This window comes from Capricornis sumatraensis, chromosome 5, assembly GCF_032405125.1.
Source record: "Capricornis sumatraensis isolate serow.1 chromosome 5, serow.2, whole genome shotgun sequence".
NCBI classification, from domain to species: Eukaryota; Metazoa; Chordata; class Mammalia; order Artiodactyla; family Bovidae; genus Capricornis; species Capricornis sumatraensis.
Window position 1 is genome coordinate 60,494,833 of NC_091073.1, and position 58,320 is coordinate 60,553,152.

The 58,320-nt window shown below is 37.9% G+C and overlaps 1 protein-coding gene across 1 annotated transcript; it reads left to right on the plus strand.

Moving 5' to 3' along the window:
- Nucleotides 1–234: 234 nt before the first annotated feature.
- TMEM168 (transmembrane protein 168) lies at nt 235–46,406 on the plus strand. Its single transcript, XM_068972981.1, has 4 exons — nt 235–1,362; nt 34,825–34,967; nt 36,996–37,270; nt 43,506–46,406. Exons 1-4 carry the CDS (start codon nt 235–237, stop codon nt 44,051–44,053), a joined length of 2,094 nt encoding a protein of 697 aa, XP_068829082.1. The 3' UTR covers nt 44,054–46,406.
- Nucleotides 46,407–58,320: the final 11,914 nt, after the last annotated feature.

The following is a 58,320-nucleotide window of genomic DNA, read 5'->3' on the forward strand; positions in this document are numbered from 1 at the left end:
CTAAACAAACTTTATCTCTCACTTGGTTATTATTTTTTAATAAGAAAGATATATGTGAAAGGTAAATTACATAAAATTAACAGTGAAATATTTTTTCTTCTTTTTTAGATCACTGTAAACAAATTCCACCAGAGAAAGTACTGAAATAGGAGTTACAGATACATTGGATTTGCTGGATGAAATACAAGCAGTTAATTTTCATAACGTGGGGAGAAAGCCCAGATTGACAGATTAATGTGTAAATCACTGCGTTACTGCTTTAGTCATTGTCTCTATTTAGCAATGACAAGACTGGAAGAAGTGAACAGAGAAGTGAACATGCATTCTTCAGTGCGTTACCTTGGCTATTTAGCCAGAATCAATTTACTGGTTGCTCTATGCTTAGGTCTCTATGTAAGATGGGAAAAAACAGCAAATTCCTTAATTTTGGTCATTTTTATTCTTGGTCTTTTTGTTCTCGGAATTGCCAGCATACTCTATTATTATTTTTCAATGGAAGCAGCAAGTTTAAGTCTCTCCAATCTTTGGTTTGGATTCTTGCTTGGCCTCCTGTGTTTTCTTGATAATTCATCCTTTAAAAATGATGTCAAAGAAGAATCAACCAAATATTTGCTTCTAACTTCCATAGTATTAAGGATATTATGCTCTTTGGTGGAGAGAATTTCTGGTTATGTCCGCCATCGGCCCACCTTACTAACCACAGTTGAATTTCTGGAACTTGTTGGATTTGCCATCGCCAGCACAACTATGTTGGTGGAAAAGTCTCTGAGTGTCATTTTACTTGTTGTAGCTTTGGCCATGCTGATTATCGACCTGAGAATGAAGTCTTTTCTAGCTATTCCAAACTTAGTTATTTTTGCAGTCTTGCTGTTTTTCTCCTCATTGGAAACTCCCCAAAATCCAGTTGCCTTTGCATGTTTTTTTATTTGCCTGATAACTGATCCTTTCCTTGACATTTATTTTAGTGGGCTTTCAGTGACTGAAAGGTGGAAACCCTTTTTGTACCGTGGAAGAATTTGCAGAAGACTTTCAGTTGTTTTCACTGGGATGATTGAGCTTACATTTTTCATTCTTTCAGCATTTAAACTTAGAGACACTCATCTCTGGTATTTTGTAATACCAGGCTTTTCCATTTTTGGAATTTTCTGGATGATTTGCCATATTATTTTTCTTTTAACTCTTTGGGGATTCCATACCAAATTAAATGACTGCCATAAGGTATGTTTTACCCACAGAGTAGATAACAATAGCCTTGACAGAATCATGGCATCCAAAGGGATGCGTCATTTTTGCTTAATTTCAGAGCAGTTAGTTTTTTTCAGTCTTCTTGCAACAGCAATTTTGGGAGCAGTTTCCTGGCAGGTAAGCTTACAGTTTGTTTATTATGTCAATGCCTATGATATGTGATTAAATGTTTGCTTCAAGAGTTGAATTATTAGAACTGAAAGGTCAAGCTCATAATTTCAGAAGTAGATGTCGAGGGCAGGGCACTTATTTAGTTTTGTTTCTGGATTTGAGTACTGAATGAATATTGACAGGATAATTTCATTTGCTTTCTAGCAAGAGGTATGAAAATATTAGGAATACTCAGCATGTGACATGCCTCCTATCTTCTGACTGTTGATTAATGAAACACTTCATGGGTTAAAAATTCTTAGAATATTAACATTTGAAGGGTGTTTAGAGATTGTTCTTTAATTTTTTCACTTTACACATGAGGAAACCAAAAGTCAGAAAACATATCCAGAGTCACTGGTACTAGCTAGAACGAGGTTGCCTAACTTCTGTCTAGTCCATCGGTCTCATTTCCCTAAGAGTTTTATATAGAAGTTGATTAGATATGTAATAACATATCAGATTCTTATTTTAAAAGGATTTATTTCTTTATCTGGCTGCAGCAGGTGTTAGTTGTGGCATGTTGGAACTTCAGTCTTCGTTGAGACATGCAGAATCTTTAGTTGTGGCATTTGAACTCTTAGTTGCGGCATGTGGGATCTAGTTTTCTGACCAGGGATCGAACCCAGGCTGCCTGCATAGGGAGGGAGCACAGAGCCTTAGCCCCTGGACCACCAGGGAAGTCCCCATATCAAATTCTTAATTTCAGATTAGAGCCTCTCCTAAGAAAGGAAAAATTAGTTTTACAATACATTTGCCTACAATATGTTTTAAAAATATATTTTGTAGACAAAGGCATTCAAACTAAATGGTTGGAGTTTATATCTGTAGTTTATATCAGCCTTCCGTTCTCAGAACATTTATTGACGGTATGGGTCACTGGAGAAGGAAATGGCAACCCACTCCAGTATTCTTGCCTGGAAAATCCCATAGCATACTGAGGCTGAAGATCTCAAGATGAATGAAAAATTCCTCTGTCATTAAAGAAGGCACAGTCTCTAATGGGAGGCAGAAGAGGCAGGCATGTAAACCGGTAATTATTATTACACTTTGAAAAATACTATAATTTGAGTATATCAGGTTGGGATGTAGGGCAAAAATGAAGGTGCATTTTGCTTGCAGTTCTCTGCTTTGCACTAGTTAGTTGCAACGGAGTGATTTCTAGATATGAGTGTTTGAAGAGAAGGTGTGGAGACTTGTCTGGGCATGGTGCATTTTAGTCATTGCTGGCTAGGGCACAGAACCTGTGTGGGAGTCAATCAGATGATTTAAAAAACAAACCAAAAAAACTATTTGCCAGTGCTCAGGACTATCAGAACGATGCTGATGGGTGAGAACTCTCTGTCCTTCCTGCTTGCTCCTTTCCCACCCCTACTTTTTTTTCATTTCCAAATGAGCCTCATTTGTTTTTTGACACCTTTCCAGATCATCAAATTCTGTTAACCAAATATTTTGTAAGTCACTAAATTCCTCTTTTCTTATACAAATGGTCTTAAGCTTGGTATGTGTACTACCAAGAGGCATATAGAAGCTTTCCATTGAGTATGTCAGCAAAGATAATTTTAAGACAATCAGTTTCCAGATTCTTACCTTCCATTCTCCTTTCTTAAAGTTTATCTACTTGAGAATGCCCCTCAATGTAGATGTGGAGTGGTTACTTATTGTGGTTTTAATTTGCGTTTAATCAAATTTAAATGCATTTAAACCGTCTCTAATGACTGATGTTGAGTATCTTTTAATGTGTGTGCATTCATTTACCTTTGCTGACGTATCTGTTTAAATCTTTTTTTGATCTAAATTGGGTTTTGTGTCTTACAATTGAATTTTAAGGGTTTGTTTTATATTCTTACTAGAAGTCTTTTATCAGGTATATGATTTGGAAATGGGTCGGGAAGATCCCTGGAGAAGGAAATGGCAACCCACTCCAGTACTCCTGCCTGGAAAATCTCATGGATAGAGGAGCCTGGTAGGCTACAGTCCATGGGGTCGCAAAGAGTCAGACACGACTGAGTGACTTCACTTTCAGTTTTCTCCTGCTGTGTGGCTTATCTCCTTTAAAAAAATTTAATTATTTCTTTTCTGTTTGGCTGCAATGGGTCTTTGTTACTTTGCATTTATTGCTTTGCATGGACTTTGGCAGTTGCGGTGAGTGGGGGCCACCCTTCGTTGCGGTGCTTGGGCCTCTCTTGCGGTGGCCTCTCTAATTGCAGAGCGCAGGCGCTAGGCACACAGGCTCAGTAGTCAGGGCGCGTGGGCTCCAGAGCACAGGCTCAGCAACTGTGGTGCTTGGGCTTAGCTGCTCCATGCCATGTGGGATCCTCCTGATCAGGGATTGTCTGTCTCCTCTGCCGTGATTCTCGGATGGATTCTTATCCAGTGTGCCACCACAGAAGTCTTTTTTTCTTTTTTTAAATGATATCTTTTGAAGAGTGCAAACTTTTAACTTTACGAATCCAGTTTGGCAACTTTTTCTTTTATGTACTGCAGTTCTTAGGATCTTATCTAAGGAAATGTTGCTCAGGCCTGGGTCACAAAGATTTTTCTCCTATTGTTTTCTTTAGTTTTATCATTTTAGTTTTTACATTTAGGTTGTGCGATTCATTTTGAGTTAAGTTTTGTTATAGTATGAGGTAAGGAATTTTTTTTTCTTAACATGGCTTTCTAATTGTTCCAGCACCATTTGCTGAAAAGACTATGCTTTCTCTTGTTGAATTGCCTTGGCACCTTTGTCCAAAAACAGTTTCTTAGCTCTCTTTTTTGTTCCATTGTTCTATATATCTTATCCTTAAAATAGTATTATGCTGTCTCACAAGATATTTTCTAATTTTCCTTGAAATTTCTTCTTTGATCTATGTTAAAGTTTGTTGTGTCATACTGTAATCTTTGGGGGATTTCCCACTTTTTTTCTATTCAGTTCAGTTCAGTCACTCAGTCCTGTCCGACTCTTTGTGACCCCATGAACCATAGCACGCCAGGCCTCCCTGTCCATCACCAACTCCTGGAGTCCGCCCAAACCCATATCCATTGAGTCCGTGATGTCATCCAACCATCTCATCCTCTGTTGTCCCCTTCTCCTCCTGCCCTCAATCTTTCCCAGCATCAGGGTCTGTTCAGATGAGGCAGTTCTTCGCATCAGGTGGCCAAAGTATTGGAGTTTCAGCTTCAATATCAGTCCTTCCAATGAACACCCAGGACTGACTTTTTCTATTATTAATTTCTCATATAAGTCCAGGTGACTGGAGAACATAGTTTCTATGATTTTAGTGTTTTGCTAAAACTTGTTTTGTAGTCTGTCATGTGTTATATTCTGGAGAACGTGTGTGTGTGCTTAGTCGCTAAGTTGAGTCTGACTCTTGCAACCCCATGGACTGTAGCCTGCCCTGCTCCCGTGTCCGTGAGAATTTCCCAGGCAAGAATACTTGAGTAGGGTTGCCATTTCCTTCTCCAGGGGATCTTCCTAGCCCAGAGATCAAACCCGCATGTCCTTTGTCTCCTGCATTGCAGGCAGATTCTTTACCCAGTGAGCCATCAGGGAAGCTCCCTTCTGGAGAGTACATCATGTTTAATTAAAAAGAGTAAGTTGCTGCTGTTGTTGATTGAAGCATTCTGTAAATGTCAGCTAGGTTAAGTTTGTTGGTGGTGGTGTTCATGTATTTATGTCTTTGCTGATTTTCTGTTTAATTCTGAGAGAGTGATACTGAAAATCTCTGTTAAATTACTAGATTGTGTATTTCTCAATTTTGTCATTTTCTTGCCTTAAGTATTTCGGGGCTCTGTTTTTTCTAGGTGTATATACATCTTTAATTATACTTTCTTATGTATTGACCTTTTTATCTTCATGGTAAGCAGCATAGTTGAATAGTTAAAAAAGAGACCTAATAGCTTGCAAAATGTAACATTATCTAGCTTTTTAAACAGAATTTGTCAACTCTTGTTTTAGGCCAGTGCTTCTCAAACTTTGATATACATAGGAATCATATGGAGCTCTTGTTAAAGTTCTAAAGACTAGAATTAAGTAATTTGGGAGGAGAGCCTAAAACTCTGCAGACCTTCTAAAAATCTTAAAAATGATGCAGATAAAAGTAAACCCATTGAGTAGCAACGTATTAATTTAGCTATTCAAGACTAATGTGTATCTATCAAAATTGGTATTTATTCCTTTTGGCTGCGCTGGGTCTTACTTGCTATGCATGGCCTTTTTATCATTGCTGCAAGCGGGGGCTGCTCTCTGGTTGCCATGCACTGGCCTCTCATTGTGGTGGCTTCTCTTGTTGCAGAGAATGGGTTCTAGGGCATGTGGGTTTCAGTAGTTATGGTGCGCTGGCTTAGTTGCACTGGCATGTGGAATCCTCCCAGATGAGGGATCGAAGTGTGTCCCCTGCATTGATGGGTGGACTATCCACTGCTGGACCACCAGGGAAGGCCTCCATCAGAGTTTTGTATGCATTAGTTGCTATTTGATAACTTCTGGTTGTGATGCAGGCATTGTGTTTTTGATGCAGTTAACTTTTTAAAAATTGAAGTATAGTTGATTTATAGTGTTGTTAGTTTCAGGTGTACAGCAAAGTTATTCAGTTTATACACATACACACAATCTTTTTCAGATTCTTTTCCCATATAGGTTATTACAAAATGCTGGCTATAGTTCCCTATGCTATATAGTAGGTCCTTGTTGTTTAACTATTTTTTCTATAATGGTTTATGTTTGTTACTCCCAGATTCCGAATTTATCCCTCCCTCCCTACCTTTCCCCTTTGGTAACCATAAGTTTGTTTCCTAGGTCTGTGAGTCTGTTTCTGTATTGTAAATAAGTTCATTCCATAATTTTTTAAGATTCCACATATAAGTGATACCATATTTGTCTTTCTCTGATTTACTTCCCTTAATGTGATAATCTCTGTGTCCATCCATGTTGCTGCAAGCGGCATTATTCAGTTTCTTTTTATGGCTGAGTAGTATTCCATTGTGTATATATGTGCCATATTTTCTTTATCCATTCATCTCTTGATGGACATTTAGGTTGGTTCCATGTCATGGTTAGTGTAAATAGTACTGCGGTAAACATTGGGGTGCATATATCTTATCAAGTTATGATTTTCTCTGGATTTATCTCCAGGAGTGGAGTTTCTGAATCATATGGTAGTTCAGTCTGTCTGCCCTCTGATGCCCTCTCTCAGCGCCTACTGTCTTACTGGGGGTTCTCTTACCTTTGACGTGGGGTATCTCTTCACGGCTGCTCCAGCAAAGGGCAGCCACTGCTCCTTACTTTGGCCGTGGGGTATCTCCTCACAGCTTCCACTCCTGACCTTGGATGTGGGGTATCTCCTGTCAGCTGCTTGCCACTCTTCTTTCAATTAGATTTTTCTCAAACTGCTTTTGCTCAACATTCCTAAATGATACAGATACAAATTAATTTAAAAGTCACTCCATCGTGTCTGACTCTGTGACCCCATGAACTGTAGTATGCCGGGCTCCTATATCCATGGAATTCTCCAAGCTAGAATCCTGGAGTGGGTATGTCTTTCATTCTCCAGGGTATCTTCCCAACCCGGGGATCTAACCCAGGTCTCCCGCATTACAGGCAAATTCTTTACCGTCTGAGCCATCAGGGAAGCTTTTTTAAATAATTTATCTAAACCCATTTTTTTCATATTTCTGTGACAGTAATACTAAAGTGTCAAAGTAATTTTCCCCTCTGTCCCATTGAAATATACTTCAGTGGATGGATTTCCACTGAAAAACAGTTCCACTGATTGAGTCAGGGCAGTCCAGGTAAAAATGAGAAACTAGTCTTTAGATGAGTTAGTCAGCCACAGGTAGGATGAATGAAAGCAGAGATAACACTAAAACCTGGAAGACTAGCTAGGATCAAGAGATAAGGACCTGGACTAAGGTGACAGAGAAGAATTGCTGTGGTAAGGATATGACTGATAGGAGTATCAAGGGAAAAACAGATCTTATTTAAAAGTAAAACTTAAAGAGAATTTGAAATAAGCTGATGAAATGTAGAGATGAGTATTCTGATGGTGGATAGTCAATGTTAAAAAATGTTGACAGAATGAAGGGAGCAGATTGGAATGTAGAGTAATCGATTTTATTGAATTGATGGCCTAGTAGGCATTTGTTATTAACAAAACATTTTAGAGTAGGTTTATTTTTTAAAGTGTATTTTTAGACAGTCAAATCTGTCTCATTTTACTACCAGAATAGTAAAACCAAACAGATGTAAACATGAGACTAATCTCGTGGAGCACAATTGTGACTTAATTCCCCAAATAGACTTAGCCATTTTTTTTTTCATTTTAAGGTTTTTTTCATGTCAGTAGTTTGGGGTTATTTTATTTTTTCGTGTACAATTCTGTGATTTTGACAAGTGCACATAGTTTTATGACCAGTACAATCAAAATATGGAGCAGTTCCATCACCCCAAAATTCCCTCCTGCCCCTCTCTAGTTAGTCCCTCTCCACCCATCAGTACTTGGCAACGGAACTGTTTTGTCTAGAGTGCCATATACACGAAATCATGTAGTGCATATCTGTTTGAGTCTGGCTTCTTTCACTTAGCATAATTCATATGAGATTTAGCTATATTGTTTTATATCAGTTTATCCCTTATTATGGCCGAGCAGTATTCCATTATGTGGAAGTCTCACACTCAATTGAGTGACACTGAAATTAGTTTTTGGTATTTTTAAGTAGAGCTGCTGTAAACGTTCAGACAGGGCTTTGTGTTAACATAGGTTTTTATTTTACCTGTGTGGGTTGTATGATAAACATATGAGTCATGTTTATAAGAAAATGTCGAACTGTTTTCCAAAGTTGCTGTACCATTTTGTGTTCTCACTTGCAGTATATGGGATTTATCCCTTTGTTTTTGTTTTGAACCATTCTGATAGGTATGTAGTGGTAACTCAGTGTGGCTCTCTTTTCTATTTCCCTAGTAGCTAATGATGTTAAGTATCTTTTCATGCTACTGCTTGTCTTGAAAATTTCAGATCTCTTGGCTACTTTTAAAATTGGGTTGTTTGTTTTCTTAATGTGTTGAGATATAAGTCCCTTATTAGATATTTGACTTGCAAATATTTGCTCCTAGTGTTTGACCTTTTTCCTCGTTTTTTGAAGAGCAGAGGTTCTTAATTTTGCTAGTCTTAATTTATCATTTTTTTCTTTTATGGATTATCTTTTGATGTCATATGTGAGGAATCTTTGACCTCATTTGAGTAGAATCTCTGACTGATCCCACGGGGATAGCTTTATTTTTTTGTTAGCTTTACTGAATTTAATGAAACATTTTCAGAGTGAAGACAGTAATATCATTCCAAGTCATTTACATTAAAAAGCTGGAATTTTACCATTAACCTCTGTTGTGTTTTGTTCATAATCTCATTGCAGTTTTAAAATCCAACATTACAGCTGTTGTTTCCTGCAGTTCATCTTATGTTCATTGAATGTGCTATTTGCATTCCACTTTTGTACTTTTTTCCTTAAATAAGTCATTAAGAAGTATTAATACTTAACACAGTACCATAGCCATTTGATGATAGTTTTATTGCTCAGCCATAGGCTTTTCTAAAATCGATACTTGACAATTCACAGAAGGACAAAAAGGGAGGAAAGTGTCCAGATTCCCAAGGAAGCATATTCCCCACGGCCTGTTGTTTTGTTTAGCGATTTTCTCTGAAATCTTTCACATGAGATTTTATATGCCTTTCCTTGCCACCCACTGTCATTTGCAGAGTCCATGGGGTTTTGAGGCAACTTTTTGGAGGAGCCCTTTGACCCAAACCAGAAAAACCATAATCACAGTTAATTTCTCTGCAGGGGAAGCTCTAGCAATCACTGGGTTTGACAGATGTAACAAGATAGTTTCACACCCTAGGAAAGGAGGGGATCCACGGATGCAGCACAGTTTCAATTCTAGCAAGATGGCTAGACAGCCATATCATTTCACTTGGCACCGGGAGCAGAGAGTTTTCAAATTTGTTGCCAAAACTAGAAGTTTACATTTCACAGTTTTTTGTTTTGTCTCATTTCTCTTCCTAAAGTTTTGAGATATTTAGGTCTCAATTAGAGGGTCACTATTTTTTTAGCTTAAACTTATACTCTTAATTTAATGTTTTATCTTTTCTGCAGAACACTATGAAACAGGAATAGATGCTTTTATTTCCTAAAACAATAGCGATAATCTGAGTATAATTTTACTCATGGAATAAGAACATAAATTTGTCCTTTACTGTGATTTTTCCAGCTTTTAAAAATTAATGACTAGAGATATTTTCATTTTAATAATAAGGCTTATTTATTAGCTGTTAGTTTTTTTTTTCATGTGTTATCCCCTGTTCTCTGTACTTTAAGTATATTTAATCCTCATGCTGCTTTAAGATAGTTGTTGTTCAGTTGCTAAGTCGGATGTGACGCTTTGCGACCCCATAAACTGCAGCATGCCAGGCTCCCCTGTCCTGCACTATCTACCAGAGTTTGCTCAAATTCCTGTTCATTGAGTCAGTAATGCTATCTAAATATCTTATCCACTGCTGCCACCTTTTCCTTTGGCCTTCAGCTTTTCCCAGCATCAGTCTTTTCCGATAATTTGAATCTTCACATCAAGTGGCCAAAGTATTGAAGCTTCAGCTTCAGCATCAGTCTTTCCAGTGAATTTTCAGGGTTGGTTTCTTTTAGGATTGACTGGTTTGATATCCTTGGCAGTACAAGGGACTCTCAAGAGTCTTGTGCAGCACCACAAGCATCAATTCTTCAGCACTGAAAAGCATCAATTCTTTAGCACTGAAAAGCATCAGTTCTTCAGCACTCAGCCTTTTTTCATGTATAGATGTGTCCAGCTCTCAATCTGTACATGACTGCTGGAAAAACTATAGCTTTGAATATATGGATTTTGATGGCAGAGTGATGTTTCTGCTTTTTAATATTGCCTATGTTTGTAATAGCATACCTTCCAAAGGGCAAGCGTCAAAAACTTCATGGCTGCAGTCACTATCCACAGTGATTTTCGTGCCCAAGAAAATATAGTCTATTACTGCTTCCACTTTTTCCCTGTCTGTTAATATTTGCCATGCAGTGATGGGATTGGATGCCACAATCTTAGTTTTTTGTATGTTGAGTTTTAAGCCAACTTTTTCACTCTCCTCTTTCAATTTTATCAAGAAGCTCTTTAGTTCCTCTTCACTTTCTGCCATTAAAGTGGTATTATCTACATATGTGAGGTTGTTGATTTTTCTCCCAGCAGTCTTGATTCCCAGAGAAGGCAATGGCAACCCACTCCAGTACTCTTGCCTGGAAAATCCCATGGATGGAGGAGCCTCCGGTCCATGGGGTCATGAAGAGTCGGACACAACTGAGCGACTTCACTTTCACTTTTCACTTTCATGCATTGGAGAAGGAAATGGCAACCCACTCCAGTGTTCTTGCCTGGAGAATCCCAGGGACAGCAGAGCCTGGTGGGCTGTCGTCTATGGGGTCGCACAGAGTTGAACACAACTGAAGCGACTTAGCAGCAGCAGCAGCAGTCTTGATTCCAGCTTGTGATTCACCAGCCCTGCATTTTTGCATGATGTATTCTGCATAGAAGTTAAATAAGCAGGGTGGCAATTCACAGCCTTGTACTCCTTTCCCAATTTTGAACCAGTCTGTTGTTGTATGTCTGGTTCTAACTGTTCCTTCCTGACCTGCATACAGGTTTCTCAAGAGGCAAGTAAGGTGCTCTGGTATTCCCATCTCTTTTAGAATATTCCAGTTTGTTTTGATCCATACAGTCAAAAGCTTTAGTGTAGTCAGTGAAGCAGAAGTAGATGTTTTTCTGAAATTCTCTTGCTTTTTCTATGTTCCAATGGATGTTGGCAATTTGTTCTCTGATTTCTCTGCCTTTACTAAATCCAGCTTGTACATCTGAAAGTTCTTGGTTCATGTCCTGCTAAAGCCTCGCTTATAGAATATTGAGCGTAACCTTACTGGCATGGAGATGAGCACAATTGTGCAATAGTTTGAACATTGATTGGCGTTGTCCTTATTTGGGATTGGAATGAAAACTGACCTTTTCCAGTCCTGTGGCTACTGCTGAGTTTTCCAAATTTGCTGGCATATTGAGTGCAGCACAGGATTTAAAATAGCTCAGCTGCAATTCCATCACCTCCACTAACTTTTTAAAAAATATTTATTTTTAATTGATGATTGTTTTACAATATTGGTTTGATTTCTGTCATACAGCCACATGAGTAAACCATAAGTGTACATATATCCCCTCCCTTTTGAATATCCCTCCCACTTCCCACCCATTCTGACCCATCTAGGTTATTAGAGAGCCGCAGTTTGAGTTCTCTGAGTCATACAGCAAGTTCCCATTAGCTCTGTATTTACATATGTTAGTGTATATGCTTCCATGCTACACTCCATTTATTTCACCCTCCCCCTCTTCTCCCCCACCCTTGTTCATAAGTGTGTTCTCTATGTCTGTGTCTCCATTGTTGCTCTGTAAACATTCATCAGTACCATTCTTCTAGGTTCCATATATATGTGTTAATATATGATATTTTTTTTCTGACTTTACTCTGTATAATAGGCTCTAGGTTAATCCAGTTCATTAAAACTGACTCAAATGTGTTCATTTTTATGGCTGAGTAGTATTCCAGTGTGTGTGTGTGTGTGTGTGTGTGTGTGTGTGTGTGTGTGAGTGTGAGTGTGAGTACACCGTAGCTTCTTTATCCATTCATCTGTTGATGGACATCTAGGTTGCCTCCATGTCATGGCTATTGTGAATAGAGCTACAGTGAACATTGGGGTACCTGTGTCTTTTTCAGTTTTGGTTTCTTCAGGTTATATGCCTAGAAACGGTATTGCTGGGTCATATGGTGATTTTATTCCTAGTTTTTTTCTTTTTTTTTTTTTTTTAAGGAATCTCCATACTGTCTTCCATAGTGGCTGTATCATTTTACATTCCCACCAGCAGTGTAGGAGGATTCCCTTTTCTCCAAACACTCTCCAGACTGTTGTTTGTGGATTTTTTGATTACAGCCATTCTGTCTGGTGTGAGGTGATACCTTGTTGTAGTTTTGATTTGCACTTCTCTAATAAGAAGTGATGTTGAGCATCTCTTCATGTGCTTATTAGCCATCTCTATGTCGTCTTTGGAGAAATGTCTGTCTAGGTCTTTTGCCCACTTTTTGGTTGGGTTTGTTTTTCTAGTATTGAGTTGTATGAACTGCTTGTGTATTTTGGAAATTAATCCTTTGTCAGTTATTTCATTTGCTATTATTTTCTCCCATTCTGAGGGTTGTCTTTTCACCTCGTTTATAGTTTCCTTTCCTGTGCAAAAGCAGTTAAGTTTAATTAGGCCCCCTGTATTTGTTTTAATTTCCATTATTCTAGGAGGTGAGTCTGGAGAAGGAAATGGCAACCCACTCCAGTACTCTTGGCTGGAAAATCCCATGGATGGAGGAGCCTGGTGGGCTACAGTCCACGGGGTCACTAAGAGTCGGACACTGAGTGACTTCACTTTCACTTTTCACTTTCATGCATTGGAGAAGGAAATGGCAACCCACTCCAGCGTTCTTGCCTGGAGAATCCCAGGGACGGGGGAGCCTTGGCAGGCTGCCGTCTATGGGGTCACCCAGAGTCAGACACGACTGAAGGGACTTAGCAGTAGCAGCAGGAGGTGAGTCATAAAGTATCTTGCTATGATTTATGTCATACAGTGCCCTGCCTGTCTTTTCTTCTAAGAGTTTTATAGTTTCTGGTCTTACATTTTAGGTCTTTAGTCTGTTTAGAGTTTATCTTTGTGTATGGTATTAAGCAGTATTCTAATTTCATTCTTTTGCATGTAGTTGTCCAGTTCTTCCAGCACCACTTACTGAAGAGATTTTTTTCCCAGTGTATTTTCTTGCTTCCTTTCTCAAAGATCAGGTGCCCATACATCCGTGGGTTTATCTATGGGCTTCTATCTCATTCCATTGGTCTATACTTCTGTTTTTGTGCCAGTACCATACTGTCTTGATGACTGTAGCTTTGTAGTATAGTTTGAAGTCAGTTGAGTTGATTCCTTCAGCTCTATTCTTTCTCCAGATTGCTTTGGCTCCTTGGGGTCTTTTGCATTTCCATACAAATTGTGAAGTGTCCTATAGTTTTTTGTATATTGTGCTTTTGTCTCCTTAGGTAGGGTTTATGCCTAGGTATTTTATTCTTTTAGTTGCAGTGGTAAATGGGATTGATTTCTTAATTTCTCTTTCTGATTCTTCATTGTTAGTATATAGGAATGCAAGTGATTTCTGTGAATTGATTTTATATCCTGCCACTTTACTAGATTCACAGATTAATTCAAGTAATTTTCTGATAGTGTCTTTAGTGTTTTCTATGTACAGTATTGCACTAGCTTTTGTCAGTAGTAATGCTTCTTAAGGCCCACTTTATACTCCAGGACATCTGTCTCTAGGTGAGTGACCAAACCATGATGGTTATATGGGTCATTAAGACCTTTTTTGTATAGTTCTTTTGTGAAATCGTGCACCTTCTTAATCTCTTCTGCTTCTGTTAGGTCCATACCATTTCTGTCCTTTATTGTGCCAATCTTTGCATGAAATGTTCTCTTGGTATCTCTGATTTTCTTGAAGCAATCTCTAGTCTTTCCCACTCTATTGTTTTCCTTTATTTCTTTGCATTGTTCACTTAAGAAGGCTTTCTTGTCTCTCCTTGCTTTGAAACTGTGTATTTAGTTTGGTATATCTTTTCTTTTCTCCTTTTTCTTTATCTTCTCTTCTTTTGTCAGCTATTTGTAAGGCCTCAGACAACCATTTTACCTTGTTACATTTCTTTTTCTTGGGTGGCTTTGGTCACCACCTCCTGTGCAACTTTACTAACCTCTGTCCATACATAGTTCTTCAGGCACTCTGTCTATCAGATCTAATCCCTTGAATCTGTTTGTTACTTCCACTGTATAATCATAAGGGATTTGATTTAGGTCATACCTGAATGGCCTAGTGGTTTTACCTACTTTCTTCAATTTAAGTCTGAATTTTGGAATAAGCAGCTCATGATCTGAGCCACAGTCAGCTCCAGGTCTTGATTTTGTCAGCTGTATAAAATCTTCAACTGCAAAGAATGTAATCAGTCTGATTCCTGTATTGACCATCTGGTGATGTCCATGTGTAGAGTCGTCTCTTGTGTTGTTGGAAGAGGGTGTTTGCTATGACCAGTGGGTTCTCTTGACAATACTCTTAACCTTTCTCTGCTTCATTTTGTACTCAAACAAACTTTCCTGTTACTCCAGGTTCTCTTGACTTTCCACTTTTGTGTTCCAGTCCCCAGTGATGAAAAGAACATCTTTCTTTGGTGTTAGTTCTAGAAGGTCTTGAAATCTTCATAGAACCATTCAACTTGGGCTTCTTTGGCATTAGTGGTTGGGAATAGATTTGGATTACTGTGATGTTGAATGGTTTGCCTTGAAAACAAACTGAGATTATTCTATCATTTTTGAGCTTGCACCCAAATACAGCATTTTCGACTCTTCTGTTGACTGTGAGGGCAATTCCATTTCTTCTCATCTGAATTAAATTCCCCCATTCCCATGCACTTTAGTTCACTGATTCCTAAGACAGGAATCTGGAATGTTAGGTCCATGAATCAGGGTAAATTGGACATGGTCAAGCAGAAGATGGCAAGAGAGAACATCTGAGATAGATATCATTATTATTCCCATTTTGTAGAGAAGAAACATGCTTAGAAATTAGGAAATCCAGGCAATCTGCCTTCACAGCTTTCACTCTGAACCGCTTTACTTAGTTCCATGTATCTTTAGAATTAAAAATGAGCAAATAATTTAATGTAACTTCCGTTTTACCCATTGGGAGAATTGAGATGCAACACCCTGTCCAACTTTGATTCCCATACCAGTGTTTTGCCTTTCTCAAGATGTGGTCTACAAAAATTTCCATTTTTGACATCTCTTGCGGCTACTCAAAAAAAATTTGTTTTGCTAATGTATCTACTAGGGTCTTAACTCAGTCTGCTAAATAGCAGTAGTCAATTTAGTTGAAAAGGGTATTGTCATTTAAATTTCTGTTTTGCTCATAAAGATCTCATTGCAATTAAAAAATTTTAAATTACAGCTACCATTTTACTATGCTAGACGTATTTCACCTATTTCTGATCTGTGGAATAAGCTCATAAAATATCCCTCTTTTATATATTCAGACTGAAAAGCTTAATTAATTTGTTCATGTACACAGAGATGGTGAGTAAGTTAGGAATGAACCAAAGTCTTAACTCCAACAAACCTTGAGTCCTTCCCACTACACCCCATTGCCTCTACATAAAGAAATCCCTGCTTTAAAACTGTTAAGTAGCTTTCTAATGTTCTTGAAGTTTCTGAACTAAGCAGAGTTTGGAGGTTGCCTGCTGTGCTGCCATGCTCAGTTGCTTCAGCCATGTGACCCCTTTGTGACCCCATGGACTAGCCCTCCAGGCTCCTCTGTCCATGGGATTTTCCTGGCAGGAATACTGAAAGTTGCCTATTGTTTCTTAAATATGGGTATCTTAAACTGAAGAACATTATCTCTGTTTACATATTGTTTTGTAGCATACATTTATATATTTTGTTTCTTAATTAGACTTGTATATATAACATTTCCCAAACCTGGTTTACTTAATGTGACTTATAAACAAATATTTCTCCCAAACAACAGTCATATGTCTTATGTAAATGCCATGTTTTTAAAAATGAAATTCCAACATTAAATAAATAGATTTTGTTCCTATTAGCTGAGAAAATTTTTAGGATATTGAGTCTATTGACCATGACTTGAAAGCCCAGATGAATAGAGAATAATTAGTAACTACTTTTACTGAAAGGATATTAAAGTTGTTTACTGGTTTGCTATTTTTCTCAGCTTATATCTGCTTTGAAATTTGGACCATGTCTTCATGTTTGATAGTGAGCTTAGGGTGGTTTGTAGAAGCAAAGGAAGATGAATATCCATACTTACTAGTTTTGGTCAAGTAATTTGTTACAGGGAGTTGTTTAAAATATAAGGTGTACTCCAAAGTCACAAATGACTCTCAGGTTGAGGCTATAGTATAAAGGGTTGCAAGCCAGTGAAATTGAAACTTTCTGAATGTGGCAAGTGGATAAAACATCCTAAATTTATTTTGGCCCTTCGGACGTATTTGTAGTCTGTTGCTAACTTTTATCTGTAAATGTTATCTTTTTAAAAAATTAATTTAATTTTGTTTAATTGAAGTATAGTTGATTTATAGTGTCATGATTTTTACCAGAGTGACTCAGTTATACATGTACAGACATTCTTTTTAAAATATTCTTTTCCATTATCGTTTATCACAGGATATTGAATACAGTTCCCTGTGCTATACAGTAGGATGTTGTTGTTTGTACTTTTCCTATGTATAAGGGTTTACATCTGCTAATCCCAAACGTCCTGTCCTCCTCTCCTCTCCCACCCACCTCGCCCTTGGCAACTACAGATCTGTTCTGTATGTCTGTGAGTCTGTTTCTGTTTTGTAGATAGGTTCGTTTGTGCCATATTTGGATTCCACATGTAAGTGAGAGCATATGGTATTTGTCTTTCTCTTTCTGACTTATGTCACTCATTGTGCTATCTCTACTTGCACCAGTGTCACTGCAAATGGTATTATTTCATTCTTTTTTATAGCTGAGTAGTACCCCATTGTGTGTATAAGTGTGTACTACATCTTTATCAATTCATCAGTCAGTGACATTTAGATTGTTTCCATGTTTTGCCTGTTATGAATAGTGCTGCTATGTACATAAGGGGTGCATGTGTCTTTTTGAATTATATTTTTGTCTGGGTATATGCCCGGGTGTGAGATGGCTGGATCATATGGTAATACTACTTTTGTGAGGACCCTCTACACTATTTGCCATAGAAGGTGCACTAGTTTACATTCTCACCCACAGAGTAGGAGAGTTCCCTTTTTCCACATCCTCTCACATTTGTTATTGGTAGACTTTCTAATGCTAGTCATCTGACTGGTATGAGGTGGTACCAGGACCTCATTCTAGTTTTAATTTTTTATTTCTCTAATAATTAGTGATGTTGAGCATCTTTTAATGTGTCTGCTGGTCATCTGTATGTCTTCTTTGGAGAAATGTCTGTTGAGTTCTGCCCATTTTTTGATTGGTTTGTGATTTTTATTGTTGAATTGTATATTTTAGAGATTAAGCCCTTGTCTAGCACATCATTTGCAAATATTTTCTCCCGTTCTGTAGGTTATCTTTTCTTTTCTTTTTTTTTTATGGTTTCCTTTGCTGTGCAAAAGCTTGGGGGTTAGGTCCCATTTGTTTATTTTTGTTTTAATTTCTATTGCCTTGGGAGGCTGACCTAAGAAAATATTGGCACGTTTTATGTCAGGGAATGTTTTGCCTATGCTTTTTTTCTGAGGAATTTTATGGTGTCATGTGTTATGTTTAAGTCTTTAAGCCATTTTGAGATTACTTTTGTGCATGGTATGATGATGTGTTTAATTGCATTAATTTACATGCAGCTGTCCAACTTTCCCAGTGCCGCTTGCTGAAGAGACTTTTTCCTATTTTATATTCTTGCATCCTTTGTCAAAGAATAATTGACCATAGGTGTACGAGTTATTTCTAGACTCTCTGATCTGTTCCATTGATCCACATGACTGGTTTTGTACCAATACTACACTGTTTTAATTACTGTGCCTTTGTATCTGAAATCTGAGAGAGTAATACCTCCTGCTTCCCCTCCTCTCCCCTACCAAGGATTGCTCTAGTATTTCTGGGTCTTCCATGTTTCCATGTAAATTTTCAGATTCTTTGTTCTCATTGTATGAAAAAAAATGTCATGGGTAATTTGATGAGGATTGCCTTAAATCTATAGATTGCTTTGGATAGTATTTTCATTTTAACAATATTAATTCTTCCAATCCAAGAGCATGTTTATTTTGGAAATTAATTCCCTGTTGGTCACGTTGTTGTTCAGTCACTAAGTCATGTCTGACTCTTTGCAACCCCATGGACCGCAGCATGCCAGGCTCCCCTGTCCTGCACTGTCTCCAAGAGTTTGCTCAAATTCATGTCCATTGAGTCAGTGATGCTGTCTAACCATCTCATCTTCTATTGCCCCCTTCTTTGTCTGCCCTCAGTCTTTCCCAGCATCAGGGTCTTTCCCAGTGAGTCAGCTTGTCACATCAGGTGACCAAAATATTGGAGCTTCAGCTTCAGCATCAGTCCTTCAGTGACTATTCAGGGTTGATTTCCTTTAGGATTGACTAGTTCGATCTCTTTGTAGTCCAAGGGACTCTCTCGAGTCTTCTCTAGCACCACAATTGAAAGCATCAATTCTTCAGCACTCAGCCTGCTTTATGATCCAACCTTCACATCTGTACATGACTACTAGAAAAACTACGTTGGTAACGTAGTTTGCAAATATTTTCTCCTAGGTTGTCTTTTTGTTTTGTTTATGGTTTCCCTCACTGTGCAAAACTTTTAAGTTTAATTAGGTACCATTTGTTTATCTTTGTTTTTCTTTTCATTACTCTTAAGGAGTGGATCCAAAAAATATTGCTGTGATTTATGTCAAAGAGAGTTCTGCCTACATTTTCCTATAGGAGTTTTATAGCGTCCAGCTGCTGCTGCTAAGTCACTTCAGTCATGTCCGACTCTGTGCGACCCTATAGACAGCAGCCCACCAGGCTCCCCCGTCCCTGGGATTCTCCAGGCAAGAACACTGGAGTGGGTTGCCAGACTAACATTTAAATCTTTAATCCATTTGGGGCACCCTTGTTCCAGATTTTAGCAAGAAGCCTTGATTTTTTTCTATTTAAAAAAATCTTTTACATTATTTCCTTCTTCTTGCTGACTTTAGGTTTTGTTTCTTCTTGTTTTTCTAATTCTTTTTGGTCATAGGTTAGGTTGTTCATTTGAGGTTTTTCTTGTTTTTAGATGAAAGTTTGTATTCCTACAAACCTTCCTTCTAAGAACTGCTCTTGCTGTGTCCCATAGTTTGGTTTTTCTTTTTTAATGGTTGTGTTTTCATTGTCATTTGTCTCAAGGTATTTTTAAATTTCCATTTTGATTTCCTTGTTGACTTGTTTTCTTTTAGTAACTTTTTATTTAGTCTCCATGTAATTGCTTTTTCCTCATTTTTCCCCTATGGTTGATTTCTAGTTTCATACCATTGTGGTCAGAGAAAATGCTTGAAGTAATTTCTGTACTCTTAAATTTATCAAGGTTAGTTTTGTGCCCTAGTATGTGGTCAGTCCTAGAGAAAGTTCCATGTGCAATTAAAAAGAACATATGTTCTGCTACCTTTGGATGAAATGTCAGTCTAACAGTTCTACTTTATCATTTAGGATCTCTTTTGCCTATTAATTCTTCGACTAGAAGATGTGAGTGGGGTGTTAAGTCTTCTGCTATTATTGTGTTCCCCTCAGTTTCTCCCTTTATGTCCAGCATTGTTGTTGTTTAGTCACTAAGCTGTGTCCAGCTTTTCTGAGACCCCTGCCAGCGGGTATCCTGCCAAGCGTCTCTGTCCATGGGATGTCCCAGGCAATAATACCGTAGTGGGTCCCTATTTCCTTCTCCAGGGCATCTTCTCCGCCAAACCTGTGTCTCCTGCTTGGCAGGCGGATTCTTTACCACTGAGCCACCTGGGAAGCCTTAAAAAAAATGCATTTGTTTTATGTCTTTGGGTGCTCCTGTATGAGGTGCATAACAGTTGCTGAGTGTGGTGTCCACTTTTGTATTGATCATTTTGTCATTATATAGTGTCCTTCTTTATCTTCCTTTATCGTCTTTACTTTAAAATCTATTTTGTCTGATATGAGTTTTTCAATTCCCATTTTCTTGTCATTTCTGTTTGCATGAAATATTTTTTCCATCCCCTCACTTTCAATCTATGTGTGTCCTTTATCCTAAAGAGGGTCTCTTGTAGGCAGCGGTATGGTAGGCTCTTGTTTTATTTTTTTTTACCCAGTCTGCCACTTTGTGTCTTTTCATTGCAGCATTCAGTCCATTGACATTTAAGGTAATTATTGATACATATAGACAGGGAGCCCTGGCGTGCTGCCATTCATGGGGTCGCAAAGAGTCGGACACAACTGAGCGACTGAACTGAACTGAACCGAATGCTTCCCCCTGGTGGCTCAGCTGGTAAAGAATCCGCCTGCCTTGCAGGAGACCTGGGTTTGATCCCTGGGTCGGGAAGATCCCCTGGAGAAGGGAACAGCTACCCACTCCATTATTCTGGCCTGCAGAATTCCATGGACTGTATAGTCCATGGAGTCGCAAATAATCGGACGCAACTGAGCGACTTATACTTTGATAGTGACTTTCTTTCATTGACACATATGTATTTATTGCCATCTCCAACCTTGTTTCCCAGATGATTCTTTGTTTTTTCCTTGTTTCTTTTCTTTTTTGTTTTTCTTCTTGTGGTTTGATGATTTCCTTTTATCTTATGCTTGTGTTCCTCTCCTTTTAGGTTTTTGTGAAACTGTTGTTACGTTTTTGATTTGTGGTTGCCCTCATTTTCAAGTATGTTAATGCTTTCCTATATTTTCTTGCTTTATAATGCTAGTGAGTATATAGCATTATGTTGAGGTAAGTCCCTCTATGCCCACTTTCTGGAGAGTTTTTATCATAAATGGGTGTTGAATATTATCAAATGCTTTTTCTGCATCTCTTGTGAAGATCATATGGTTTTTATTTGTCAGTTTGTTGATGTGGTGTATCACACTGATTGATTTCTGCATGTTAAAGAATCCTTGCATTCCTGGGATAAATCCCACTTGATCATGATGTATAGCCCTGTTAATGTACTGTTGCATTTGGTTTGCTAGAATTTGTTGAGTATTTCTGCCTCTATCTTCATCAGTGATGATGACTGTAATTTTCTTTTTTTGTGGTATCTTTGTCTGGTTTTTCTGTCACGGTGATGCTCACCTCGTAGAATGAGCTTGGGAATGTTCCTTCCCCTTCAGTTTTTTGAAAAGTCTTTCAGAAGAATAGGTGTTAACTCTTCTCTAATGGTTTGATAGTATTCATCTGTGAAGCCATCTGGTCCTGTACTTTTGTTAGTTTCAAGTTTTTAAATCATTGTTTCAGTTTCAGTACTAGTGATTTTTCTGTTTTTGTTGTTGTTCAGTCATTTAGTCATGTCTGACTCTTTGCGACCCCATGGACTGCAGCATGCCAGGCTCTCCTGTCCTGCTTTGTCTCCCAGAGTTTGCTCAAATTCATGTACAATGAGTCAATGATGTCATCCAACCATCTAATCCATTGTTGCCCCTTCTCCTCTTGCCCTCAGTCTTTACCAGCTTCAGGGTCTTTTCCAATGAGTTGACTCTTTGCATCAGGTGACCAAAGTATTGGAGGTCCAGCTTTAGTATCAGTCCTTCCAATGAATAGTCAGGGTTGATTTCCTTTAGGATCGACTGGTTCAATGTCCTTGCAATCCAAGGGATTCTCAGGAGTATTCTCCAACACCACAGCTTGAGCATCAATTCTTCAGCGCTCATCCTTCTTTATGGTCCAACTCTTACATCCATACATGACTATTGGAAAAAAAAAGTACCTTTGTACAGACCTTTTGTTGGCAAAGTGACATTTCTGCTTTTTAATGTTGTCTAGTTTTGTCATAGCTTTTCTTCCAAGGAGCAAGCCTCCTTTAATTTCATGGCTGCAGTCACCATCTGCAGTGGTTTTGGGGCCCAAGAAAATAAAGTCTGTCATTGTTTCCATTGTTTCCCTATCTATTTGCCATGAAGTGGCAGGTGCCTTGATCTTCATTGTGTGAATGTTGAGTTTTAAGCCAGCTTTTTTCACTCCCTTCTTTCACCCTCATCAAGAGGCTCTTTAGTTCTTTGCTTTCTGCCATTAGGATGGTGTCATCTGCATATGTGAGGTTATTGATATTTCTCCCACCAATCTTGATTCCAGCTTGTGCTTCATCTAGCCCTGCATTTTGCCTGATATACATATAAGTTAAATAAGCAGGGGGACAGTATACAGCCTTGATGTACTCCTTTCCCAGTTTTGAACCAGTCCATTGTTCCATGTTCATTTCAACTGCTTCTTGACCTGCATACTGGTTTCTCAGGAGGCAGGTAAAATGGTCTGGTATTCCCATCTCTTTAAGAGTTTTCCACAAACAGTCAAAGGCTTTAGCATAGTCAGTGAAGCAGAAGTGGATGTTTTTCTGGAATTCCCTTTCGTTTTCTGTGATCCAGAGGATGTTTGCAATTTGATCTCTGGTTCCTCTGCCTTTTGTAAACCCAGCTTGTACATCTGGAAGCTCTCCGTTCACATACTGGTGAAGCTGAACCTGCAGGATTTTGAGCATTACCTTTCTAGCATGTGAAATGAGTACAGTTGTGCACTAGTTTGAAAATCCTTTGGCACTGCCCTTCTTTGGGATTGGAATGAAAACTGCAGAGTGGTCTTTTCCACTCCTGTGGCCACTGCTGAGTTCTCCAAACTTGCTGGCATATTGAGTGCAGCACTTTTAACAGCATCGTCTTTTAGGATTTGAAATAGCTCAGCTGGAATTCCATCACCTCCACTAGCTTTGTTTGTAGTAATGCTTCCTGAGGCCCACTTGACTTCACACTCCAGGATGTCTGGCTCTAGGTGAGGGATCACACTGTCTTACTTATCTAAATTATTAAGATCTTTTTTGTGTAGTTCTCCTGTGTATTCTTGCCACCTCTTCTTAATCTCTTCTGCTTCCATTAGGTCCTTACTGTTTCTGTCCTTTATTGTGCCCATCTTTGCATGAAATGTTCTCTTGGTATCTCTGATTTTCTTGAAGCGATCTCTAGTCTTTCCATTCTATTGTTTTCCTCTATTTCTTTTACTTAGGAGGGCTTCCTTATCCCTCCTTGGTATTCTTTGGAACTCTGAATTCAGATGGATATGTCTTTGCTTTTCTCCTTTGCCTTTAGCTTCTCTTCTTTTCTCAGCTATTTGTAAGGCCGCCTCAGTTCAGTCGCTCAGTTGTGTCTGACTCTTTGACCCCATGGACTGCAGCACACCAGGCTCCCCTGTCCATCGCCCAACTCCCAGAGCTTGCTCAAACTCATGTTCATCCAGTCGGTGATGCCATCCAACCATCTCATCCTCTGTCATCCCTTTCTCCTCCTGCCTTTAATCTTTCCCAGCATCAGGGTCTTTTCCAATGAGTCAGCTCTTTGCATCAGGTGGCCAAAGTATTGGAGCTTCAGCATCAGTCCTTCCAGTGAATATTCAGGACTAATTTCCTTTAGGACTGACTTGTTTGATCTCCTTGCAGTCTAAGGGACTCTCAAGAGTTTTCTCCAACACCACAGTTCAAAAACGTTAGTTCTTTGGCATTCAGCTTTTGTTATGGCCCAACTCTCACACCCACACATGACTATTGGAAAAACATAGCTTTGGCTAGATGGACCTTTGTTGGCAAATGTCTCTACTTTTTAATATGCTGTCTAGGTTTGTCATAGCTTTTCATCCAAGGAGCAAGCTTCTTTTAATCTCATGGCTGCAGTCACCATCTACAGTGATTTCCTTGTATTTCTTTTTCTTGGGAATGCTTTTGGCCACTGCCTCCTGTACAACAATTCTTCAGGCACTCTATCTTTCAGATCTAATCCCTTGAATCAATTTGCACTTCACTGTATAATCGTAAGGGATTTGATTCAGGTCATACCTGACTAGCCTAGTGGTTTTCCCTATTTTCTTCAATTTTAGTCTGAATTTTGTAGTAAGGATTTCATGAAGTGAGCCGCAGTCAGTTGCTGGTCTTGTTTTTGGTGACTAGAGCTTCTCCATCTTCAGCTGCAAAGAATGTAATCAGTCTGATTTCTGTATTGACCATCTGTTGTCCATGTGTAGAGTCGTCTTTGATTCAGTCCTTGGCAATTGTACCTATGAATTTGTCCACTTCTTCCAGATTGTCCATTTTATTGGCATATAGTTGTTTGTATTGTTTTTTAGTAATCTCTTATCTTTGTATTTCTTAAGTGTCAGTTGTTACTTTCCCATTTCTAATTTTACTGATTTGAGCCTTCTCCCCTTTTTTCGTGATGAGCCTGGCTAAAAGTTTATCATTTTTTTTCTTCTGTTTCAGAGAACCAGGTTTTAGTCATTGTTTCATTTATTTCTGCTCTGATATTTAGGTTTTCTTCAACTAACTTTGGGTTTTGTTTGTTCTTGCTTTAGTTGCCTTAGATGTAAAATTAGCTTGTTTATTTGAGAATTTTCTTGATTGCTGTGGTCAGATTGTATCCCTGTAAACTTCATTCTTAGAATTGCTTTTGCTACATTCCATAGGTTCTGGGTGGTCATGCTTTCATTGTCATTTGTCTCTGGGCATTTTTTTGATATTCTCTTCTTCCTTCAGTGATCCATTTTAGTAGCATACTGTTTAGCCTCCACATATTTGTGTTTTTTACCTCTTCATCTTGTCTAATCTCATAGCATTGTGTTTGGAAAAGATGCTTGGTATGATTTCAGTGTTCTTAAATTTACCTATGCTTGCTTTGTGACAGGCTCAGCATGTGATCAATTCTGGAGAGAATGTTCCATGTGCACTTGAGAAGAATGTGTGTTCTGTTATTTTTGGATGAAATGATCTGTAAATATCAATTAAGTCATTTGGTGTGATGAGTCATTTAAAGCCTGTATTCCCTTTGTGGATGATCTGTCCGCTGATGAAAGTGGGATGTTTAAGTCCTCCACTATTACTGTGTTACTGTCAGTTTCTCTTTTAATGACCGTTAGCATTTGCTTTATATGTTGAGCTGCTCCTTCATTGGGTACACTTATATTTGCAATTGTTGTATCTCCTTGAATTGGTCCTTGGATCATTATGTAATGTCCTTCTTTATCTCTTGTAACAGTCTTTATTTTAAAGTCTGTAACGAGTGTTACCCCTCCAACTCTTGATTTCCGTTTGCGTGGAATACCTTTGTCCATCTCATCAGTTCCAGTCTGTGTGTGTTCCTTGTAGCATGTCTCTTGTATGTAGCATGTCTCTTGTGTTCCATGACTCTTGTAGCATATATTTGGGTCTTGTTCTGTAGCCATTCGTGGGATTGTGTCAAGGGGTGTGTTTAGAGGTGACTGTGAGCTTAGCATAGCTCTAGGCAGCCTGTCTGTTAATGGGTGGGGCTGTGCTACTATCCTGCTGGTTGTTTGGCTTGAGGCATTCCAGCACTGGAGCCTGTAGACTGTTGGGTTCAGATCAGGTTTTGATGCTAAACTGGCAGCCTCTGGGAGAGCCCATGCTGATCAATATTCTCTGGGGCCTCTGCCACCAGTGTTCTTGCCCCCTGACTCTTTGAACCACAGCTGGCCCCCACATCCCTTGTAGATCCTCCAAGACTTGCACGTAGGTCCAGCCCATGCTCCTGTGGAGTTACTGCTTTGTACTCGGTCTCAGTATACATGGATTCTTATTGACCCTTCTAAGAATGGAATCTCTGTTTCCCCACTCCTGTGGAGCTCCTGCACTGAAGCCCCACTGGCCTTCAAGGCCAAATGCTCTGGGTGTTCCTCATCCCAGTGTCAGACCCTCAGACTAAGGAGCCTGACATGGGGCTCAGGATTTTCAGTCTTGTGGGAGAACTTCTGCAATATAATTATTCCAGTTTGTGGATTGTCTACTCACTGGGTATGGGATTTAATTATGTCACAAAGCACCCCTCATATCATCTTATTTGTGGGTTTTTCTTTGACTGTGATTGTTGCTGTTGTTCAGTCGGTTATATCCGACTCTTTGCCACCCCATGGACTACAGCACGCCAGGCTTCCCTGTCCTTCACTGTTTCCCAGAGTTTGCTCAAATTCATGTCTGTTGAGTCAATAATAACCATCCAACCACCTCATCCTCTGTCATTCCCTTCTCCTCCTGCCTTCAGTCTTCCCCAACATCCCCACATCAGGGTGTTTTGCAGTGAGTCAACTCTTTACATCAGGTGGCAAGAGTATTAGAGCTTTAGCATCAGTCCTTCCAGTGAATATTCAGGGTTGATTTCCTTTAGAATTAACTGGTTTGATCTCTGTGCAGTCCATGGAACTCTCAAGAGTCTTCTCCAGCACCACAGTTTAGAAGAATCAGTTCTTTGGTGCTCAGCCTTCTTTATGGTCCAAATCTCACATCTTTACATGACTACTGGAAAAACCATAGCTTTGACTATACAGACCTTTGTCGGCAAAGTGATGTCTCTGCTTTTTAATATGCCGTCTAGGAAAAGGTCGATTTTCATTCCAATCCCAAAGAAAGGCAGTGCCAGAGAATGTTCAGACTACTAAACAGTTGCACTCATTTCACATGCTAGCAAAATAATGCTCAAAATTCTTCAGGCTAGGCTTCAACAGTACTGAAGTATATGTACTGAAAATTGCCACATGTTCAAGCTGGATTTAGAAAAGGCAGATGATCCAGAGATCAAATTGCCGAAGTCCACTGGGTCATAGAAAAAGCAAGAGAATTCCAGAAAAACATCTACTTCTGCTGCATTGACTATGCTAAAGCCTTTGACTGTGTGGATCACAACATGGACTGCAGCATTCCAGGCTTTCCTGTCCTTCACAATCTCTCAGAGTTGTCTCTGCTTTTTAATATGCTGTCTAGGTTTGTCAGAGCTTTTCTTCCAAGGAGCAAAAGTCTGGCTGCAGTCACCATCTGCAGTGGTTTTGGAGACCTAGAAAATAAAGTTTGTCACTGTTTCCCCATCTATTTACCGTGAAGTGATGGGACCAGATGCCATGATCTGAGTTTTTTGAATGTTGAGTTTCCAGCTACCTTTTTTGCTCTCCTCTTTCACCTTCATCAAGAGGCTCTTTAGTTCCTCTTTCCTTTTCTGCCATTAGGATAGTGTCATCTGCATATCTGATATTTTTCCCAGCAGTCTTGATTCCAGCTGTGATTCATCCAGCATGGTATTTTGCATGATGAACTCTACATAGAAGTTAGATAAGCAGGATGACAATATACAGACTTGTACTCCTTTCCCAATTTTGAATCAGTCCATTGTTCCATGTCCAGTTCTGTTGCTTCTTGACCTACATGCAGGTTTCTCAGAAGACAGGTAAGGTGGTCTGGTATTCCCATCTCTTTAAGAATTTCCCCGTTTGTTGTGATCCAAACAAAGGCTTTAGTGTAGTCAATGAAGCAGAAGTAGATATTTTTCTGGAATTCTCTTGCTTTTTCTATGATCCAACAGATGTTGGCCTTTTGACCCTGATTCCTCTGCCTTTTCTAAACCCAGCTTGTACATCTGGACATTTTCTGTTAACGTACTGTTGAAGCCTAGCTTGGAGGATTTTGAACATTACCTTGCTAGCATGTGAAATGAGTATGGTTGTGCAGTACTTTGAACATTCTTTGGCATTTTCCTTTGGGATTGGAATGAAAACCTTTTCTACTCCTGTGGCCACTGCTGAGTTTTCCAAATGTGCTGGCATATTGAGTGCAGCACTTTCACAGTATCATCTTTTAGGATTTGAAATAGCTCAGCTGGAGTTCCATCACCTCCACTAGCTTTGTTCATAGTAATGCTTCCTAAGGCCCACTTGAGTTCACACTCCAGAATGTTTGGCTCTAGATGTGTGATCACACCTTCGTGTTTATCTGAGTCATTAAGATCTTTTTTGTATAGTTGTCCTGTGTATTTTTGCCACTTATTGTGAATATCTTCTGCTTCTGTTAGGTCCTATACTCTTTCTGTCCTTTATTGTGCCCGTCTTTGCATTAAATGTTCTCTTGGTATCTCTAATTTTCTTGAATCGATTTCTAGTCCTTCCCATTCTGTTGTTTTCCTCTGTTTCTTTGCATTTTTCACTTAAGGTTTTCTTAGCTTTCCTTGCTGTTCTTTGTAACTCTACATTCAGATGGGTTTATCTCTCCTTTTCTCCCTTGCCTTCACTTCTTTTCTTTTCTTAGCTATTTGTAAGGCTTTGTCAGACAACAGTTTTGCTTTGTTGCATTTTTTCTTGGGGGTGATTTTGGTCACTGCCTCATTTACGGTGTTGCAGCCTCTGTCCATAGGTCTTCTGGCACTCATGTATCAGATCTAATCCCTTGCATCTATTTGTCACATCCACTATATAATCGTAAGGGATCTGATTTAGCTTATAACTGAATGGCTTAGTGGTTTTCACTACTTTCTTCAGTCTAAGCCTGAATTTTGCAATACGGAGTTCATGATCTGAGCCACAGTAAGCTCCTGATCTTGTTTTTGCTGACTGTATAGAGCTCCTCCACCTAGGCTGCAAAGAATATAATCAGTCTAATTTCAGTATTGACCACCTGGTGATGTCCACGTGTAGAGTCTTCTGTTGTGTTATTGGAAGAGGGTGTTTGCTATGACCCGTGTGTTCTCTTGGCAGAGCTCTGTTAACCTGTGCCCTGCTTCATTTTGTACTCCAAGACCAAACTTGCCTGTTATTCCACATATCCCTTGACTTCCTGCTTTTGCATTCCAGTCTTCTATGATGAAAAGGACACCTTTTTTTTTTTTTTGGTGTTAGTTCTAGCAAGTCTTGTAGGTCATCATAGAACCGTTCAGCTTCTTCAGCATTAGTGATTGGGGCTTTAACTTGGATTACTGTGATATTGATTGGTTTGCCTTGGAAATGAACTGAGATTTTCCTGTCATTTTCGAGAGTGTACCCAGTACTGCACTATGAACTCATTTGTTGACTCTGCAGGCTACTCCATTTCTTCTAATGGACTTTTGCCCACAGTAGTAGATACAATAGTCATCTGAATTAAATTCACCCATTTCCATCCATTTTAGTGCAATGATTGCTAAGTTGTCGATGTTCACTCTTGCCATCTCCTGTTTGACCACTTCCAATTCACCTTGATTCATGGACCTAACATTCCAGGTTCCTATGCAATATTGTTCTTTACTTTCACCACCAGACATATCCACAACTGGGCTTCGTTTCTGGTTTGGCTCAGCCTCTTCATTCCTTCTGGAGCTATTTTTCTACTCTTCTCCAGTAGCATATTGGACACCTACTGACCTGGGGGGTTTATCTTTCAGTGCCATATCCTTTTGCCTTTTCATACTGTTGTTCGGGTTCTCAAGATAAGAATGCTGAAGTGGTTTGCCATTCCCTCTTCCAGTGGACCATGTTTTGTCAGAACTCTCCACCATCAGTCTTGGGTGGTCCTACACTATATAGCTCATAGTTTGATTAAGTTAACAAAGCTGTGATCCATGAGATTATTTTGTTTAGTTTTCTGGGATTTTGGTTTTCATTCTGTCTGCCCTCTGATAGATGTGGGTAAGAGGCCTGTGCAAACTTCCTGCTGAGAGGGACTTACTGTGGAGAAAACTGGGTCTTCCTCTGGTGGGCAAGGCCCTGCTCAGTAAGTCTTTAATCCAGTTTTCTGCTCATGGGTGGGGCTGTTCTCCCTGCCTGTAGTTTGGCCTTAATCTGTGGTAGGGTTAATGGTGGTAATGGCGACCTCCTTTAGATCCTTATGCCACATGGCGCGCCTCCCAGAACTGCTGCTGTCAGTGTCCCTGACCCCGCGGCAGGCCTCAGTCAACCCACGTCTCCACCGGAGGCTCCTGGACTCGCACAGGCAAGTCTGGATCAGTCTCCTGTGGGGATCACTGTTCTTTCCCTGCACCTTGATGTGCACAGGTTTGCTTTGTGCCCTCCAGGCATCTCTGACGGGTGTGAAGTTTGATTTTAAACACAATTGCACCTCTCCTGCTGTCTTGCTGCAGCTTCTCCTTTGCCCTTGGATGTGGAGTATCTTTTTTTGGTGGGTTCCAACATTCTGCTGTCGATGATTGTTCAGCAGCTAGTTGTGATTTTGGTGTTCTTGCAGGAGATGAGTGCATGTCCTTCTACTTCACCATCCTTTTGACTTGATTGTAAAATACGTTTTTTGGTAGGTTCTGGTGTTTTTGTAGATGATTGTTCAGCAGTTGTGATTTTGGTGTTTTCATGAGATGTGAAAGTGTTAGTTGGTCAGTCATGTCTGACCCTTTGCAACCCTGTGGTCTGTTGCCTGCTAGACTTCTCTAGCAGGAGTGGATAACCATTCCCTTCTCCAGGGGATCTTTCCAACCCAGGAATCTGGCCCTGGCCTTGTACACTGCAGGCAGGATCTTTATCATCTGAGACACCAAGGAAGCCCCTTCATGAGAAGAGGTGAGCTCACGTCTTTCTACTCTGCCATCTTTTCCAGAGTCAGGGGGCTGCTTTTAGTTTGGATGCTGTCTGTCTCTTTCCTCACTGTATGCTGGCCGTTATCCCCTTGATACGTGGTGTGCAGGTTCAGAGGTCCTTGTGCACACTTAGGACAGAGGGGGCAGTCTTCGACACCTGCTCTTGGGTCTCCTGGGGGTGGCGGCTGTCTGCACACTCCTGGGACAGCAGGGGCAGGGCTTGGCACTGCTCTTGGGTCTCCTGTGGGCAGATGCTATCCACACTCCCAGGAGAGTGGTGGCAGTGACTGGCACCTGCTGTTAGGTCTTGTAGTGGCAGTTCATAGCCACCTCTGGGGCCTAGGATGGCCGCAACGACGTGCGCCTGCCCCCAGAACTCCTGTGGGCAGTGTCCTGTTGCCGAATGGTCGCAGGGAAAGGAGCTCTTACGGTGCTCTCACCCGTCTTCCCGTGCACCCCCTCAACAATGGCACTTGGTATCTCTCATCAGCCCCAGCTTCTTCGGAGTTCCTGCTCTGTTGCTACCATCCAGCCTCTTCAGGCTGTCTCCATGCAGCCAACCTGTGTCCGCTCCCTGGGTCTGACCTCTGAAGCCTGTACTTTAGTACCTAGCCCCCAACTTCACCAACATATGAGTATCTTAGGCGGGGGAGTGCAGAGTGGCAGTGCCAACCTTCTGTTCACGTTACTCTGTTTTGCCCTCCACAAACGTTGTGCTCTACTCCTAGCCTCTGAAGCTCCCCTCCATCTAGGCTGATCTCCGTGCCAGTGAGGGACTGCCCAGGGTGTGGGAAACTTGCCTCCACAGCTCCTCCCTGGGTGCAGGCTTCGTCTGTTTCTTTTTTCCTTTTGTCCTACCCAGTTACGCGTAGGTTTTCTTGCCCTTTGAGAAGTCTGAGGTCTTCTGCTGGCTTTCAGTAGATGTTCTATGTCGGTCATTCCACTCGTAGATGTGTTTTTAATGTTTTTGTTAGGGAAGGTGAGCTTCCTGTCCTACTCCTCCACCATTTTGACCCCCCCCCCCCAACCAGTAATTATTTAGGTAAATGGCTGACATAATTTGAATGTACAGTGATCCTTAGATATCTACAATGGATTGATTCCAGTGCCTCCTCTGAATACCAAAATTTGCAGTTACTGGAGTCCCTTACATTTATGGTGTAGTACAGTTAGCCATCTGTATCTAAAAGTTCCCCATCTACTTTTATGTGGATAAGGGTTTAATTGGTCAAAGTATTTCCTATTATAATGGAACAATATATGCAATAGAAGGTATAGAAATTGAAAAGAAAATAATGAAATTATCAATATTTGTAGATAGGATGATTACCTATTAAACCTAAGAGTTAAACAAGTAATGTTTAAAAACAGCCATTGAAATTGCTGTAGTAATAGTTGTGAGAATTGTTGCAGCTTTTAAATTGTAAGCTATGTCATAAAAGAGTGATTTTTCTTACTGATATAGTTATTAACCTAAGTATAAAAAGTATGTAAATTCTCTTGGACATAAGTTGTATAAGAAGAAGTTGGTGTTTATAGTAGAAATGTATTTTTTAATAAATACATTACACCCTCTAATGAATTTACATCCTGGTACTGTATCCTGTTAGTGATACAACCTGGATTAAGATATATAAACTGTTAATGCCCACAGCCCCCTAGAAGAAACAGAAATCCTCTTAGAGAAGGTATAATTATCCTAGCTCTGAAATTAGTCATATAATTTTTTTTTGCATAGAGTGTTCAACTCATAAATACAACCAGATTCTCTCTCCGCCCCCCCCCACCCTCACTCACTCACATGGCATCAAGAGCAAGGAGCAACAGAACCAGCAGGCAATAGGCAGACCAAAATGTCTTGGTTTATTGGAATTATCAAACACAGAAAGCCATCATACTTATTTAGCAAGTTGAAAAACAAAAGCAAAGATAGTAAAAACAAAAGCAAAGATAGTAAATAATGGTGGGAAGCTGGAAGCTATTAATGTAAAAAAGCGACAAGGCAGATTTGAAAAATAACTGGACAGGCTTTTTTTTTCGTTTTAGACATGTTTTTGGATCAGAAAATAAAATACCTGAAATTCACTCAGTGTACAAGTTTAACAGATTAGACAAATGAGAAGTGAGCATTAGTGAGCTGGAAAATATAGTTCAGAGAAAGCTATGAAAGTAGAAGCTTGAAGAGGAAAAATAGAGGAAGTACTGTACAGAAGGATAAGACTCATAAAAGATACAGAGAAATCTCATTTGTGTTTTACTGGAGTCCCAGAAAGAAAGGAGGAAATGTGGGCAAAAGAAACTATTTGTAAAAATAGATAGGCCAATGGAACATGAGTTAAAAAAGCAGGTATCAGAATGCCTGATTTATGACAAAAATAGTACAGTAATGGGAAATGGTTTAGATTTTCAGTAATTGGTAAATAATTGAGTGCTCATATGAAGAACTTAATTTGAACTGTTCTTATAAAAATCAACTATATTTTGATTATAGACCTAAAAGCAAAGTGCAAAAAAAACAAAACCTTTAGAGAATAATGTAAAATACCTTCTTGACCTTTAGGTAGACGGAGAAGATTTAGCAAGACACAACATGAGTACATTACACTTATATTGATAGCAAAACAAAACTGTGAATCATTAATAGACAGCCCCATGGCAAAATATATCACCAAAGTTGAACCCAAATGATCAAAGATATTTAATATAGTCATCAGAGAACTCAGTACTTATTCTGGTTTTGTTTATCACAGAGGAAAAATACAAGGAATCTAAATACACAAATAGGAAATCAGCTAATTAAAATTTCATAAACATGATAATGCCATTTGGTATTTACAAATGATTTAGAATTACATTAATAAGCTTATAGTGTATTAGAAAGTTTGCAGGACATTATGTATCATCCCATTTTGGTAAAAGGCTAAATATTTATGATAACATATATTGCATGAAGTTTGAACATATTTTAAACAGCTGTGAATGGTAATGGTACTCAGAATGAATCTAATCATATCTTTTTCTAGTGTTTCTAAATTGAGCAGGTACTGTATTATTTATGTAACTGATAACACACAATATACCAAAAGTGGGCTTCCCTGGTGGCAGTAAAGAACCCACTTGCAATGCAGGAGACTGCCTGCAATGCAGGAGATGTGGGTTTGATCCCTGGGTGGGGACGATCCCCTGGAGAAGGAAATGGCAACCCACTCCATATTCTTGCCTGGGAAATCCCATGGACAGAGGAGCCTGGCAAGCTCCAGTCCATGGGGTCTTGAGAGTCAGACATAACTTAGTGACTAAACCACCACCACCAGTGTACCAAAAATAGGGCATTATATCCATTTTTCCATTATGGGATTCAACTTTTTTTTTTTTTGCTAAAATTCGAATCGAATGAACCACTTGTTAGTGTTGGAAAAATGTGTATTCATTCATGCACATACACACCTAACTGTGTAATATGTGCAGTAGCAGCACAGAGAATGTGGAATACTATCCATATTGTAAGAATGCAGGGTGGTATTGAGTGACTCGTCCTTCCATTTTCTTTTCATTTAATGGGTCCTTTTTTATTTTAATTGCAAATACTACCTAAATCTGCCTTCTCTTAATAGTTCGCCTGCCTCCCTTTTTCCATTGTTTTTAGGCTGCTTAAATGTATAAATATATTTTAGTTTTGATTTAGTTACAAAGAGTCTAGATATTTTCAAAGGAAAGCTGTTATTATAAGTTTAAGAATAGAATTCATTTTTATAGTTTTAAGGAGTTTACATTTTAAAATTTTCTCTTAATTTCTGGACTTTTCACAAGGGAAAAAAAGACCCTTTCTACACTCTGATAAATGAGTGTTATTTGAAAAATGATTTAAAGCATGTGGGTATTAACAGGAAAGGATTTGTTTTCTGGCTTTTTTCTCTGTCATATTAAAGATGTTACATATATGTATATTATATATGTTTTTAGTTTGGGATATTATTTGACACATTTTAAAAATACAGTATGCATATTATGTTTGTTTTACCATGATGTCCAGGAGTTTATAGATAAATTTAGGCTCTGTTGTTTATCCATGTGTTCTTAACTTGTGTCTTTCAACATATAATGGATTTTAGATCATTAATTATCCTTTCAATCCTTTTTGGAAGTAGGGGCAAAAAGTGAATAAATATGGATTTATAAATATATATACATACTCACTACATAAGTTTAATCACACATGCTATGGTAAACATACTGTTTTAAAATTTGTTTTAGCCAACAAATGGAATCTTCTTGAGCATGTTTCTGATTGTTTTGCCTTTGGAATCCATGGCTCATGGCCTCTTCCATGAATTGGGTAGCTGTTTAGGAGGAACATCTGTTGGATATGCCATTGTGATTCCCACCAACTTTTGCAGGTACAGTAACCTAGTGTAATTAGTCATAGCACCTTGACTCTTAACATCCTTCCAATATTTGTATGAATATAAGGTGATAGCTCATTTTTTCAAAGCTACAATATTCTCAAAATATAATACTCTTGCATTTTTTTCATTTATCCCAAATGTTTGAAAACCTTTATCTACTCTGAGTAGTAAATCTTAAGGGTTCAATTAAAGTTTTGTTTTTGGTAAACGTGATTAGAGTATGTTTTAGCTAAAAATCATAAAAATATAAGTAGATTTTCTTTGTAAAGTTATTCCATTTTCTTAGGAATATCTTGTTTAAGGAAATGTGAAACCACATGGTGAAGTGTAATAGAATGTACAGTGGGCCTGAGCGTCCTCAATTCTAGTTCTGTGTTCCTTTAGGCAAATCATTACCTCTCTGAACCTCTGTATCTTAACTTAAATTGCAGAGAGGAATGTCCTGAAGAGGTAGTGAGAATATGAATGTAAAAATACTATCTACGTGAAAATGTAGTGCAAATACCAGGAATTCAGAAACATTCACAATAAAATCAAATATCTCATGGCAGTTTTATTAAAATAATTTTGACTCCAATATGTGGCTAATCTGTTTCAATTTATAATCATTACTAAATTTTAGTTTTTCTTTTATAGTTGAAATACCTTTGAAATAGAAAAAAAAAAAATAGTTCCTTGCCAGTAATGAATTATGCTGACAAAGTAGTCATCATATTTTCCTTGGCAGAGGTGGGAGAAAACTGAACATAAAGTTTTCATTGGATTTTAAATATTTGACATAAAACCACAAAGTTGACTATTTATAGTAAATATTTTCCTCCATATTAAAGATTTGATAAATAAGGTAAAGATTCTTATAAGAAGTAAAAGAAATATATTTCAAAAGATTCCATAAAGTAAGATGTGATAACTCTCTAGGAAGAATATGTGAAAGTAGTAATTTGCACAGATTTTTATTATAATTTTTGATTATGCATTGTTTACTCTTTTACTGTTTTGTGGCTGTTAAATGATAAAATATGGGACAAAATGTTTTTTTAGTGAAAGCTTTTGTAGAATTATCAGAATAGTATGGATAAATACATGAAGCAAATGTAAAGTTTTCAGAATTCCTACTTAGAAGTCTAGTTTCTGGGTAGGAGTGATGTTTTTTTTTTTTCCCTGAATATTGATTTGATCCTGCTAGTTTTAAGAACTAGTTTGTCATCTTTACCAACGTACCATTTTACATGTATTCCAGGATCAAGTGTGTCTTCAATTAGTGTTCAGTAGTATAAGGCAATGGACCTAAATTATAATAACTGTTTTAAAATGTCATTTATTAAAAGGTAAGTTGTTCTGTCATTTGTGTACCTCAAGTTAGTAAAACTTGAACACTTTATAAAGACTATTTTTCAATATGGAAATTAATTTAAAATACTGTTTCCATACTGTGTTTTTTCTCAAGAAAAAAAGTACTTTCATTATTGTCCCCAATCCAGTGTTCTTGAAATATTTGGGGGGTAATATTAGTACAGTCTTGCTTTTTAAAGTCTTATTTAATATCTCATTTGGTAAGAAGATGCCAAATTCTTGGTAAAAGAATGAAAAGTAGTACAACCCACATTTGGAGATAGCCTCCCAGATTTCAGTTTTACTTATTTTTTACGTGGAGGATAATTGGTTTACAATGTTGTGTTGGTATCTGCTGTACAACACCGTGATTGAATCACCGGTATACATATATTCCTTTCCTCTAGAACCTCCCTCCCATAGACCCCCGCATCCCACCCCTCTGGGTTGTCACAGAGCACCAGATCTTATTGATAAGAGGTATAATTTTTAGAAACTAGGCTTTGATTTTCCAAGCATAATTCTTAGCACTGTGGAAAATTTAGAAAAGACAGGTTTTTTAAAAAACAGATTATGCCATTTAGTTATTAGTAACTTAGATAATTTATTATAAATGAACAATAGGAATGTGACATAGAATGAACACTTCATGAACACCAAAATGATGGGTTTTTTCTCCTTTTTCAGTCCTGATGGTCAGCCAACACTTCTTCCACCAGAACATGTACAGGAGTTAAATTTGAGGTCTACTGGCATGCTCAACGCTATCCAAAGATTTTTTGCCTATCACATGATTGAGACCTATGGGTGTGACTATTCTACAAGCGGACTGTCTTTTGATACTCTACATTCCAAACTGAAAGCTTTCCTTGAACTTCGGACTGTGGATGGGCCTAGGCATGATACGTATGTTTTATATTACAGTGGGCACACCCATGGTACAGGAGAGTGGGCTCTTGCAGGTAAGTCCACCTCTGGCAATTTCACTATTGTGCAGATACACGTATTTGTGGAAATCTGTCCTTCACACTGAAACAATGTTTCCAGATTCTCAATTTTCCACTTTATAGTTTACCAAGTATATATATGAGTGTTTTGTTTACCTTTTCTCTGGCATGCTTGTTTAGCATAATTTTAGTGATCTCTAGAGGTTTCAAAAATTATGTTTTGTGTTGATTGGAAGAAAAAAAAATCTGCTTGATGTGAGACTTATCAGAATTATTAAATAGTTAACATTTTTCAGAATCTGATTAACTTATTTGGCTAATACTTCTAAGTCTTTAAGATTATAGATGCTGATTTCAATAGTTCTTCACATGTTCAATTTTATTTGTTAGAAAGCGCACCATAATTTTAAGCAGCAGGTGATATGATGTGGTTGGAGTAGTGTTTAGGTCAGGAGACCTTAGCTCTGTCCTAATTTGCCCCAGCACTGCTGTTTGAGGCAGATTACGCTCTCCATTTCACTTCTTTCATCTGAAAATAGAAGGGGTAATATTAAACCTCCTTGCCAAGGGAGAAATGAGATTTAGATGTAAATTTGTTTGTTGGTCTTCCCAACTAGAGAGGAGACTGTAAATCCAAGGCTTTGTTTTATGAGATAACTTGCTTAGTGCTGGAAGAGAGTCTGGCAAATAGTAGGAGATCCTTTAGTAGTAGATAGATAAAATCATTGAATGAATCATGACAAAACAGTTAATATTTTAGATTAGGAATAATTCATTTAGACTTAATTATACCCTTTTTTCTAAAAAATTTTTAGATGTTTTACACCATGAACACAATAAAATAGTCATAAAATATAAGTAGAAAAAGATACAGAAAAATATAAAGAGAAGTATTATAGAAGGACAGAGATAGAGTGCCACTACAAGAATCCCAGAAGAAAGGAAATAAACTGAAGGTTAAAGTAGACATGATTTCAAACCATCATGGTCTCACTAATTTAGTGCCAGATTGGTTTCCAGGGTTTTCTTATAAATAGATTTTTGTAATTTTTTTGGTCTAACAAATACTGAATAAGTCAATGGCTATCTAGAAGGAGTAAAGTCAAACTAATAAGGGATCGAACCCAGGTCTCCTGCATTGCGGGCAGATTGTTTACCATCTGAGCCACTAGGGAAGCCCCAATACTTACTGAGCATGTTTGAAGCATAGCTACTATGCTTGGTACTTTATACACATTATTAAATTTAATCTTCACTTGAAGTTCTTTGAGATACTGTCACCTCTATTTTTCAAAGGATGAAATGAAAGCTGAAAGTGGTTACATAACTTACCTATGGTCATATTATTCCTAAATGATGGAACCACGATTCAAGTCCGGATTTGCCTGACGCCTAAAATCCCCCCTCCCCGCCATTGTACTATGTTGCTGCCAAAGGTTAAAACCACAAAGGCCCAGAAATGGCATGTTCTGGATCAGAAGATACTTTTGTTAGCATGGTTCACCCATTTTTGAAATACTGTAATATGAAAGAAACTAGTCAAAACTACTTCCGCATAAGGTTATAAAATCATGTACTCAACTTGTGACTTTTTAATAACACAACGTATAAAACCACTTTTTCACATTTACAGCTATTTCAAATTCAGGTAAAGTATATAGCATTCTGTGTACTTCAGAGCCCAAGAGAAAAAGTCAACTCAAATGTTTTTACAGAACTATATTTCAAACCTAAAAGCAGGGATTGATTATTTGAAAACTGCTACTGAAATGCTTATAATAACTCAGATGCAAGGGGAGGGGCATAATTTTGGTGGCCATGCATATATACTTCATTATTTTTTATAAGAAAGTAATTTCATTTTTTAAATTTCTATTTCATTTAATTATTGCATGAATTACAGTTTTTTCCTAAGGATATGATTATAGTAAAGAGAAATAATGAATTCTACCCAGTGACTTGACTTTTGAATAGTTAGTAAAACATACTGTCCTCTACATAAATAACAAACATGTTTCATTGGAACAATAACAAAAATGATTGATATTAGGTCAGCAGTGGTGGCTATTATCTTAGACTTAACCTGGAAAGTTTTTCATTATTGGTAATATCAGATGTGTGGGTTGGAGTGTGTCAGGTTGGAATAGGAAGGCTGAGAGGCAGTGGGGAGAGCATGCTCACTGACAAGTTTATCCCAAACAAGTCCAAGCAAACCATACCTGGGTCTGGGCTTTGAGATCGTTGCTCTATCTAGACTTTTAAAAATATTATTTCTTTTTATATGCTAAATATTAAACATACAAAGCTTAGAGAATGCTTTAGTGAAGAATAAAGCAGCCAGGGACAAATTATAGCTTCACAGTGAAATGCAGCTTTTCCATTACAAGACAAATTCTTCATTTCCAAAGGTTAAATTGGTTAATACTTAAAGAATTCCACTGAAGAAAAAGAATCGAATCCATACTGTTCTCTGACACTGTGCTTTCATTTGATTATCTGCGTGTACATTTTTTCTTTATCAGAGTATAGTTGCCTTACCGTGTTGTTAGTTTCTGCTGTACAGCAAAGTAGATCAGTTATATGTATAACTCTGTCCCCTCTCTTTTGGATTTCCTTTCCATTTATGTTGGGCTTCCCTAGTGGCTCAGCTGGTAAAGAATCCACCTGCAACGTAGGAGACCTGGGTTCGATCCCTGGTTTGGGAAGATCTGGAGAAGGGATACCCATTCCAGTATTCTGACCTGGAGAATTCCATGGACTGTATAGTCTATGGGGTCACAAGGAGTCAGACACGACTGTGTGACTTTCACTTCACTTCCCTTTAGGTCACCACAGAGCACTGAGTCGAGTTTCCTCAGCATACAGGTGGTTCTCATTAGTTACCTGCTTTATGCACAGTAGTTCTGATATGTCAATCCCAGTCTCCCAGTCCATCCTACTAACCCCTGTGTCCCCCCTTGGTATCCATACATTTTTTTCCTTTATGTTTGTGTCTCTATTTCTGCTTTGCAAATAAATTTATCTGCACCATTTTCCTGGATTCCACATACATGCATTAATACACAGTTTGTTTTTCTGACTTATTTCACTCTGTATGACAGTCTCTAGGTCTAATAACTTTAAAAGCAAGCTTATGTTTACATGAAGTATTTATTACTTAATATAAACATTTTCCCCAAAGTTTGTATTTTTCTTAACTCTTAAAAATTTATCTCAAATATTTTTTAAAAGATGGCTTTGGAAATAAACTCTAGGTGTTCAGTTTACTGATAGTTATAGTCATTTTTTCTTAGAAAATGTAATAGACACCAAGATGAATAGCAGTAGCATAAATGTCAGTGTTCTTGTGTTTTCCTTCACTGTGAATTGAGAATAATTTATGAAGATACTTTAAAGTAGAGTTATAGTTTAGGTAAATAAATGTCTAGTAGTTACCTTCTACAATATTATACATTAAAAAATATTATAAAGATGGCATAAGTAGACCACTACAGAATTCTGCTATTAGCCAAGAAGACTTGTTCCTGTATGTGTAATTTTCTCTGTGAGACACTTTATTGTAAACATAGAACAAAACAGTGGAGAAAGCATACGTTAACAGGCCTTACCTTCCCCAGGAGGGCTAGGCTTTGCCCCATAATTCAGCAACCATGTACTCCCCGCTGGCCTGAGGCACCTGGCTCACTTGCAGGTTAAACCAGGCCCAGAGAATGAATCCTGTTTCCAATCAGTTCCTTCCCTTGGCCTGCCTGAAACAGCCCCAGATGTTGATTCTTTCTCAGAAATGTTATTGAGCACCCCTGCTCTGAAGAAAATGCTTTCCATTCCAGTCTAAGTGACAAAGAACTCTAAGCTCTGCGTGCATGCTAAGTCTGAGAATTTATTAATAAACAGTTTTCTTTAAAAAATTTTTTTTCTTAAAACCTTTAGATAGGAAGCATCAGGATTAGATTTTGCTTGAGGTTAAGTGTAGGTCCAGAACTCACTGTGAGAAAAATCTGTGTGTGCTCCTTAACCCATATCTTTACTCACAGTACTTCTCAGAATATGTAGTCGTCTTACACTTACAGGACTTCATAATGTGGAACCTAGTATCTTTGCCTCTTTGCTTGAGGGTTAAAAAACAATTTAGTAATGACAAGAGAGACAAATTAAACAATCTATTTAAGCTATAAAGCAGTTTATCACAGATAAAGTCTTTAAAAACATTCTCAATTACTTAAACAGCATCAGATAAATGTTACTGAGATAAATGTAAAAGTACTTTACATCTGGGCCAAAAGCCAAATTTGACATAGAACCTTTTCATAGGAGAAAGCAGAGCAAAACAAGACAAGAGAATTAGTATAAAGGGCTTTAATGCTGCTTTAAATTTCTTGCTAATGTCTAAAGAGCATGTGTTTAAGAATTAGTGTAGCATGTGCTACAGAATCTTTATTGAAATAGTTGTAGAAGGCAAGTTAGACAATGTTTACTGGCAGATGGAATTCGTATAATAACTCATATAATCTATGATGTCCTTTTCAGAGAAGTTTAATAAAAGTGGAAATAATGAAAAGTGAGCTTGATCCTTTTAAAAAGGTACTTAATAGCGGTCTCTGTGAAGCAGTATATTAGTAATACATGAAAAACAAATTTTGCATTGTCACAGTCTGGTGAATAAGGATATGATATATGCTCTGTTTTTATGGATCATATTACTGATAGAATCCAAATTCTAAAAGATTCTGTCTCTCCAGTATTGTCATTTTGATAGTTGAGCAAAGAAGATGGTTGCTCTTGGTAGAAATACCTATTCTGGAGCCCGCTAGGTTGTTGGAGCTTGTATTAGTAAATTGTAACATGTTAAAACTTTCTTCTAATTATAAAAATAACAGTGTAAAAATTTTCAAAGATACAAAAAAGTATAGCAAAACCCACCTGAAATAAAAATACCCAGACAATATTGCTATTATTTTTATTATTTTATTATATATTATTTATTATATAAAAATATTGCTATTATCTTTGTAGATATACTTCTATGTCATGCTTTTTCTCCTAATATCATAGATATTTTGTCATTAAAATTTCTTTATAAATATGATTTATGATAAAACTCTCTCATAAGGTTATAATTATTTCCATTCCCTCAGTTGTTTCAGATTTTACACTGTCTGAGGTAGCAGTGGGAAGATGATCTTTATATGTTATTTTTGTCCACATCCCTGCCCTTTCTTAGGATAAATTGCTAGAATTGGAAGGATTGGATTAGTATACCATTTGAGACAGAGCCAGAACTAGAATGAGGTGAGAATGGCAGATGCCTGGGACACAAATTTTAATGGAGTACTAAAAATTAAATGATCAGATTTTAATACAGTATATTTAAAATTTTAATGCAAAAAAAAAAAAAACCCATATAGTATGAACAAAATGCGTCATGAGTAGCTGTAAGACAGCTTTCTAGGTCAGAAATATTTTTACCTTAGAAATTTCTGGTATATGTTTTTTTTAATCCTTTATTGTCTTGAGGTATAAAATTGATTTTAAAAACAAACCAGTTCAAACTCTTGTTCCTAGGAGGGTGAGTGTTTTTATCTAGTGGGTACCCACATATGAGGATAAGTTAACAATTTATCAGAGATGTAGAACAGGGGTAAGCAAACTTTTTCTGTAAGGATCAGGTATTTTTGACTTGATAGGCCATAAAGTCCCTCTTGCAACTATACTTAGCTTTTTGTAGAATAAAAGCAGTCATATACATTTATAGAAACATGAAATTTAAATTTCCTGTAATTTTTACATCACAAACTTCTCAAAAAAATATTTTACACCATTTAAAAATGTAAAATCAGTTCTTAACCTCTCAGGCCATGCAAAACTAGCGGCAGGCTAGATATGACCACAAATCATAATTTGCTGCCCAATGTAGAATATTAGCTTTTCTGTATAATTTCTTTTTACCAAATTTACCTTTATTAAATAATTTTCTTATTTTATCATAGCATTTTTTAAATCATAGCATATCTCTTTAATGTAAAGAACAGGATGATTGGATTTTTTAGTTTTTTTGGTTTGGTTTTTACTTGAAGTTGAAAGTCTATTTTCTGTTTCTGAAAATTCTTCTGAGAAGATACTTTGAAAAGAAGGCACCCTTTTTTCTTACATATTTAACTTTAAAAACTTAAAGACAATACACTCAAGACAAAAGAGTATTTTTAGTAAGACACTTAAATTCTTACTCTACTGAACTTTCTTTTGTTCACAGGTGGCGACATACTACGCCTTGACACACTTTTAGAATGGTGGCGAGAAAAGAATGGTTCCTTCTGTTCCCGACTTATTATCATATTAGACAGTGAGAATTCAACTCCTTGGGTGAAAGAAGTAAGAAAAATCAACGACCAGTATATTGCAGTGCAAGGAGCAGAGATGACAAAGACAATAGATATCGAAGAAGCTGACCCACCGCAGCTGGGTGACTTCACAAAAGACTGGGTAGAATATAACTGCAACACCACTAATAACATCTGCTGGACTGAAAAGGGACGCAGAGTGAAAGCAGTATATGGCGTGTCAAAACGGTGGAGTGACTACACACTACACCTGCCAACAGGAAGCGACGTGGCCAAGCACTGGATGCTCTACTTTCCTCGCATTACATATCCACTGGTGCATTTGGCAAATTGGTTGTGTGGTCTGAACCTGTTTTGGATCTGCAAGACTTGTTTCAGGTGCTTGAAAAGATTAAAAATGAGTTGGTTTCTTCCTGCTGTGCTGGATACAGGACAAGGCTTCAAACTCGTCAAATCTTAATTTGGAGCCCAAAGTAGAATATTATTGAGAGTTTATTCTACCATTTATCACTAACTTGCCATTTTTTGTATATTGTATTTTTATTTGTAAAAAATATCTTGCTACTTCTGTAGCTGATCTTATTTTGTCTTTTCTCAAGTAATTATGGTATGTGTAAGGAGTTGGGAGTAAGCATTTTATACTAAAAGTATATAGGGAGTCAAAATGTTGACTTTGTCAATGCATAAGAGATGTTAAAAAATAATAACAATGCACTTTGAGGAATGTTTGCATATGCCTCTGATTAGAAAGAAGACCTGTCTCTGCCCTGCAGTGGCCAATGAAGAATTATCAATGCCTTATTTTCTAGGCATAGATTAGAGAATGTAAACCAGACAATTTGTTTACTGTTATAAGAAAACTACCAGTTTGCTTACAGAAGATTATTTTTGTGAACAATAGGTTTGAGTCCAAAACCAGTTGAAGAATTTCAGACTCACTCTCAGAAAAGGGAAAAGGAAGAAGTCTGCTTAAAATGAATATGTAAAATTTGCTTATCGTACGTCACATTTAGACACTTGGCTGTGACCTGTTACCAGTATCACAGAGAAGCCCAAAGCACTGTTTAGGTAAAAACATTCTTCATATAGGTAACTGTAAGAAACTAGAGCCTACAACGTGCTCCTTCATGCCTTGCTGGGAGCCTCTGAAAGCACTGGCAATTTTAAGAGTCTTTCTCAGGGTAACAATGTTTTCTTAATAAAAATGTTTTCAGCTACAAATTCCTCCCAAATAAATTGTCTTCCCTTTCAAAATGTAATTTTATGAAAGAAATGTAGCCATTCGTCATTGATTTAGGCTACTTTCAGTACTGAGAAATGATTTTGATCTCTCTCTGTAGAGTTACTGCTGTGTCATGGAAACAGTTTTTCAGATCCCCATTAGTGGTAACACTTTTTTCTACTTGAGGTCAAAGGATTGGAAACAGGGTCATTTTTTTTTTCTTGTATACCTGTAATGTATTATGTAAAAAAGTATTCATACTGGTAATTTCAGTTAAGCATAATGGTGTGGTTGTAATTTTTAAAACTTCAGTGTTTTATCCAAGTAAAGCAGGCATGGATCGGGCTATCTCCTAAAAGGTAATTTACCTCCTATTCCTTTCTAATAATCCTAACATTCTAAGTTTTCATCTCTGAGAAATAACATGAAGGGAATAGATTTAAATTGGAAGATACTCTAATCTTTGCTGTTTAAACAGTGTAATTTCTCACCATAAAAGCCATTTCTTCCAACCTCAGAGAGAGGAAATAATGCCGCTACCATTTTCTACTTGGGACTTGAATATAGCAGTTCTAGTTAGGAAGAAGTCACTTAGCATCAGGGAACTTGTATACCACTATCTATGCAGCATTGTTATATAGTCTGATTATTTCTGTGTTTTGAGTATGATTTTCCTAATGCTATGAATAAAATTTTGTCAAAAATTAATTTTTCACATAATTTGCAAACAGTAGTTATTGAATATTTTAGTATATTAAAAAGGTTAGTCAAAAAACATGCAAGTATGTATTACAGTGTATGGTTAGTAGGTCAATTTGAAATTTTCTAATATTTGGTTACATATTTATATCATCATCCAAATGAAATAGTACAGTGTTTCACTACTACTCAGAAATAGCATAGCAGACAAGCCAAGTGTTAAAATTATGAGCTTACAGCTACAAAAGTTTAATCAACGTTAAGTAAAACCACCTTTTAAATTCTGAGCCAGTGTTGAGCAAATGAGCTTTAACTAAAGCATATCCCCTAAAGCATATCCCTTTACTCTGAGAAAGCCAAATATAAAAGTATTATCCTGCATTCTTTATAAAGTGAAACTAAGATTTTGCTAAAAATGACATTCAAAAGGTAGCAGACATTTTTACAACCACAAAGCTAATGCTTTGATATATATTTTCTATAAAGTACAACTGAAAAAGCTCTGGGCTGAAAATGTGATTTGAGCCTACTTAGTAACTTTGATGAAACAAAGTGACAGTTTGGAGAAGGAAAATTACAGGAAAGATAATTGCTTACTTTTACCTTAGGATTCAAATACAGATGTGACAATGAGACTAATTTTCTTGTGGCCTCTTGTTTTTTATATCGTATGTTTAAGAAGGAGTTAAAGTGATAGAAATTATGAAAGGGCACAATTTTACCATGCCACTAAAAGTAATAGATAATGTGGAGATGTTTTTCAACATACTATTGACTTGTTTCCTTGTGTAGTACCTTGTTAAAAACCACACACAAAAAAGTGTAAAAACATCTTTTTTAAAAAAAATTTCATTCAAAATTTGTTTTAATTTGCTCTGACTAAACTCTTCTGGGACATTTGGATTTATCTTTTTTTGTATAGCTTTCTATCTCCCTCCTCTTAATATGAAATTCTAGAGAAAAGACATTTTTCAGGAAACAGTTTTTATGAACAGTGTTTTCATAAGTTATACACTTTTTAAAAGCTACATTGCTAATTAAAATGCATTTATATTTAATGCATTGGTGGATAGAATTCTTTTGAACTAGAATCTTCATTAAAGTCTATTTGTAACTATACATTTTGTTTGTAACTTTTGGCTTAAATATGTTTACTGATTTTGGGGTACTGCATTTTTTATAGGTATTCTTTCACATTTAGATCCTAATCTCTTTCAAGGCAATGTTCTACATTACCTTTCCACAGGTGATGTTTATATTATATATGTCATAAGAAAATGGCTTAATTTTAAGCATGTGATTAAGTATATTTGATAGTAAATGCTCAAAGGAGTTAAATCTGTGAGCACTTTTTAACATCTGTATTGGAAGATACTAGACTGTCGTCTCTTTTCAAGCAAAGGCTTACACATCTTGATATTTCTCATATAGTTACCCAGAAGAGTGCCTTGCTTATTATAGGAGGTATTTTAAAAATATGTTTAACTGAGTGAATGAATTTAGATTCATAAGGAGGAACTGGAATAATCCAATTGTAAATTATTACATTTTAACAGTTTTACTTTAAGTGGGTCTTATTTCAAGATCCTCATTGTTAACAGTTACCAAAGACAATTACAGCATCAGTGAAAGGAAAACAAATATCACATTTGTAGTTAAAGAGCAATAAGGATCAGATTAGCGAAGGAAAAACTTTAAGATAGGTTTGATTGAAAACATACCTGATTGATTATCACCAAAAAGTAGCTCTTTCAAGGTTGAGTCCCTTTTCATCATGTCCTCCAGTAGACAGATTGGGGATTTATCACAAATGGAAATTATTAGAAGACAGTCTGATGAACAAAGAAAGCATTTGCCTGTGCCTGTCAGTAACTACTAGATTGTAAAATCAGGAAAAAAAAAGGGGGGGGGGGCCTCTGAACATAAGCAGTTTCATGACAAGCTAAGAAAACTAAAATCATCTCATCTTTGGCATATCCGCAATAGTTACAACACATTTCATAAAGTATGAAAGAATGAAATTTAACCAGCAATTATTTTGAGCAGCTATTTTGTTGATAAACATTTACATTTTTAGGAGCTATTACTTAGACTAAAGCTGATTTAAAACTGAACACTGTAGGCTGATTGCAAAGCTTTTTTAATATGTAAAAACCCTTTTGATTGATTTAAAAATTGAATTGGCCAGTCATCTTGTGTGATGACTTCACAATATTATTATTTTTAACTATGAACTTAATTAAGAACAAGTGGACAAGTTTAAACTTTTGTTGTTGCTATTTGGTCTGGACCTAGAACTCTTGATCAGTTTTAAATCGGTATGGCAGGGTAAGTGAGGAACATGGCATATCTCCTTATGCAATGTTTACTCCATGTGAATTAAAAATATTTTTATATTAAAACATACCAAGATACTGAGCAATATTTGATTAATTAGTGTAAATCACAAGACTTGAAAGCAGTTTTACTCTTGCACTAGGTTCTTTGAGCACAACTTTCAATGTTAATGGTATTCTATACAGAATATTTAAAAAAATCCTTTGTCATGTCTTGGAAACGCAAACAACACAGTGGATTTTCTCTAAATAAATAATTTTGTTTGAATACTGATGGAATTTCAGGTGGGTACCATCTTAATGCAATTTTAAAATAGGTATTCCTAGGTTCTTTGGAATCCTAATGCATATTGATTTCTTGTTCTACACAATTAGGTATTGGTGAGGAAAGTGGGGTGGGGATTTTGATTTGTAATCTATTATACATCCACATGCATTCATACCCATTCTCACATATTTCTCTTCTACCTAATTAGAAGAGATACTGCTATATTTTTTCCAAAACCTAACCTCTGGCTTCTTTTCCCCGTTTCCACGTAAAACAACTAATTCATCAGTAACAATAAAAATGTCAATGGCTATCATCTATTGAATGTTTATTATGTTCTAGTCACTGTGCTAAGCACTTATGTATACATGGTTTTATTAAATTCTTACAACCACTTTTTATGATGGATATACTTTTATGAATAAAAGGAAGCTGAGGAAATGAACTTAAGTAACTCTCCCCAAATGACACAGCTATGGCTGGCTAAGAAACTGCGTCTCAAACTGAGCTTTAAGCCAGATTTTATACTGTGGGACTCTCACATACCAAAACAAGGTTTTACTCAGGTATAAATATCTGCATGCCCTTGGAGAACTGTTTGCATATTTTGTCAAGGGGGTAAACACCTGGCTATAAGCACATAGGGCTTTCCCTGTGGTTCAGCAGTAAAGAACCTGCCTGCAAAGCAGGAGACATGGGTTTGATCCCTAGGTCAGGAAGATCCCCTGAAGAAGGAAATGGTAACCCAAATCCAGTATTCTTGCCTAGGAAGTCGCATGGACAGAGGAGCCTACCAGGCTCCACTCCATGGGATCACAGGAGTTGGACACAACTTAGCAACCACACCATCACCACCATAAGAATGTAAGTATAAGGAAGATCAGCAATTAGTTGATATAAAGACCTTGTTATTAATTATTCTAATACCAACTTCATTTCTCAGCTTCTTCCTTAATTTTCCAGCAGTCTCTGATGCTGAAGCCGCCTTGGAGTTGTACTCGGCTGCTCAGACACACCTCCCCAGGGGCATCTTTTGCCAGGCTGCTAGGCTACTGTTTGCTTTTCTCTGCCACCCAGTTCATACTCTTGTATCCATTCTGTCTTCAGGAGGTGTGCTGAAATCTCTGGTCTGGCAATCAGTTCAGTTCAGTCATTCAGTCGTGTGTGACTCTTTGCGACCCCATGATTTGCAGCACGTCAGGCCTCCCTGTCCATCACCAACTGCCGGAGTTTACCCAAACTTATGTCCATCGAGTCAGTGGTGCCATCCAGCCATCTCATCCTCTGTCGTCCCCCTCTCCTGCCTACAATCCCTCCCACCATCAGGGTCTTTTACAATGAGTCAACTCTTCACATGAGGGGGCCAAAGTACTGGAGTTTCAGCTTTAGCATCATTCCTTCCAAAGAACACCCAGGACTGATCTTTAGGATGGACTGGTTGGATCTCCTTGCATTGCAAGGGACTCTCGAGTCTTCAACACCACAGTTCAAAAGCATCAATTCTTTGGCACTCAGCTTTAGATTCCCCCTGTTCCCCACATCTTAATGGTATGTGTTAGAATTGGAGCTGCCAAGGACTGGGAGATTTTGCAGGAAAGAGGAAACCAGCCAAACTTGACAACACTGTGGGCTTGTGAGATGGGTCTGCAAGGGCAGTAACTGCTTGCATAATTCTTCCCCCTTTCCCTGGAATTTTGTCAAGGAAGTGGCAGTGGAGGAGGGCCTTGTAAGTGAAAAAAAATTCATGCAGCTTTGCCCATCACACTTAATTGCCACTGTTGGAACAAATTTGAATGCAAACTCTGTAAAATGGACATTTTCAAATAATTTTTAGTTCAAACACTAAAAAGATGAAATCACTGGCTATCTCAGCAGATGAGGCTTGGGAGTTTCTGAACTAGGCTAACTGAAGGTGAACTCAATCTAATTAAACCTTTGGCTCAGCTCTGACTCAGTTCAATTTGTGGGGGATTCTGGGTAATTAAGGGGATTAAGGGTAAGACCTTCACCCTAACCGCCTAGAATCTTTGTGACCCTATAGACTATACAGTCTATGGAATTCTGCAGGCCAGAATACTGGAGTAGGTAGCCGTTCTCTTCTCCAGGGGATCTTCCCAACCCAGGTCTCCCACGTTGCAGGCAGATTCTTTCCCAGCTGAGCCATAAGGGAAGCCCAAGAATACTGGACTGGGTAGCCTATCCCTTCTCTTCAGCAGATATCTTCCTGACCCAGGAATCAAACCAGGGTATCCTGCATTGCAGGCAGAACCTAGAATGAAAGGCATGCTATGTCTGCACAGACACCAATTACACTGCACTGTTCTTATATACATAATACAGACCAAAAGAGGGAAGGAACTGGACACTTTATCAAGAGTAAGCAGTCAAGACAGACTTGTAGATTACTAACACACATGAATTTTCAAGCCAAATAGATGATTCTAGGACTACTAATAAATGTACCGAAAATTTTAAATCACTGGATGGCACTTGGGGGTCAGGGGTCAGTCCCTAGCAGGAGGTGTCAGAATGTATAGCAGGAACCACAAAGAGGACCGATGTGGCATAGACTAAGGAGGGCATCCACACCAGGGACTGGGAGAGATGATGATGGGAGATTGGTTACATAAGGATTTATCAAATATGAAAATATTTATAAGATGATGGGAGCAGATTCTCCCGTTAAAGGAAGTTGCAAGCATGGCAAGAATACACAGAAGAACTGTACAAAAAAAGATCTTCACGACCCAGACAATCACAATGGTGTGATCACTCACCTAGAGCCAGACATCCTGGAAGGTGAAGTCAAGTGGGCCTTAGGAAGCATCCCTATGAACAAAGCTAGTGGAGGTGATGGAATTCCAGTTGAGCTATTTCAAATCCTGAAAGATGATGCTGTGAAAGTGCTGCACTCAACCTGCCAGCAAATATGGAAAACTCAGCAGTGGCCAGAGGACTGGAAAGGGTCAGTTTTCATTCCAATCCCAAAGGAAGGCAATGCCAAAGAATGCTCAAAATACTGCACAATCGCACTCATCTCACATACTAGTAATGCTCAAAATTCTCCAAGCCAGGCTTTAGCAATACATGAGCCGTGAATTTCCAGATGTTCCAGCTAGTTTTAGAAAAGGCAGAGGAACCAGAGATCAAATTGCCAACATCCGTTGGATCATCGAAAAAGCAAGAGAGTTCCAGAAAAACATCTATTTCTACTTTATTGACTATGCCTAAGCCTTTGACTGTGTGGATCACAACAAACTGTGGAAAATTCTGAAAGAGATGGGGATACCAGACCACCTGACCTGCCTCTTGAGAAACCTTCCTGCAGGTCTGGAAACAACAGTTAGAACTGGACATGGAACAACAGACTAGTTCCAAATAGGAAAAGGAGTACGTCAAGGCTGTATATTCTCACCCTGCTTATTTAACTTATATGCAGAGTACATCATGAGAAATACTGGGCTGGAGGAAGCACATGCTGGAATCAAGACTGCTGGGAGAAATATCAACAACCTCAGATATACAGATGACACCACTCTTATAGCAGAAAGTGAAGAGGAGCTAAAGAGCCTCTTGATGAAAGTGTAAGAGGAGAATGAAGAAGTTTGCTTAAAGCTCAACATTCAGAAAACGAAGATCATGGCATCTGGTCCCATCACTTCATGGCAGATAGATGGGGAAACGGTGGAAACAGTGGCTAACTTTATTTTTCTGGGCTCCAAAATCACTGCATATGGTGATTGCAGCCATGAAATTAAAAGACGCTTACTCCTTGGAAGGAAAGTTATGACCAACCTAGACAGCGTATTAAAAAGCAGTTTTAATTACAGCATTAATCACAACATTACTTTGCCAACAAAGGTCCGTCTAGTCAAGGCTATGGTTTTCCCAGTGGTCATGTATGGATGTGAGAGTTGGACTATAAAGAAAGCTGAGTGCTGAAGAATTGATGCTTTTGAACTGTAGTGTTGGAGAAGATTCTTGTGAGTCTCTTGGATCACAAGGAGATCCAACCAGTCCATCTTAAAGGAGATCAGTCCTGGGTGTTCATTGGAAGGACTGATGTTGAAGCTGAAACTCCAATACTTTGGCCACCTGATATGAAGAGCTGACTCATTGGAAAAGACTCTGATGCTGGTAAAGATTGAGGGCAGGAAGAGAAGGGGATGACAGAGGATGAGATGGTTGGATGGCATCATCAACTTGATGGACATGGGTTTGAGTAAACTCCAGGAGTTGGTGATATACAGGGAGGCCTGGCGTGCTGCAGTTCATGGAGTCACAAAGAGTCAGACATGACTGAGCGACTGAACTGAACTGAAGAGGATAATTGTATTAAAATGAGGTATATGTTAAAAAGCCAATAGAGGAGATAAAATAGAATAGTAAATGTATCTATGTGCACACACACACATATATATTTGATTCTAAAGAAAGTAGGAAAGAAAGAACAGAGAACCATTAAGAAAAATAGAAAACAACTAGTGAGATAGCAAATTTAAAATGAACCTTATTGATAAGTATTGTTGTTTAGCTGCTAAATTTTATCTGACTCTGGGACCCCATGGACTAGAGCCCTAGCCCACCAGGCTCCTCTGTCTGTGGGATTTTCCAGGCAACAATACTGGAGTGGGATGCTGTTTCCTTTTCTAGGGGATCTTCCCAACCCAGGAATGGAACCTGCATTGATAGGTGGATTCTTTACCCCTGAGCCACCAAGGCTTTCCCATTGATAAGTATATTGAATGTAAATAAACTAATGGCTTCAATTAAAAGAGATTTGGGTTTCCCTGGTGGTCCAGTGCTTGAGTCCACCTTGCAATGCGGGGGACACTGGTTCAATTCCTGTGCCACAACTTCTGAGCCTGTGTTTTAGAGCTCACGTGCCACAACTACTAAAACCCTCTGGGTGAGGGTCAGTGCTCTGCAGTGAGAAGCCACGATGAAGAGTAGCCCCAGCTCACTGCAACTAGAGAAAGCTCAGCAGTTAACATTTTGGACCACATAAGTCTTTGTTGCAGTAGGCTCACTGCAGGATATTTAGTAGCATCTGTAACCTCTACCCACTAGATACCAGAAACACCATTCCTTTCCCTTCAGTTGTGACAACAAAAATTTTCTCCAGGTATTTCCAAATGTGCCCTGAGGGACAAAATCACCCCTGATTGACAATGTTAAACACCCCAACATTTGAATTATAGGTGTCCCAGAAGAAGAAAGGGCATGAGAAAATACTTGAGGAGATAATAACTGAAAACTTCCCTAAGATGGGGAAGGAAATAGCCACCCAAGTTCAAGAAACCCAGAGAGCCCCAAACAGGATAAACCCAAGGCAGAACGCTCCAAAACACATATTAATCAAACTAATGAATATCAAACACGAAGAGCAAATATTAAATGCAGCAAAGGAAAAGCAACAAGTAACACACAAAGAGCTCCCCATAAGGGTAACAGCTGATCTTTCAATAGAAACTCTTCAGGCCAAAACGGAATGGCAGGACATACTTAAAGTCATGAAAGGGAAAAACCTACAACCTAGATTACAGTACCCAGCAAGGATCTCATTCAGATATGAAGGATAAATCAAAACATTTACAGACAAGCAAAAGCTGAGAGAATTCAGCACCACCAAACCAGTTCTTCAATAAATGCTGAAGGATCTTCTCTAGACACGAAACACAGAAAGGTTTACAAAATCGAACCCAAAACACCAAAGTAAATGGCAATGGGATCACACTTATCAATATTTACCTTAAATGTAAAGGGGTTGAATGCCTCAACCAAAAGACAAAGACAGGCTGAATGGATACAAAAACACGACCCCTGTATATGCTGTTTACAACAGACCCACCTCAAACCAAGGGACACATACAGACTGAAAGTGAAGGGCTAGAAAAAGATATTTCATGCAAATGGAGACCAAAAGAAAGCAGGAGTAGCAATACTCCTATCAGATAAAATAGACTTTGAAATAAAGACCATGAAAAGAGACAAAAAAGGACACTACATAATGACACTATATAATGATCAATGGATCAATCCAAGAAGAAGATGTAACAATTATAATTATATATGCACCCAAATAAATAGGAGCACTTCAATGCATAAGGCAATTGCTAACAAGTATGAAAGGGGAAATTAACAGTATCTTAAATAATAGTGGGAGACTTTAATACCCCACTCACACCTATGGATAGATCCACCAAACAGAAAATTAGCAAGGAAACACAACAGATAAATGATACAATGGACCAGTTAGACCTAATTGATATCTATGTTACATATCACCCCAAAACAATGAATTTCATCTTCTTCTCAAGTGCACATGTAACATTCTCCAGGATAGATCACATCCTGGGTCATAAAACTAGCTTTGGTAAATTCAAAAAAATTGAAATCATTTCAAGCATCTTTTTTGATCACAGTGTGGTAAGATTAGATGTCAACTACAGGAAAAAAAACTATTAAAAATACAAATATATGGAGGCTAAACAACACACTTTTGAATAACCAACAAATCGTGTAAGAAATCAAAAAGGAAATCAAAATATGCATAAAAACAAATGAAAATGAAAATACAACCCCAAACCTACGGATACAGTAAAAGCAGTGCTGAGGAAGGTTCCTAGCAATACAAGCTTACCTAAAGAAACAACAGAAAAATCAAATAAATAACCTAACTTTACACCTAAAGCAACTAGGAAAAGAAGAAATGAGGAACCCCAGGGTTAGTTCCCTGGCGGCTCAGACAGTAAAGCATCTGTCTGCAATGCAGGAGACCCAGGTTCAATCCCTGGGTCAGGAAGATCCCCTGCAGAAGGAAATGGCAATCCACTCCAGTACTCTTGCCTGGAAAATTCCATGGATGGAGGAGCCTGGTGGGCTACAGTCCATGGGATCACAAAGAGTTAGACACAACTGAGCAACTTCACTTTCACTCTCAGGGTTAGTAGAAGGAAAGAAATCATAAAATTGGGACAGAAATAAATGAAAAAGAAACAAAGGAGACTATAGCAAAAATCAACAAAACTAAAAGCTGGTTCTTTGAGAAGATAAATAAAATAGACAAACCATTAGCCAGACTCATCAAGAAAAAAAGGGAGAAGAATCAAATCAACAAAGTTAGAAATGAAAATGGAGAAATCACAACACAGAAATACAGACACAGAAATACAAAGGATCATAAGAGACTACTATCAGCAACTATATGCCAATAAAATGGACAAATTGGAAGAATTGGATGAATTCTTAGAAAATTATAACCTTCCAAAACTGAACCAGGAAGAAACAGAAAATTTTAACTGACCCATCACAAGCACGGAAATTGAAACTGTAATAAAAAATCTCCCAACAAACAAAAGCCCGGGACCAGATGGCTTCATAGGTGAATTCTACCAAAAATGTAGAGAAGAGCTAACACCTATCCTACTCACACTCTTCCAGAAAATTGCAGAGGAAGGTAAACTGCCAAACTCATTCTATGAGGCTACCATCACCCTAATACCAAAACCAAAGATACCACAAAAAAACTACAGGCCAATATCACTGATGAACTTAGATGCAAAAATCCTCAACAAAATTCTAGCAAACAGAATCCAACAACATATTTAAAAAATCATATATCATGACCAAGTGGGCTTTATCCCAGGGATGAAAGAATTCTTCAATATTTGCAAATCAAGCAATGTGATACATATTAACAAATTGAAAAATAACCATATGATTATCTCAACGGATGCAGAGAAAGCATTTGAGAAAATTCAACACCCATTTATAATAAAAAAAAAACTCCCAGAAAGTAGGCATAGAAGGAACATATCTCAACATAATAAAAGCTACACATGTTAAATCCACAGCAAACATTATCCTCAATGGCAAAAAATTGAAAGCATTTTCCCTAAAGTCTGGAACAAGACAAGGGTGCCCACTCTCACCACTACTATTCAACATAGTTTTGGAAGTTTTAGCCACAGCAGTCAGAGAAGAAAAAGAAATAAAAGGAATCCAGATTGGAAAAGAAGTAAAACTCTCACTGTTTGCAGATGACATGATCCTCTACATAGAAAACCCTAAAGACACCACCAGAAAATTACTAGAGCTAACCAATGAATACAGTTAAGTTTCAGGATATAAAATTAATAAACAGAAATTCCTTGCATTCCTATGCACTAACAATGAGAAAACAAAAAGAGAAATTAAGGAAACAATTCCATTCACCAATTCACCATTGTGACAAAAAGAATAAAATACTTAGGAATAAATTTACCTAAAGAAACAAAAGACCTATATATATAGAAAACTACAAAACAGTGATGAAAGAAATCAAAGATGACACAAATAGATGGAGAAATATACCATGCTCATGAACTGGAAGAATCAATATAGCGAAAATGAGTATACTACTCAAAGCCATCTATAGGTTCAACACAATCCCTATCAAGCTACCAATGGTATTTTTCACAGAACTAGAACAAATAATTTCACAATTTGTATGGAAACATAAAAAACCTCAAATAGTCAAAGCAATCTTGAGAAAGAAGAATGGAATTGGAGGAATCAACCTGCCTGACTTCAGACTATACTACAAAGCTACAGTATGGTACTGACACAAAGACAGACATATAGATCAATGGATCAAAATAGAAAGCCCAGAAATAAATCCACGCACCTATGGACACTTTATCTTTGACAAAGGAAGCAAAAATATACAATGGACAAAAGACAATCTCTTTAACAAGTGTGCTGGGAAAACTGGTCAACCACCACCAAGAATGAAACTAGAACACTTTCTAACACCATACACCAAAAAAAAAACTCAAAATGGATTAAAGATCTAAATGTAAGACCAAAAACTATAAGACTCCTAGAGGAAGACATAGGCAAAACACTCTGACATAAATCACAGCAAGATCCTCTATGACCCCACCTCCCAGAATAATGGAGGTAAAGCAAAAATAAACAAATGGGACCTAATTAAACTTAAAAACTTTTGTACAATGAAGGAAACTATAAGCAAGGCAAAAAGACAGCCTTCAGAATGTGAGAAAATAATAGCAAATGAAGCAACTGAAAAAGAATTAATCTCAAAAATATACAAGCAGCTCATGCAGCTCAATATCAGAAAAATAAATGACCCAATCAAAAAATGGGCCAAAGAACTAAACAGACATTTCTCCAAAGAAGACATACAGATAGCTAACAAACACATGAAAAGATGCTCAACATCACTCATTATCAAAGAAATGCAAATCAAAACTACAATGAGGTACCATCTCACGCCAGTCAGAATGGCTGCTATCAAAAGTCTACACACAATAAATGCTGGAGTGTATGGAGAAAAGGGAACCCTCTTACACTGTTGGTGGGAATGCAAATTAGTACAGTCACTGTGGAGAACAGTGTGGAGATCCCTTAAAAACTGAAAACAGAACTGCCATACGACCCAGCAATCCCACTGCTGGGCATACACACCAAGGAAACCAGAATTGAAAGAGACACATGTACCTCAATGTTCATTGCAGCACTGTTTACAATAGCTAGGACATGGAAGCAACCTAGATGTCCATCAGCAGACGAATGGATAAGAAAGATGTGGTACATAAATACAATGGAATATTACTCAGCTATCAAAAAGAATGCATTTGAGTTAGTTCTAATGAAGTGGATGAAAATGGAGCCTATTATACAGAGTGAAGAAAGTCAGAAAGAAAAACACCAATACAGTATATTAACATATATATATGGAATTTAGAAAGATGGTAATGACAACTCTATTTACAAGATAGCAAAGAGACCCAGATATAAAGAAAAGACTTTTGGACTCTGTGGGAGAAGGTGAAAGTGGGATGATTTGAGAGAATAGCATTGAAACATGTATATTACCATATGTGAAATAGATGACCAGTCCAAGTTCGATGCATAAAACAGGGCACTCAAAGCTGGTGCACTGGGACAACCCAATGGGATGTCCCAGAGGGACGTGGGAGAGGGGTTTGGGACCAGGGAACATGTACACCCACGGCTGCTTCATGTCAATGTATGGCAAAAACTACCCCAATGTTGTAAAGTAATTAGCCTCCAATTAAAATTAATTAATTAATTTTTAAAAATCATCCCTGATTGAGAACCACCTGACTAGATGAAAACCAAGATCCAACAATATGCTGCACATTCTTAAAGGGAAAGGATAGGGAAAGGATTCA

Bases quoted from the DNA above. Each gene is read 5' to 3' on its own strand.
- TMEM168 (XM_068972981.1), top strand. From the start codon at position 235: ATGTGTAAATCACTGCGTTACTGCTTTAGTCATTGTCTCTATTTAGCA. The intron at 34,968-36,995 runs GTACAGTAACCT...CTCCTTTTTCAG, and splicing joins ATTCCCACCAACTTTTGCAG to TCCTGATGGTCAGCCAACAC. The intron at 37,271-43,505 runs GTAAGTCCACCT...TTTTGTTCACAG, and splicing joins AGGAGAGTGGGCTCTTGCAG to GTGGCGACATACTACGCCTT.